At 41.0% G+C, this 68985-nt stretch overlaps 3 protein-coding genes, 1 long non-coding RNA gene and 2 pseudogenes across 8 annotated transcripts in view; 4 read left to right on the top strand and 2 right to left on the bottom strand.

Annotated features, from left to right (window-relative positions):
- Positions 1-3035, top strand: part of ZNF227 (zinc finger protein 227) — a 13729-nt gene extending 10694 nt beyond the window's left edge. For all 5 annotated transcript variants that reach the window (XM_038528648.1, XM_038528650.1, XM_038528647.1 and 2 more), the window contains one exon: positions 471-3035. In XM_038528648.1, coding sequence (XP_038384576.1) covers positions 471-2599 — 2129 coding nt within the window. In that variant the 3' untranslated portion in view covers positions 2600-3035. The remainder of the gene's footprint in view (positions 1-470) is intronic.
- Positions 3036-9831: 6796 nt separating this feature from the next.
- Positions 9832-13860, top strand: LOC119875925 (annotated as a pseudogene).
- A 62-nt stretch (positions 13861-13922) lies between these two features.
- LOC119875924 (zinc finger protein 239-like) lies at positions 13923-14743 on the top strand. Its single transcript, XM_038525552.1, is given in 3 exon segments — positions 13923-13951; positions 14120-14457; positions 14460-14743. Coding segments are annotated over 3 exon segments (651 nt in total).
- A 5357-nt stretch (positions 14744-20100) lies between these two features.
- On the bottom strand, positions 20101-30138 carry LOC119876003. The gene is made up of 3 exons (XR_005354572.1): positions 29891-30138; positions 26564-26663; positions 20101-20348 (listed from the first exon to the last, which is right to left on the bottom strand). It is a non-coding gene; the product is annotated as an uncharacterized LOC119876003 (long non-coding RNA).
- Positions 29214-38849, top strand: LOC100685703 (annotated as a pseudogene).
- Positions 38850-62923: 24074 nt separating this feature from the next.
- ZNF235 (zinc finger protein 235) overlaps positions 62924-68985 on the bottom strand; it is a 22330-nt gene continuing 16268 nt past the window's right edge. The window contains 2 exon segments of the mRNA XM_038528659.1: positions 62924-63854; positions 63856-65791. Of these exon segments, the coding sequence (XP_038384587.1) occupies positions 63827-63854; positions 63856-65791 (1964 nt within the window). The 3' untranslated portion in view covers positions 62924-63826.

The following is a 68985-nucleotide window of genomic DNA, read 5'->3' as shown; positions in this document are numbered from 1 at the left end:
AGGCTACCTGGGTAGAATCCCTCTTGTCATAAGCCTACTAAGGAACAGGTTAGTAGGCTTTTAATGGATGTTATTGTAAGATGGAGTGTGGATTGTCTCTGTGGCCTATAGTCATTTGATTTTAAACTTATAACTCTCAAACCATCAAATTTATGGTTCTAAATGGGTCACACTTATACTTAGTAGATAAGAGTCTGTTGACCCCATTCTTTGCTTCTACTTCCATAGAAAAACATAAGAGGATAAATGATACTATACAGACATGACCCCCTATCCCCCAAACCCCACTCTGTTCTTTGCTTCCACTAGCATGGAAAAACATAAAAGGATAAATAATATTGTACTGACATAACCCTCCCCCCTGACCCTCAGACATGAGGCTTTATGCTATGGCTTAGATGTGAAATCCTGATATTTCTGTACCTAAGCATTTACTTGCCTTCATCTCTGAATATTGCTTTTTCTTATAGGCAGCAAGAATCAAAATGAGATGGAGACACTTCGAAAAGTTGCATTAAAATTCCTTTCAAATGAAGAACTATCCTGCTGGCAAATCTGGAAACAAGTGGCAAGTAATTTAACCAGGTGTCTTCAGAGAAAGCGCTCCCAGTTACAACAAGGCAATTCTATTCAGGTTTCTGAAAATGAAAATAGTGTAATGAATCATAAAGGAAATGGCTCCGCTTACACTGCAAATCAAGAGTTGTCCATTTCAAGAACCCAGGACTCTTCTGGGAATACATACTTTCACGAGTCACAGAATCAGAGTAAAGGTCAGCAAGTTAATACGAAAAATAACCAGCATATATCTGAAGCCTTCATGAAGAAATCACCACTTAATGATCATATTAACATTGACACAGAACAGAAACCTTACATTTTCAACAAATGTGGCAAAAGCATTAGTGATAGCTTTAATCAGCGTATACCTCCGAGACAAGAATTTCATCCATGTCGTGAGTGTGGAAAGGGTGTCAATTATAGCTCGGTGCTTCTACTTCATCAGAATGTTCACACAAGAGAGAAATGCTCTAGTCAGAGCTCACATTTGCAGACGCATCAGAGAATTCGCCCAAGAGAGAAACTCAATAAGTACCATGAATCTGGTGATTGCTTCAAGAAGAGCACTTTTCATCCTCATCAATCTCACCATACAGGAGAGAAGTCCTATAGATGTGACAGTTGTGGCAAGGGATTCAGTAGCAGCACAGGACTTATCATTCATTACAGGACTCACACTGGAGAGAAACCTTATAAATGTGAGGAGTGTGGTAAATGCTTTAGTCAAAGTTCAAATTTTCAGTGCCATCAGAGAGTCCACACTGAAGAAAAACCGTATAAATGTGAAGAGTGTGGTAAGGGCTTCGGTTGGAGTGTTAATCTCCGTGTTCATCAGAGGGTTCACAGGGGTGAGAAACCCTATAAATGTGAGGAGTGTGGTAAGGGCTTCACCCAGGCTGCACATTATCACATACATCAGAGGGTCCACACTGGGGAGAAACCTTACAAATGTGATGTCTGTGGTAAGGGCTTTAGTCACAATTCGCCATTAATATGCCATCGGAGAGTCCACACTGGAGAGAAACCGTACAAATGTGAGGCATGTGGGAAAGGGTTTACCCGTAATACAGATCTTCATATCCACTTCCGAGTTCACACAGGAGAGAAACCCTACAAGTGTAAGGAGTGTGGGAAGGGCTTCAGTCAGGCTTCTAATCTTCAGGTCCATCAGAATGTCCACACTGGGGAGAAGCGATTCAAATGTGAAACGTGTGGGAAGGGCTTCAGTCAGTCATCAAAGCTTCAAACCCATCAGAGAGTCCACACTGGAGAGAAGCCATACAAATGTGATGTGTGTGGTAAGGACTTCAGTTATAGTTCAAATCTTAAGCTGCACCAAGTAATTCACACTGGAGAAAAACCATATAAATGTGAGGAGTGCGGGAAGGGTTTCAGCTGGCGATCAAATCTTCATGCTCATCAGAGAGTCCACTCTGGAGAGAAACCCTATAAATGTGAGGAATGTGATAAGAGCTTCAGTCAGGCTATAGATTTTCGGGTACATCAGAGAGTCCACACTGGAGAGAAACCATACAAATGTGATGTATGTGGTAAGGGCTTTAGTCAGTCCTCTGGTCTTCAGTCCCATCAGAGAGTCCACACTGGGGAGAAACCCTACAAATGTGATGTCTGTGGAAAGGGTTTCAGATATAGTTCACAATTTATATACCATCAGAGAGGCCACACTGGAGAAAAACCTTACAAATGTGAGGAGTGTGGGAAAGGCTTTGGAAGGAGCTTGAACCTTCGCCATCATCAGAGGGTCCACACAGGAGAGAAACCCCATAGATGTGAGGAATGTGGTAAGGCCTTCAGTCTCCCCTCAAATCTTAGGGTCCATTTGAGTGTTCACATTAGGGAAAAACTATTTAAGTGTGAAGAGTGTGGTAAGGGCTTCAGTCACAGTTTACGTCTTCAAGCCCATCAGAGAGTCCACACTGGAGAAAAACCATACAAATGTGATATATGTGGTAAGGACTTCAATCACCATTCACGTCTTAAATACCATCAGAAAGTCCACACTGGCAGGAATCGTTAAAAGTGAAGAATGTTAATGCTTCGGTCAGGATGCACATCATCATGTGTTTGGAGAGTCCATGCTGGTAATAAACCATCAAGTATTGAGAGTGGAAAGGGATTCCTCAGCTCTTTCTAACAAATCCGTTAAAATGATAACATGGGACCATAATAACAGGAATAGAACTAAAATTCGGGAGGAATGGCTTGCAACTCTTGCCGAGATCCAAGTGATATAAATGGTCTTTAAAACTGAACATATGCCTAAAGATAATGTGTGAAAAGGATATTTGCCAAATACTAGCTAGTTTTGGGGGGGGGGGCGGTCAGGGAGGCTTTTGGATAATTTTCCCTTTAATTTACATTTTATACTTATTTATAGTAGCTGTTATTTTTACTAGAGCTATCAAGCTGTGAAAAATGAATAAAATTACTGACTAAAGTTTCCTGACCAAGAACTCATGATTGCTTTATTTCATATGGTATATTAGATTACAATTAAGGAATAGAACCCCAGTGATGAATCTTTGATCTTCAGAAGTAAATTTATATCTGCTGCAGATGTATATAAAAGAATGGTCATTGCCTCATTGTTTACAATAGCAAATAATTGGATTGCCAAAGTATTTTATGATTTAATTCAGTGGAACGCTAGCTAGACATCAAATAGGAGAAGGTAAATTTGTAGTTAAGGATGTTGGAAGATGTCCAGAATATATTAACCTGAAAAAACCAAGCGTGGGATTTTTGTGTAATCACATGAATAGGTACTTGTAGTTCTCGCTAAATAAGATTTTGCTTTCTATATTTTGCATTTCTTTAAACTTACTGTTTTGAAACAATCTAAAGCTACAAAAATGTAAAAATTATATAAAATCTCCTATATACACTTTACTCCAGCAGTTAATATGTTTGAATCATTTGCTCTATGTATGTGAATGTCTATATATACACACATTGATTTCTATGGGTACACAGAATTTTTAACCATGAATATGTTAGAGACCATTTGCCCCTTGCACCCAAATACGTTAAATGTATGTACTAAGAACTAGGATATTTAATTTACTTACATAGCTACAATACAAAGTATAGCATTCAGGAAAATTTATTTTTTTAAAGATTTATTTATTTATGATATACATAGAGAGGCAGAGACACAGGAGGAGGTAGAAGCAGGCTCCATGCCGGCAGCCCAACGCGGGACTGGAGCCCAAGGCGGGACTCGATTCCGGGACTCCAGGATCGCGCCCTGGGCCAAAGGCTGGCGCTAAACCGCTGAGCCACCCAGGGATCCCCGCATTCAGGAAAATTTAACGTTGATACATAGCACTAACTTAAATAGCATCAAACTTTATCAGTTGTCCTCATATTTACCACATTGCTTCTGGTCCAGAATCCAGTCAAGGATCATACATTGCATTTCAGCTTTTTTTTTTTTTTTTTTTAATATTTAAATCTGGTTCCTTTTTTTTTTTTTTTTTTTTTTTTTTTTAAGATTTACTTATTAATGATAGAGAGAGGCAGAGACCCAGGCATTGGGAGAAGCAGGCTCCATGCTGGGAGCCGACGCGGGACTTGATCCCCGGACTCTAGGATTGCGCCCTGGGCCAAAGGCAGGCGCCAAACCGCTGAGCCACCCAGGGATTCCCACGTTTCAGTTTCTTTAATCAGGATCACTATCTCCTTGTTTTTAATGACCTTGATATTTTTGAGTGTCTCTTAACTTGGATTTGTCTGAGGCTTTCTCATTATTGGATTTAAATTATGCATTTTTTGACATATGATTCCCTATATGATATGTCCTTGGTGTGTCACATAGGAAACATGATATGTTTGTCTGATTATAGGTGAGGTTAACTTGGTTAACTCAAGGTAGTTGTGAGTTGGGTTTTTCCCCTGTGAAGTTACCATTTTTACCTTTCTAACTAGTGATTTGTGAGGAGGTTCTGTACATAGCTTGTTTCTCAATCAATTTTCCTCCACTAGTTTTACCAGCCATTGGAAAATGTGGCGTAAGTCAGCTGTTACTGATGGTTGCAAAAGTGGTTTTCTATAATCATTCCCTCAACATTTGTTAGCAAACATCTGTCCTGTTCACTCATTTACTTTTCACAGATTTGAGCACATCCTTACTGTGGCACAATATGATGTCTCACACTTATTTTGTACTCCCCTATTTCTCCAGAAGCCTTGGTTCTTTACAGTGGGGAATGGTTTTTAGAAATCAAGACCTGGGAAATAGATATGCTGTTTTTTCACTATGGAGAGGACTGAGATGATAAGTAGGTAGGTAGATAGGGTGGTGGGTAGGGAGTGCATAGGTAGAATGAGTCATGAGTTTATTCTACCACCAACTTTTTTATTTAGAGATTTAGAGAGTGTGTGTGAGTGGGGGGAGGGGCAGAGGGAAAGAGAATCTCAGGCCGACTCTAGAAGGTGAAGCCCAATGTGGGGCTTGATCTCACAACCCTGAGGTTGAGATCTGAGCTGAAATCAAGTCAGACAGTTAACCAACTGAGCAACCCACATACCCCTCTACCATCAATTCTTTTTTTTTTTTTTTAAGATTTTATTTATTGATGAGAGACAGAGAGAGGGAGGCAGAAGGAGAGGCAGGTTCCCTGTGGATCAGGGAGCTTGATGCAGGACTAGATCCAGGACCCCGGGATCACAACCTGAGCCGAAGGTAGACACCCAACTGAGCCACCCAGATGTCCCTCTACCATCAATCCTTAATCCAACATCATAGTGTTCTTTCTAGCCTTCCCCCATTATAAATTGCATCTTTGTTCTCCAAGAATAAGAAATTTGACTCCCAGTATCATCCACATATTTACCGGAGAGTGAATATGCACTCAGCTACACCTTGGGAGTTCCGTTGTTCATGGAAAAAGAATAGGGTATTGGAAAACTAGTGCCAGAAGTGATTTGAATAGTATAGTCTTTCCACTATAACTTTTCACATTCTCAGGGCATTGACTCTTTAAACCAAATAAAATCTTATAGGACCATGAAGAAAAGAGCCTAATAGAAAAATAAATCCAAAGATGGGCATATCCAAATGAGAACCCACCAGTTAGTGATTCCTTTCTGATACTTGTACAGCTAATGTGAGGGGATGGTTCCTGGTGAAGTGCAGGTTGGAGATCAGTTCTGGCCATTAACCAGTCATCCATTATCATCTACTATTCACCTCCCATTTTCCTCTATACTTCTGAGTGAGTTTGACAATTCTCAGGCCATCAAGGACCACATCCTTCCATTGCTCCTTGAGAAAACTAAAGTATTTTAGGAGAAACTGAATAGACCAAAAAAGAATATTGGTTACAAAGTAGTATATTGTAATTTTAAAAAGACTCTGGAACTAGACTTTGGTTCAGCGATTTGCCAGTTGAGTAACTGCAAACAAGATGCTCAACCTCTCTGTTCCCCAGATTGCTTGTGTGTTCAGTATGGATGATAAAGTCTCTTCTGTTGTGAAGGTTGGAACTTTATGCGTGGCATGTAGTAAGAGATATTCAGTATTAGCTATTATCTTCAACAGATGAAATTATTACTATATATTACAAAATTCTAAGCCAGGGAACAGTATAGCTGTTGGCCAAATCCAGCCTGTATCTTATTTTTGTATGGCCCAAGAGCTGAAATTTTACATTTGTAAAGAATTTAAGGAGAAAAAGAAAGTTAAAAAATTGTAAGGAGAAAGCAAAGAATATGCTAAAGTTAATGTATATGGACTACAAAGCCTAAATAATTTATTGTCTGGCCCTTAAAAAAAAAAGATTATTTTAGAGAGAGAGAGTGCACAGAGTGGGAGGAGGAGGGGCAGAAGGAGAAACAGTCCCAAGCAGATTCTGCATTGAGTGGGGAACCTGATATTGGGCTTGATCTCAAGACCCTGAGATCACGACCTGAGCCAAAACCAAGAATTGGATGCTTAACTGACTGCACTACCCAGGGACCCCTGTCTGGCTCTTTATAAAAAATTTTCCCCTTGGTGTGAGCAAATTTCAGGTTCTCAAAATCCCTTCTGAGATATACACAGAATATGTGATAAAACAGAAGGATGTTATCTCAACTTAGCACTCTTCAAACCACAGGACTTAAAACTTTGAGCACTTTAAATCTTCAGGAGGTTTAAAAAAATGCCCAAAGCAACATCAAAAACTACATTTTTAATACAAAGTTATGATCATAAGTGAAACAGTATGCTGCTATTACCTAGTTAACCTGCAGTTCCAAGAATAGATGCTATTTATTTCTCCATTTTTGCATGTAAGAAAATTTAGGCTTAAAGACATTAAGTATTTTCCCGAAGACAGTGGGTAATAAGTAGCACAACCAGAGTTCGAACGCAGGTCTGTCTGACAGACTTCAAAGCTACTTTTAACTGCCATCTGCATGAATTAAATTGCAAGGCCACAACCCCTAAAAATTGCAGATGCAATTTTTAGGGGTTGCATACAGCATTCACCCTATCCCATGTGAATGAATCATGAATGTAAGACTGGAAAATCCATAGACAAATACCAGATTAATCTACAAAGCCTTTTGTTATATTTCTAGTCGGGTTTTTTTGGTAATAATAACCCAAGGGATACATTTTATATTTAGTGTTTACTTGACTATATTTCTGACCTTATTAATGCAATTAATTTTCAAAAAATTTTCTTTGATGTTCTCAAGTATAAGTTTTAAATATCTATGAAGTCAATTTTGCAATTGTTCTTTTATAGATGAAAGAAATCTTTGCTTAATACAAGGTCACAAAAAAAATCCAAGGTCACAAAGATTTTCTCCTATGTTTTCTTATACTAGTTTTCTAAGTAGGTTTTACATTTAGGTCTATGATCTATTTTGATCATTCATTTTGATACTTGTACATGATACAAGATGTGCTTAGGTTCACTTTAAAATGTGGATACCCAGTTATTCCAATACTATTTTTGTTCAAGAGATTATCCTTTCTCCATGGAATTGGGTTTTGCACCTTTGTTAAAGAGCAATTGACCATATATAAATGGGCTTATTTCTGGACACTATTCTGTCCTATTAATCTTTGTGTTTATTCTTTTATCAATACCTCTTATTCCTGATTACTGTAGCTTTTTAAAAATTTTTATTTATTTATGATAGTCACACAGAGAGATAGAGAGAGGCAGAGACACAGGCAGAGGGAGAAGCAGGCTCCATGCACCGGGAGCCCGACGTGGGATTTGATCCCGGGTCTCCAGGATCACGCCCTGGGCCAAAGGCAGGCGCTAAACCACTGTGCCACCCAGGGATCCCCTGATTACTGTAGCTTTATAACAAGCCTGTAAATCAAGTAAAGAAACTTTGCTTTTTCAAAATTTTTTTAGCTATTCCAGCTCTTTTGCTTTAAGCTGTAGAAGGATCTTATTGATTTCTTTAAAAAAAAATATTTGCTAGGACTTTGAAGGGAAGTGTGTTGGATGACCTCACATCTTAAGTCTTCCAGGCCATGGATATGGCATAGCTCTATTGAGATTTTTTATTTCATCAGTGATTTTTGTTTTTCAGTACCAGATTTTGCCTGTGTGTTGTTAGACCTATACTTAAGTATTTCCTGAAATTGTTTTGTTCTTTGTAACTTCTATGTATATGTGGCCCGCAAAATGTCTATTGTCTGCAAAGTTATTTCTTCTAATCCAATCTGTTTTTTTTTTTTTTTTGTCTGTTTTTCTTTTTTATTGTACTGTCTGGGCCTTTCAAAGAGCTGTTGAATGGGAGTGTTGAGAGCAGTCATCTTTGCCTTTCTCTTTCTTTCTTTAATTTTATTTAAATCCAAGTTAGTTCACATATAGTGTATTATTAGTTTTAGGGATAGAATTTATTGATTCATCAGTTGCATCTAATGCCCAATACTCATTACATCGAATCAGTCTGCCTTTCTCTTAAGAGAAAGCATTTGGTCTTTTAAGTGTTATATTAACTGTAGGTTTTGCAGATGCCTTTTCCAAACTTAAGAAAGTCCTTCTATCCTTAATTTGCTGAATTTTTGTATCATGAATAGATATTAAATTTTCTCAAGTGATTTTTCTGTATCTATTATGATCACATAGTTTTTCTTCTATAGTCTATTACTATGGTAAATTACATTAGTTTTCAAATGTTGGAACAGTATTGCATTCCTGAGATAAACCCACTTGATCATGGGGTATTTTACTTTTAAAATATTGTATTCTACTTGTTAATAGTAATTGTTGAGGAATTCTGCATGTGTGTTTACGAGGGATTCTGGCCTGTAGTCTTTCTTAAAGTAATGTCATTTTCTCTTTTTGGTAATAAGGTAGTGCTGGCCTCATAAAATGTGTTGAGAAGTGTTCTCTTCATTTCTATTTTCTCAAAGTGTTTGTGTAGATTTTATCTTATTTTTTTTTATTTTTATTTATTTATGATAGTCACAGAGAGAGAGAGAGAGAGAGAGAGAGAGAGAGAGGCAGAGACACAGGCAGAGGGAGAAGCAGGCTCCATGCACCGGGAGCCCGACGTGGGATTCGATTCCGGGTCTCCAGGATCGCGCCCTGGGCCAAAGGCAGGCGCCAAACCGCTGCACCACCCAGGGATCCCTGTTTGTGTAGATTTTAAAAAAATATTTTATTTATTTATGAGAGACACACAGAGAGAGAGGCAGAAACATAGGCAGAGGGAGAAGCAGGGTCCCTGTGGGGGAGACCGATGTGTGACTCAATCCCAGGACCCCGGGATCACGAACTGAGTCAAAGGCAGGTGCTTAACCACTGAGCCACCCAGGTACCTCTGGGTTTTTTTCCCCCTTAAATGTTAGTAGTATATAAGCAGTCTAGGCCCGGTTTTGTTGTTTTAGAAGTTTGTAAAATGTGAATTCAATGTCATTAATGGATTCAGGAATACTCTGGTTGTCTATTCTTTTTTAAAAGATTTTATTTATTTGAGAGAGAGAAAGTGTGCACATGAACAATGGAGAGAGGGTGAGGGAGAAGCAGACTCCCTCTGGGGAGCTGGGCTTGGGGCTCCATGTGGGGCTCAATGTAGGGCTCAATCCCAGGATCCTGAGATCACCACCTGAACTGAAGGCAGATGCTTATTTGACTGAGCCATCCAGGCACCCCATTGGTTGTCAATTCTTGAATGAGTTTTGATAGGAATTTTGACAAGGAATTTGTTCATTTGATCTAAGTTGCCACATGTGGCAAAATACTATCATAACATTCTCTTACTATCCTTTTGATGTCTTTAGGATCTGTAATCATGTCTTTTAGTCCTGCCATTGGTAATTTCTTTTAGCCTCTTTTCAAAGTTTATTGCTTTTTTTTCTCTGGTGTGTTTCCTCTGTCAGTTTCATTGATTTCTGCTTCTTTTATTATTTTCTTCCTTCTGCTTGCTATAAGCTTCATTTTCTTTTCTTTTTTTTTTTTAACTTCCTATGGTAGAAGCTTAAATAATCGATTTAAGAGCCTTTTCCTTTTCAAAACAAGCATTTAATGCTCTAAATTTCCCTCTAAGCATGTCTTAGCTGCATCCCACAAGTTTTTTTTTTTAAGATTTTATTTAATTATTTGACATAGTGAGAGAGCACAAGCAGGGGGAACAGCAGACAGAGAGAGAGAGAGGGAGAAACAGGCTCCCCAGTGAGCAGGGAGCCCAACATGGGGCTTGACCCCAGGACCCAAGCCAAAAGCAGATGCTTAACTGACTGAGCCCACAAGTTCCCTTGTGACTTCCTTTCTGGTTATTTAATTTCCAGATTTGGGGGGTTTTCCTGTTCTTTTTAGAAGATTTTATTTATTTATTCATGACAGACACACAGAGAGAGACAGAGAGAGGCAGAGACACAGGCAGAGGGAGAAGCAGGCTCCACGCAAGGAGCCCAATGCGAGACTCAATCCCGGGACCTGGGGATCACGCCCTGAGCTGAAGGCAGATGCTCAACTGCTGAGCCACCCAAGCATCCCTTGGGATGACTTTTTATTGAAATATATCTTAGATACAGAAAAGTGTACAAATTATAAATATACAGCCCCATGAATTTTCAGGGTGTAAAATAACTTGTCTTATGGTTCTTTTTACTGAGGCACAATTTAAATTTATACATCTTAAGTATGGAGTTTGGTGAGTTTTGACAAATGGATACTCCTCTATAACCTGTATTCCTTAGAATGCTGAATACATCTTACAGCACATTCTACCTCTATCTCCCTTATTAAATGCTCTTTTGGGGGATCCCTGGGTGGCTCAGAAATTTAGCGCCTGCCTTCTGCCCAGGGCATGATCCTGGAGTCCGGGGATCGAGTCCCACATTGGGTTCCCTGCATGGAGCCTGCTTCTCCCTCTGCCTGTGTCTCTGCCTCTCTCTCTCTCTCTCTCTCTCTGTGTGTGTGTGTGTGTGTGTGTCTCACGAATAATAAATAAAATCTTTAAAAAATAAAAATAAAAAAATAAAAGTTCTTTTGGCAAACATCAGAATACCCCAGGATTTTGCATTTTGTCTATCCATCTAGGTGCCATGCTCCATCTATGAGGAATATTCTTGAGGTCTATTTTCACTGCACAGAAGCACAAATTAAAGGGTTTCTTAATCTTTACAAACAAACTCACAGAGAATAGTGCCAAGTGGATCCTACTGCCTTCACGCCTCCTGGAGACAGCTCACATAAGCAGAATAAACTAGCATGATTAAAGGATTACTTTAGAACATTGTGTGTGTGTGTGGGGGGGTGGATTTTAGAACATTGTTAATGTCTGATCTAGAGTTTCTGTGGCACTTGTATTTATTTATTGCTGTATAACAAATTATGCTTAAACTTACTGGCTTAAAATCACAAACATTTATTTACAGTTTCTATGCGCAAGGAATCTTGGAGCATGTTTCTGGGTGGCTCCGGCTCGGGATCTCATGAAATCCCTGTCAAGGAGCCGCCATAGCTGTAGTTTTCTGAGGTCTTGGTGGGGCTGAAAGGTCTGCTTCCAAGATAGGCTTATTCACATTGTTGTTGGCAAAATACCTCAGTTCCTCGCTAGCTATTTGGGGGTCTCAGTTCCTTGCCAAGTGGGCCTCTCTGCAGCCCTGTCTGAGTGACCTCAAAACGTGGCACCTGGTTTCCCCAAGAGCTAGTGGTCTAAGAGAATGGAAAGCAGAAGCCAGCATATGTTTTATGACCTAACCTTGGAAATGATGTAGCATCATTTCTGCCATATTTTGTTGGTTTCAGAGACCGATCCTGATACATTGTGGGAGGGGACCTTTATAGGGGTAAGGATGCCAGGGGGCAGGGATCACTGGGCACCATCTTGTATGTTGACTACCACAGTAGCTTTTGTACAGATATGAACCCACAAAACCTAAAAGATGACATTAACCATTCAGGTTTATCAGAAAATCCAGCCATATTAAGTGACCACAATGGTCATAGGGTTTTTACTCCCATGGGATGTGTCCACTGTGAGAATACATTTTCTAGGTTTTTCTTCTAGTTATAATGTTCATCAGTTGAATATTATACATTAGGACTTCACTGAAATAAAGGAGAATCCTCTCAAATTTAGCTTGTTTAATGTGTGTTTACTAGCTAAGGATATAAAGGTACCATCTCATGGATTCATTATTAGGACAGAGGAAGTATTTCCTTTTGCAAATGCATTCTTTTCATTTTTAAAAAAATATGTTATTTATTTATCCATGACAGACACACAGAGAGAGGCAGAGACACAGGTAGAGGGAAAAGCAAGCCCCACGCAAGGAGCCCAATGTGGGACTCAATCCCGGGACCTGGGGATCATGCCCTGAGCTGAAGGCAGATGCTCAACTGCTGAGCCACACAGGTGTCCCTTTCTTTTCACTTTTCTGAGGATGTCCTCTCTTTTTTTTCTGTGGAAACTCTTGGCATCACAGGATAATTCATCTGTAAACAACAAAGGACAGATTCAGCCTTTTCTAGCCATTTTTAGTTTATCTTATACAAATATGCAGGTGATATAATGTTTTAACTATGACTTTGTAGCTCTTATACACCTGCTGCAGAAAGAGGCAATCATTATTTAGGTGATTATTTTTATGAACAAGAAAGTAAAGTTTTCCTCTGCAAAATCTTTCTGGGACATCTTTTTATTGCTCTGTAGCCTTGTATTTCTATTTTGACCTCATACATTAGTTTTGGTATAACTGTAAATGAGTCTCCTTGGCCCTGAATGGGAAGGAGCCTAATCATTGCCTCTTTGTTTCTATAGACATGAAAAAACCAGTGATAAAGTCAAGCTGAACTCTTCACTGGTTCGAATAGGGTCTCTTGGAGTGATTGACCTGTGAAATATTTCTGTCTCTGAACAAACATTCACTTGTGTGCATTTTCACCTCTGAATCTTCTTTATCCTTCCAGGACTCAGGAATCAAAACAGAATACAGACTTTTCAAAAACTGGGATTAAGATACCTTTTACATGAAGATGTTAGATGCTGACAGATATGGGAACAATTCACAAGTAAATTAACCAGAAATCAAGACTCAGTAACAAATCTGCAAAGAAAGAAGTCCAAGTTGCCAAAACAAGGTGATTCCTCCTGTCAGATGCAGGCAGGAGAATCTGCTCAGGTTTCTGAAGACGAAACTATGTAATAAAGCTTCACGGGGAGAGTTCCAATATCAAAAGCCAAGAGTTTCCAAATAAGACCACCTGGGATTTCTGCAAGAAAATCTATCTGAGAGAGCCACACAACTATCAGAGTAGGTGTCATCAAGTTGATGTAAAAAATAAACCATATAAGTGTGACCATTACGTTATGACAAAGATCTCTCATCGTCATGATGATCAGGAAGTTCACAAAAGCAAGAAGTCTTATAGCCACAATAATTGTGGAAAAGACTTCATGAGGAAATCATGCCAACATACTATAACCCACTCAGAAGAGATGCACTATGTATGTAGTGAGTGTGGGGAGGACATCGGTGACAGCTCAGTGTTTTGCATTTGCCAGAACATTCATGAAGGGGACAAAGGTGGTGAGAATGATAAGTGTGATGGGGGCTTCAGTCAGAGCTCACACCTGCAAAATCATCAGGGGTCAGCACAGGAGAAAAGCCCTACAAATGTCAAGTATGTGCTAAGAGCTTCATCCAGGACTCCTGTATTCCCACTCGCGAGCCCCTCCGCCCAAGAGGGAATCTGTACAGGTGTGACGTGTGGGAAGGGCTCCAGTCATAGCCTAGATCTTAACATTCACTGTGTAGACAACACTGGAGAGAAATCCTCTAAACATGAGATGTATGATAAAGCCTTCAATTAGACACCACCACTTCAAGCCCATCAGAGATCCCACCCTGGAGATAAAACAAACAGATGGGAGGCATGCAACAGGCTAGTTCATCAGAATCCTGGTCCTCATCAGAGAGTTCACTCTGGAGAGAAAACACATAAATGTGAAATAGGTGGGAAGGACTTCAGCAAGGCTCAAATCTTCAAGCCCATCAGAAAATCCACACTGGAGAGAAGCCATATAAATGTGATGTGTGTGATAAGAACTTTAGCCGAATTCCCATCTTTAGGCCCATCAGAGTCCACACAGGAGAAAAGCCATTCAAATGTGACATATGTGGTAAGGGCTTCACTCAGATTTCACATCTTCAGGCCCATCAGAGAGTCCACACAGGAGAAAAGCCATACAAATGTGAGACATGTGGTAAGGGCTTTTGTCAGAGTTCAAATCTTCAGGAACATCAGAGAGTCCATACTGGAGAGAAACCCTACAAATGTGATGTGTGTGGGAAGGGCTTCAGTTGGAGCTCACATCTTCAAGCCCATCAGAGAGTCCATACAGGGGAGAAGCTCAACAAATGTGAAGAATGTGGGAAAGGCTTCATCAGGAACTCCTATCTTCATGTTCATCAAGGATCCACACGGGAGAGAAACCACATAAATGTGGCATGTGTGGTAAGAGCTTCAATCAGACCTCACATCTTCAAGCCCATTGGAGAGTCCACATGGGAGATAAACCCTACAAATGTTTTGACTGTACTAAGGGCTTTAGTAAAAGTTCATGTCTTCGAGTTCATCAGAGAGTCCATAATAGTGATAAATCCAGTTCATGTGATGAGTGTGATAAAAGTGTTCTTCAATTTGTAGACTTCACATTTTCTTCCAAAAATCCACACAGCAGAGAATATTTATAAAATATCATGTCTTAATAGTTCAAGAGTGAGCTGAACTTTTTTACAGTCATCTCAGTTCCATTGGAGGAAACCTATTTGTTGTGTGAATGTAGCCAGTGTTTCAAGCAGGAGTCAAAATTTCACAGTCCTCAAGACATAGAAACCCCATGAGAATGGTACAGTAAGTTTCAGTCAGAACCTTCACATCCAATCAAATTTACACAAGAGAGAGGCCTTAAAAGTGATAACTAATGTCAAGATGTTAGCAAAAGTATACTTGCGGACATGACAAACCCCATGTCCGCTAGAAGAGAAGCTCCATGGGGGCAGGAAGTTTGTTTACTGCTGAATGACCATGACCTCAAACCAGTTCTTAACAAACAGTAGATGCTCGGGAAATGCCTAATTTGGTGGCTAGGAAAACCTACAATAAATAAGACAAATACTTAAAAATTTTAAGGAGCTCAACCCTAGTCATAATCAGTTGTACCAGGAAATGGATTCATTATTAATTATTTTATTTGAGAGAGGATGAGTGGGGGGTAGGTGGGAGCAGGGGCAGAAGGAGAAGCAGACCGCCTACAGAGCAGCGAGCCTGACAAGGGGCTCGATCCCAGGGCCCTGAGATCATGACCTGAGCTGAAGACAGATGCTTAACAGACTGAGCTACCAGATGCCTGAGGGAAAAAATCTTGTAAGAAGCTTTAAAACAATTCAAGGAAGTGACCACTTAATAAAAATACATAAAATCTGGCAGCCCCGGTGGCACAGCGGTTTAGCGCCGCCTGCAGCCTGGGGCGTGATCTGGAGACCCTGGATCCAGTCCCACGTCAGGCTCTCTGCATGGAGCCTGCTTCTCCCTCTGCCTGTGTCTCTGCTTCTCTCTCTCTCTGCATCTCTATGAATAATAATAAAAAAAAATACATAAAATCATGCAATCTGCAATTTGAGTGTAAGATTTTTTTTGCAGTTGGCTCCTATCCTCTGCACGTCTTCACTTTTCCAGCAGTAATAAGCTGAGTTTTTATATTACCATTTAAGACTTTGTACATCATCAGTTATGTATAGTGTAAATCTCATTATATCTTTTGTGTCTTTTGTACCAGGAACAGACTGAATGAAAAAATATGTTTGTTTTTAACTCCATAAGATCATGAGAAAGGGGTGTGGAAAGAGTGGGAACATTATAGCATGCATTTTGGACAATGAAGAAAGCTATTAAGGCACAGAGCATTTTGGATACCACCCCACACTTCCCAGCTGCTTCAGTAGTTTCAAGTGTGCTTGGCTGAACAGTTTACTTCGGTGTATATTTACTGGAGAGAGGGAGAGAGAGAACAGTTTCTCACAATTTTTTTTTTTTTTTTTTTTGGCCCTTACCTTCCAGGACACTGAATAGTTAAGTTCCATGTTACTATCAAAAGTTCAAAGTGAGTAATGCTGTGCTTTGTCATTTCAAGATCCCAGGGTGGGATACTGGATCTCATGGCTGTTTATCAGGATGTTTTCAGTTGTAAGACATAGAAAGCCCAGTTCAAACGGAGACAAAAGGAGAATTTATTGGTGTGCATAATTAAAAAAAATATGGGTAGGATCAGATATAGGCCCAGTTGAAATTGGCTCTGGATCAAGTCTTCTGTCATTTTCTAACCTCTGCCCTTCTGGTTGAATTAGTTCTCACATTCATTTTTTTTTTCCCAACCTACTTTTAGGAAATTTATTTAAAGAATTGACACTCTATTAACTCTTCTAGCATACTCCCCTGTCTGTATACTTCTAAAGTAGTTGTTTTCTGAATCTCTTGTTGTTCGTTAGTTACCAGAGGTTTGGCATTTTCCTAAATATTCCATATCTAAATGATAATATCTGTAAGGTTACTGTGAATTATGATTTGCTATTTTTATCATGCATCTGTGTTCTGGAGTATCTTTTTCTTTTCTCCTGTGTAAATTAGGGTTTTTTTTTTTCTAAAAAATAATGCCTGAAATTTTTTTAAAGCAAAATAATTCAGAAAAGGCACTAATGCAATACTGCGGACATACATAAACAATACTGAACATTTTTAGGATATCTGTGTGTATGAATACAGATCTATTCAGGTTTACAAAACTAGAATAATATGCATTCTATGTTGTAACTAGATTTTCTTCACTCATTAATACATTGGGAACATTTTCCATCAATATTGATTTATAACATTTTAATTGTGTAATATTCCAGTAATGCAGACATATCATATTTTAACCAATTTCCTACTGATGAATGTTCAGTTTGTATCTTCTAAATGGTTCAGCAAATAATTAGAACAGTGATATCTATCTTCAAGTTCTTGTACTGTTATTTCCTTGGAAGAAGTTTCTAGAACTAGTGCTGTATCCGAAAATAGTAACTTTTAGATTTGGTGTATACTGGGCTGCTATATTCCCAAAATACACAAGACTGTTCATTTCTCTCAACCCTTACGAGTAAAGGACACACAATCTTGATGGGATAAATATGACCTCCTGGTATTCATCTTGCTTACCAGAAGAAAAGAAATCCTCTGTGGAAAAAGACACTAGACAGAGCCTCCACATATTTTTATGAGCAATGTCTGGCATTAAAATATAAATTCTTATGAGGAAAAATAATGATTAAATACCCAAAGAAAAAGATGGTTGTAACTGACCCATAGTGATCTAGAAATTGGATTTACCAAATATGGATTTTTAAATATCTTTTATTATGTTCATGAAGATGTGGACAATTTCACCAGAGAACTGAAATCTATTTTTAAAATACCATCAAACAGTTCTGGATTTGATAAATACAGTAACTCATTAAGAATTTAGTAGATGGGGGCAGCCCCGATGGCTCAGCGGTTTGGCGCCGCCTTCAGCCCAGGGCGTGATCCTGGAGACCCGGGATCGAGTCCCACCTCAGGCTCTCTGTGGGGTGCCTGCTTCTCCCTCTGTCTGTGTCTCTGCCTCACTCTCTCTCTCTCTGTCTCTATGAATAAATAAAATAAAATCTTTTTTTTAATAAAATAAAATCTTAAAAAAAAGAACTTAGAAGATGGACTTAAATTAGATATGGCTAATGCTGTTTATTCTCAAGTATTTTGCTCAGTAGACTGAGCAACTCCAGGGCAGACACCATGTTTTATTGTGTAATATCTATGCAGTGAATGTTTGTAGAAGTGATGAGGCTTCAGAGGATAGGATCCTTGCTGGAGAGAATGAGTTTTGGGAGCCCTTTGGGCAACACGTCCCATGAACAAGTCTTGCTTTTGAAAGTTAAATCAGACAACTGTTTTTTTTTTTTTAAGGTTTTATTTATTTATTCATGAGAGACACACACACACAGAGAGAGAGAGAGAGAGAGAGAGAGAGAAAGGCAGAGAGAGGTACAGGCAGAAGGAGAAGCAGGCTCCATGCAGGGAGTCCGAAATGGGACTCGATCCCGGGGCTCCAGGATCATGCCCCAGGGCTGAAGGCAGCACTAAACCGCTGAACCACCCAGGTTGCCCAAATCAGACAACTTTGTCAATAAAAATCTTTCCTGAGATTTCTTTCCAAATCAGTAATTCTGGAACTTCCCATCCTTGGTAATTAAGGCCTAGGTAGTGTGGCTGCATTTGGGAGACTTAGGAAAAAAAAAAGAACATGGAGGATTTGATTTAGAAGCACAAGAAGAGAAGTGAGAATGACAAGGGTTGGTGGGGGCAGGGGGGCAATCTTTGCAGGTAAGAAGCCAAGTGAAGATATCTTCAAGGAAAAGGGTAGATGAGGAAATGTTTCAGGCTAGGAGGAGCCAGTTGTCATAGCTGGTAAATGTTAAACTTCCTACCAGGTAATGCCCAGGCTAAGTAGTTAGGAGGGCCAAGCAGACCTGGTTTTATGGATTCTTTTCTGTCATTTGCCTTCTCCTGTTCCAATGGAAGACAGTTCAGCAAATTCCAGGGAAGTGAGATGTCTTTACATATCTTGTCTAATCTCAGAGATGGATATGTATGTCCAATGAAGGAAGCTTAACATCCGTGGGGGTGAGGAGTACTGCAGGGTCACCATTCTTATGTATTGGAGCCTCAGTAAAGTGAGTGATAGTAATCCTCATTGCAACATAAGAAAATAGGCTTGGGAAAATTAAAAACATTGCCTTAGTCACACAAGTAGCAGGATTTCCACAGGTTGTCAATTTTCAAGATTTTAATTCTTTAAAAAAAAGATTTTATTTATTTATTCATGAGAGACACACAGAGAGAGGCAAAGACATAGGCAGAGGGAGAAGGAGGCTCCCTGTAGGGAACCTGAAGTGGGACTCGATCCCAGGACCCCAAGATCGTGACCTGAGCCAAAGGCAGACGCTCAACCACTGAGCTACACAGGCATTACAAGATTTTAATTCTTAATTATGAAAAATTTCATAAAGAGAAAATATAATGGTTCCCCACATACTGATCTCTCACATTCAAATTACCAGGATTTTACTACATTTGCTTAATCTATTCCCTTTTACTTTTTATTTTAAATGCTGAAATAATTTAAAGCAACTCTGATATTTTATACCTATTTCAATAGGCATTTCTTAAATATTGGCTTTTTTGGTTTTTTACAAAACCACAAAGCCATTATGAAACCCAATAAAATAATCAAATTTCTGTGATTGCTTCAAATGCTTATTTTACAGTTTAATCTACATGTTTTTTCATTTCTTATTTTTTATTTTATCTTCCTTCCTTCATACTGTTTTTGTCTAATTTTAGTATTGAGATTTTATTGCCCTCTCCTATTTTCTGGGAGAGATTGTGTAGAATTAGTTCTGATTATTCTTTACATGTTTGGTAGAATTCTCCAATGAAACCATCTGGCCTTGGGTGTTGTGCCCAAGGGTACAAATGACTGCTAAGTTTAGGTACTGGTGTGACTACTTAAAAATTGTGTGACCTTATACACATAGATGAATCTCTCTGCCTCTATTTTTTCATTGTTAAGTGAGGCTAATATTTGGAATGTTATGAATGAAAGACTTAATACATGTCAAGCAGTGGAAACTGTACCCTGCTCACAGTAACAACTCATGGATCTTTGTCTCACTAGTCTAATAGATGGTACACACACTCACAAAACCGTGAGAAACATAATTCTTAATAGTTACACACCAAAATCAATCCCCTGAGATCAAGAATAACACAGGAATGTCTACAATCAGGACGCTTGGGTGGCTCAGTGGTCGCCTTCGGCTTAGGGTGTGGTCCCAGGGTCCTGGCATCGAGTCCCACATCTGGCTCCCCATGAGGAGTCTGCTTCTCCCTTTGCCTATGTCTCTGCCTCTCATGAGTAAATAAATAGAATCTTTTTTAAAAAAAGAATGTCTACTATCACATATTATCTATAATTATGGATTTTAGCCAGTGCAAGGAAACAATAATTAAACAAGGAGTAGAAAGGAAACTAATTATTTGCAGATATTATAATAAAATATAATATAAATAAAATATTAGAGGGGCACATGGGCAACTCAGATGGAGTCTTGATTTTAGCTCAGTCATGATCACGACCCAACTGGGGCTCCACACTGAACATGGCATCTGCTTAAGTTTCTCCCTCTACTTCTCTGTTTGCTCCTCCACCATTCCATGCTCTGTCTAAAAAATAAAAATAAATTTAAAAGATTTTAAATATTAGAATTATTAGGTAAATTTAAGTCACAACATACCATAAAATTAAAAATTCAATGATATTCTTATATACTAGCAACAATCACAATGTTAGAAGTAAAAGAATTTGTGAAAAGTTGGAAGTATCAAATAGGCAGAACTAAATCTAATGAAAGAAATGGGAAAAAAAAAAAAAAAAAGAAAAAAAAAAAAGAAATGGGAGACCAAGGCAGCCTGGGTGGCTCAGCGGTCTAGCGCCGCCTTCAGCCCAGGACGTGATCCTGGAGTCCCGGAATCAAGTCCCAGGTCTGGCTCCCTGCATGGAGCCTGCTTCTCCCTCTGCCTGTGTCTGTGTCTCTGCCTCTCGTGCGCGCTCTCTCTCTCATTAATAAATAAATAAAATCTTAAAAAAAAAAGTGAGACCAACACAGAAAACAAAACATTACTGAAAGAAATTGCAGACCCAAATAAATGACAGACAGATAATCAAATCTCTCCAAGTTGATCTATAGATTCAGTACAATCTCAATACCAAGCAGGATGTGTGTGTTTAAAATGACAAATTGATTCTAAAATGTGCATAGATATTTAAAGGGCCAAGAACTGTGAAGACAATCTAGAACAACTAGAGGGGTTATGGTTACAAATACCAAACCTTTGATAAAAATACAGTTACTAATGGGATGCCTGCGTGGCTCAGTTGCTTAAGTGGTGGACTCCTGATTTCAGCTCAGGTCATGATCTCGGGGTTGTGAGATCAAGCTTTGTGTTCTGGCTTTGCTTTTCACTGGGAGTCGACCTGAGATTCTCTTTTCCTCTCCCTCTGCCCCTGATCTTAACTCCATAGTATGTAAAAAAAAAAAAAAAAGCAGAAATTGACACTGTATAATCCACCAATTTTACCAGTTTTTTTCTAAAGATTTTATTTATTTATTCATGATAGATGCAGAGAAAGAGAGAGGCAGAGACACAGGCAGAGGGAGAAGCAGGCTCCTTGCCGGGCCAACGTGGGACTTGATCCTGGGTCTCCAGGATCACGCCCTGGGTCAAAGGCAGGCGCTGAACCACTGAGCCACCCAGGGATCCCCAATTTTACCAGTTTTACAAGTACTTTTTTTGTGTGTATATATTTATATAATTTTATGTAGTTTTATGTAACTATTACTGCAATCAAGATACAGAGCTGTCCCATCACCACAGGCTCCCTGGTGCCTTTATAGACACACCCACTCTCACCATCCCTCACCCCTGGCAATCAATAATCTGTTCTCCGTCACTACAATTTTATTTCAAAAATGTTACATAAATAGAATCATACAGTGTGGAAGCTTTTGAGATTGGCTTTTATCATTCAGTATAGTGACCTGGAAATCCAACCCAATTGTTGCTTGTATCAATATTTTTTTCTGTTGACCTTAAAAGTAAAACTGTTATTTTACCAGCAAAAATGGGTTTATTCAGGAATAGCAGAGAATTGCAATTTGGGGCAGGCAAGTTGCAGCAAAAACCATAGGCTAGTCCAACAAATAAAGGAGAGGAATGTTATTTTATGGAGAAGGAGGAAGTTGGAAGAGATTATTTCAAAGGAAAGTCCATTGGACAAATGGAAGAGTCCGAGGTGAGGACAATCTTTCCTTAACTGGTCCGTGTCTTGTAGGAGATGCAGTGGATGCTACAAGATGCAAAGCAATCTTTCCCTGTTGGGATCCGTACAATTACGGATGAGGAGATACAAATCCGTACATTTCTTGATGAGGAGTGGGATGGTATGAGAGCGCCCCCTTCTGGCCTTCTGGCTCTATTTTAGTGAAGTTTCTTTTTATTAATTAATTAATACATTAATTTATTAATGCAGATTCGTATTCCATGGGATAGATGTACTACAGTTTGTTTAACCATGCACCTGTTAGGGCAGCCTGGGTGGCTCAGCGGCTTAGCGCGCCTTCATCCCAGGGCGTGATCCTGGAGACCCGGGATCGAGTCCCACATCAGGCTCCCTGCATGGAGCCTGCTTCTCCCTCTGCCTGTGTCTCTGCCTCTCTCTCTCTCTCTCTTTCATGCGTAAATAAATAAAATATTTTTTAAAACCATGCACCTGTTAGAAGACACTTGGGTTGTTTCCAGTTTTTATTTAAATTCAATTTGCCAACGTATAACACCCAGTGCTCATCCCATCAAGTGCCCTCCTTAAGTGCCCATCTCTCAGTTACCCATCCCCCTTCCACTGTTTCCAGTTTTTGATGTTACGAATAGAGCTGCTGTAAAGAGTCACATACAGGTTTTTGCATCAACATAAGTTTTCATTTCACTTCATTTATTCATAAGGGCTCAAGTGTGCAATATAAGTGCATATCTTGTTTTAAATGAAATTACCAAATACTCCTCTAGAGTATCCATGATGCCTTGTATTCCCACCAGCAACGTATGAGTAATTCAGTTTCTTTACATCCTCACTAGCATAGTGTTTTCACATTTTACATTTTGATCCACATTGTCTGAGAGCCTTCCAGAAAGTCTCTATGAACATACTCTCACAAAAGGTTCATGAGAAATGTACTTCCCTATCCTATTACCAAAGAGTTGACATTGTCAATTTCTCTGTGTCAAATATAAAGAAACAAAGAGAGGACAGATGTTGTAAAAGATACTCATGACCACTGACATTCTGGGAACTTGGATTTCTGTAAGGTTTTCTCCATTCCCTCAGTGGTAAAGGCTATTCACTATGCCAGGACTGTACAAATAATGCGGTTTATGCCAGACACTTGCTTTCCCTCTGGGTCAGGAATTTGAGCTCATTGCTAGGCAGAGCGTGCTGATGTGACCAGCCTGTAATAGAAATCTTGGGTATTGAGTGTGTCTAATGCGCTTCCCTCATAGACACACTTCACATGTGTTGTCACAATTTCCCTTGCTGGGGAATTAAGTGTGTTCTGTATGACTCCATATAGAGAGGACTCTTGAAAGCTTGGATTGTTTTTTTCCTAGACTTCACCCCATGAAATAAAGTTTCAGATAAACTAGACCAAAAAAAAAGAGGGTGAAGGAGGGAAACACTGAGCTTCCTTGATAGAGAACACTTGGCAGCATTGTCACAACCTCCCTCCCCAGCTGTTGTTGATCTTGTAAATGTTAGACCTGCTGATCAGGGCTTGAGTAAGCTTACAACGAGAGGGTAAACAGGGGGCTTTTAAAAATATTTATTTATTTGAGAGAGAGAGAGAAAGAAAGAGTAGGAGGAGGGAAGAGCAGAGAGAGGGAGAGAGAAACTCAAGCAGACTCTGTGCTGAGTGTGGAACCTGATGTGGGGCTTGATCTCATGACGCAGAGATCATGACCTGAGCCAGAGCCAAGAGTCAGAAGCTTAACCAACTGCACCACCCAGGGACCACCAAAGAGGGACTTTGAAAGACATAGCTGTGTATTTTGTGGCTATTGTACCTGGATGTATGATAAAAATTGATGCAAGTTTATATGCTTATAACCTAAACACTAGAGGGATCATTCCAATTGGGAAAGCTGCAGAGAATGTGTCATGGACCACACTCACTTGTTTCCTGCTGCCTGTGAGCAGGTTGAAATTTAAACTGAATGTTGGTAACAGAATGAGTCTCTGTAACTGATGATTTCTGCTATGTGTCTTGCCTATTGGAGCCTCTGGGGAAAGGGAAGCAACATGAAAAGAATGTCCATCTCCATGTGGAGATACAGTTTTGGAGCTTTCAAAAGGAGATTTTAGTTGCTAATGAGCTCTCAGAAAATCAGATGTCTGACCCTGAGAGGCAGATATTTCTCCAATCTGATGTGCATAGTTTTAAGAGGTCAGTTTGGACTCTAAGAATGACAAGGCAGAAAGGGCTTAGGACAGCTTTACTTGGGCTTGGGCACAGCTGTCTGACCCTTTAGTCTTAGCCTTGCTGCTGCCAGAGAAAAGCAGCTGGCTTTTCTGGAATGCTGAAAATCACAGATCCTCACTGCCTGGACCTGTCTCTCGGCTGAAACCTGATACTGTCTGCCTGAGTTGTTTCAGCCCCAGGATGTACTGTGCTGAATTGAAGTGGGATGGAATTGCTCCACTCAGGAAACTGGCTCAGACCATGTGACGCTTGCACTCCTCTGGGGAACCCTAAGCTGTGACAAAACCTTATGGATGCTCCTGCTTCTGGGTGTATAGCCAAAGGAAATGAAAGCTGTCTACCGAAGAGATGCTGCACCCTCATGTTTATCGCAGCATTATTCACAATAGTCAAGCTATGGAAACAACCTATGTGTCCACCAGCCGATGAATGGATAAAAAAGACATGGTGTATATAATGCAATGAAATTCAGCCATGAGAAAAAAAAGGAAGTTCTGTCATTTGGAACAGCATGGATAAACCTGGGGACATTATACTAAGTGAGATAAGTCAGAGAAAGACAAATATCATATGTATGTATGTGTATGTATATATACATATAAAATATATGTATATTTTTGTATACACATGTATATATGTATATAAAATATATATTTAAATATTTATTTGAAATATAGAGAGAGCATGAGTCCTCATCCTCAAGCTGACTCCCTGCTGAGCACAGAGCCTGATACAGGGCTGGATCCCAGGGCTCTGAGGTCATGACCTGAGCTGAAGCCAGGAGTCAGCCACTTAACTGACTGAGCCACCCAGGTGCCCCACCATATATTTTTTTGTATGCAGAATCTAAAAAAACAGACAAGTCATAAAAGCAGAGTAAAATATCAGTTCCCAGGGGCTAGCTGTAGGGGAATGGGAGTTGGTGAAGGCTACATCTGGAGTCCTATTACACAGTGCAGGAATTATAAACAACATAACTGTATTATAAACATTGAGCTTGCTAAAAGACTAGGTGTTAAATGTTCTCAACACTAGAAGAAATGATAATTATGTGACAACATGTTAACTAATGCTGCAGTGGCAATATCAAATCAATATGTTGTACATCTTGAATTTACACAATGTTATATGTCAAGTATGTCTCAATCAAAAAAATGTGGACGCTGCTGGACCCTCTGGATTGCATGGAAACACCTCCAGCAAAGGGCTTATTGCCTGATGGGGTCATCTGACACTGAGCTGCTGATCCACACTAGATGATGATACAGAGACTGATTGCATTCCTAGCTCGTGAGACCCATGTGTCAAATAGAAACACATCTGGACTTCTGTAAGGAGAGACTTCATTCAGTAGGGAGAAGCCTCCAATTTCAGAAATCTGAAAGTGTCTCAAATTGAGACAGAAAAACAGTATTTATTTTCCAAGGCAGGGTAAGCAGGCACTTCGTAGGGGAGGAGCAGGTGGCCAAAGCAGGGCTTCACAGAAACATTTTATGTCTTCAAAGACATCTCAAGATCTCCTTGAGATGCTAGAGAATGGTGGGCAAGGTAAGAAATCCAGAAGTAGCACCCAGAAAATGACTCCACTGCTCTCCAAATCCCCTGACCAGGGAACCTCAACAATCACCTAGCCCACACCACCAGCCCTGCCCAGTTTTGGGCTCACACATCCCCCCATTCATTTTACAGTCCACCCTTCATGTGTTTGAGGGACTGTTGATAGGAAGCTGAGGAAGAGCTGGTCACCTCTCAGGCATTGCAGGAGGTTAATTAATAAAATATCCCTGGAGGGTGATGGAAGACTTCATAAAGTCAACACCTGGGTAGGGTTTTGAGGGGCATGTGAAAATTCTCATACCTGCCCTTCAGAAATGAAGGGAGACAGCGCCTCTCAGGTGTAGACACTGGTCTGAGCAAAGTAGTGAGAGAACCTGACTCAAGAAAGACCTTTTCTAGAAAGTTGGGTATAGAAAAGGAAACCCTGCTGGATGTCATGGGCAAAACTGAGTCTAGGGGCACCAGACCTTTATTCCATCCAGTGGGTTTTTCTGGGTGACTCCCAGTTGCTGAGCAGAAGGCATCTATCTGATGGTCCTGGAGCCAGAGAGGGGAAGTTAGTTGGGAGGTAATGCCTCTCCAAGTAGGAAGGGAACTGAACCATGCAGGTGATACATCTCAGGTGCTTCTGATGTGCCCTGCATTATGCTTCACAACAACCCTATGTGGACATTACGATTATCTTCCTTTTACATGGACAAGGCACCAAAGCAGAGAGAGAGAGCAGGCCAGTGGCAGAACCTCAAAGATGTGGCTCTAGAAACCACCCCCTTCCCTATGTTTTATTACCTGGCAAACAGGGCATTTGTCAGCAGAAGCTTCCTCTTTTCTGCCTTTGTCCTCGACTTCTTGTGGTGAGCTGCACTGTGGACCCAAAGATGTCCATGTCCTTTTTTAAAAAAAGATTTTATTTATTAGAGAGAGAGAGGCAGAGACACAGGGAGAGGGAGAAGCAGGCTCCATGCAGGGAGCCCGACGTGGGACTCGATCTCGGGTCTCCAGGATCAGGCCCTGGGCTGAAGCCAGTGCTAAACCACCGAGCCACCCGGGCTGCCCAGATGTCTGTACCCTAATCCCCAGAGTGTGTATGTTCCTTTAAATGGCAAAAAGGACTTTGCAGGTGTGATTAACTTGAAGGTCTTGAGGAGAGTAGCATGGGTATCCAGGTGGCCCCAGTGAAATCAAAAGGGTCTTATAAGAGGAAGGCAGGTGGAGGGAAGGAGAAGTGTTATGCAACTGGCCTTGAAGATGGAGGAAGGGGGCGATGACAGTAGCTTCTAAAAGCTGGGGGAAGGTAAGAAACGCTTCTCCCCATGGAACTTCAGAAAGGAATCTGATCTGCTCAACACTTGATTTTAACTGTGTAAGAATCCTTTTGGGATTTGGATTTCTAGAACTGTAAGAAAATACATTTCCGTTGGTTTCAGTTAGCACAAAGTTAATTTCAACTGCCATCAGAAATGAATTGCCTCCTGGCCTGTCCTTTCACGGATTTGGTGAGCATCCCCTTTTCTCTGTATTTGTCTTTAGAGCAGCCCAGTGACAAATAGCAGAGGTTCTAGACTCAGAGCCAGATTCAAGTCCAGCCATGCCACTTCCAAGCTTTATGACCTGGATAACTTTGTCTCACTGACTCTCAGTCTTCTCGTTTGTTATATGGGAATGACAGTCATCAGAATCCTCATTCTTTAGGGAGAACTGATCTACTGTGCCAGATTTTACATAAATAAGCTCACAAAAACCCCCAAACCACTCTCTGGGTTGGGTTTTGCTATCACTACCCAAATATTGTTTTTTTAAAAAAGATTTTATTCATAAGAGACAGAGAGAGAGAGAGGCAGAGACACAGGCAGAGGGGGAAGCAGGCTCCATGCAGGGAGCCCGACATGGGACTTGATCCCAGGTTTCCAGGATCACGCCCTGGGCTGAAGGCGGTGCCGAACCGCTGAGCCACCTGGGCTGCTTCCCCCAAATATTGTTAAACAGGGAATCGAGTTTTTGTTTGACATGACAAATGAAAGTCAAAGTTTTCATTAGTCCATGAACAAGGAGGAATGTACCTTGGAGCCTCTTCTGGCTTCCAGAAGAAAATCCACCAGCAATTATTCCTTTTTATAAAACAAACATTAAAAAAAAAAAAAAACCTACCATGCAACAATTAAAGCCACCAATCAGGATTTCATAGCTTTCAAAGGCAAAGTTCCCTGGTGTTCAGGTGTCTTACAAGCCCATTGGCAAAGATAACTTCATGAGGGGAAGAGCCTCTGCTTTTCTGCACCTGCCAGGAGATGGGGTGAGGGGACTCCCCAGCTCCCCTGCACCCTCTTGCAAGCAGAATTATAACCGCTTTCCTTCTCCCCACACATTTATTTTTAAAGATTTTATTTTTAAAAAATATTTATTCACGAGAGACAGGCAGAGACACAGGCAGAGGGAGAAGCAGGCTCCATGCAGGGAGCCTGACATGGGACTTGATCCTGGATCTCCAGGATAACACCCTGAGTTGAAGGCAGCGCTAAACCACTGAGCCACCTGAGCTGCCCTAAAGATTTTATTTATTCATGACAGACACACAGAGAGAAGCAGAGACTTGGCAGAGGGAGAAGCAGGCTCTCCGCAGGGAACTCGGTAGGAGGCTAGACCCCAGGACCCCAGGATCACAACCTGAGCTAAAGACATACGCTCAACCACTGAGTCACCCAGGTGCCCCCTCTCCCCACATGTTTAATCTTTGCAACTATCCTACAAGGTAGGCACATGTTTATCCTCCCCTTGCTGATGACCGAGTTAACGCAAAGTTATTTGACCAGGTAGCAGCAATGGTTATGATTTGAACTGGCGCATTTTGGTACCAGGGCCAAAGTACATGTTAGTGGCTCCCCTGCCCACACTGCCCAGGACCAGCATGGCCAGTCTGGGAGCTCTGAGAACAGTCGTTGGCACCATCAGACTCTGCTGTTCTCCTCCCAGGTGAAATTAGCGGTAGCTGGAATCCACACCCCCCTCACCAATCCATGTGGAGCTGTGTCTGTTTCATATAAGGGGCGCTTTTAAAAAATTTTCACAAAGATGCCACGTTGGCTAGAGAATTTCTGGCCTTTGTCTCATGACTTTTCCTTTCTGTAGTTCTGTCTTCTCATGACTCTGGCCTTCCCCTAGAAAAGGAGGAGACAATGACCACATTTCAGGTGAGTTCTTTTATCACCTTTTGTAATGAGTGGCCACCTCTTTTCTCAATATCCTGAAGAGTGAAGGATAACGCCAGATATTTAGTATCTTTAATATATCAGATATTTACTTTTTGATTTCATTCATGGTTCTCATTCTCACTTTTGATTCACAAATAGTGTAAAATTAATAATTCCTACGTTATTTGGTTTACAAATTAATTGTTTTCAATGCTCTTTTAAAAACCTTCATAACTGAGTTTCTAAGGATCATGTCTGCGAGGCGGGATTCCCAATCCAAAGACAATGGCCCCAATGGGATGGAGCCCGAAGGTGTCATTGAGAGTAACTGGAATGAGATTGTTGACAGCTTTGATGACATGAACCTCTTTGAGTCTCTTCTCCATGGCATCTACGCCTATGGTTTCAGAAGCCTTCTGCCATCCAGGTGTGGAGGCCGAGAGAATTAGAGCCATTTAAGTTTAACAGTGGCACAGGTACAGCCATTGTAGCTTCGGCAGCCATCTCAGGCCACCGTGACCAGGCCACTGTGACCAGGTACTGACCTCTACCTTACCCCGGCTACAGAAAAAACACAAAGCACGCTCTTATCAGAATAAGGAAGCAAGAGCTTGTGTGACCTCTTTACTGGAGATTCTCACATCCCCACCCTTACTGAAAAACCCCACCTTACCCCTAGACCAGCCCATAAAATCTAGCTGGAACCCCCCTCGGGGCCCAAGTCCCTGCTCCTCTGTGTCGGGTACACTAGGACCCAGGCTCGAGCTTGCTAATAAACCTTCGTGTGCTTGCATCGGTGTCGGCTCCTTGGTGATTTCTGGGATTCGCAATCTTAGGTGCAACATTTGGGGGCTCATCTGGATCTGAGAAACCCCCAAGACCCCATCCGGAGGGTCCCACGCGTGGTGAGCGCACTCAACCTTTCTACCTTTTGGCGCATATTCTCTGCGAGCTCTAGACTGTATTTCTACGGGTCGGAGTTCCAATGTGTATTAGGTTGACATCAGCTTAGGCGGACGCGCTGGCAGGCCGTAGCCCGGGGGTCTTGGGAGACGTCCCTTGCCCCCGCCGGGAGGACGAAGTCCCCATCTGTGAGGAGGGCCGGCTGCCAGCCCTTCGGTTTACTTTCTGTCTCCGCGGCCGCCCTGGAACGTTCGTTACTGTGTCCTTGTTAACTGTGTGTGCGCTTGTCTGTCTTACCGTGTCTTTGTTAACTGTCATAACTGTCTGCGCCTTGGTGTGGACTGAGGACATAATGGGGCAGACACAAACCACCCCCCTGTCCCTTATGCTCTCCCACTTCTCGCACGTTAGGGAAAGAGCTCACAATCTGAGCACAGACATACGGAGAGAAAACTTTCAAGCTTACTGCATGTCAGAATGGCCAACCTTTGAGGTGGGGTGGCCCCTACAAGGAACTTTCCACCTACCTGTTATCTTACAGGTTAAGTCCCTGATCTTCAGGGATAAATCTGATGGCCACCCTGACCAGGTGCCCTACATCCTGGCCTGGCAGGACATGATCAAGAATCCCCCTCCTTGGCTAAAACCATTTTCACCCCCCAAGGCAGGACCTACCAAGATTCTAGCCCTGTGAAAGGCCGAGAAGGACACTGACTCTAGGACCAAAAAGCCCCTTCATCTGGTCTTGCAGGATTCCTCCCCGGGGGACCTGGTTCTCCCACCGCCCTACCCTCCCCGATGCCCCCTTGCCCTCACATCAGAGGCACCGGGGGCTGCAGAAGGGGCGCCACCCCTCCCTGACGAGGGAGTTCCTGTGCACAGGCCGGCAGCGGGGACACACGGCCGGACCCACCGGGAGGCCCCCCCTCCTAATACAGGGCTGGCTGACTCCACCACCCTTCCCCTCTGCGCCATGGGACCCCCCCCTCCCCACGAGACTGGCGGACAGCCAATGTTATCCTGGCCGTTCTCCACCACTGATTTATATAATTGGAGAACCCAGAATGCAAAATTCTCTGATAATCCAAAAGATCTAATCAGGCTTTTAGATCCTGTTCTCTTTACCCACCTGCCTACTTGGGATGACTGCCGACAGCTCTTGCAGGTTCTCTTCACCAAAGAGAACAAATTCAGGTGGAAGCCCAGAAGTCTGTCCTGGGAGAGGACAGACAGCCGACTCAAAACCCAGACCTCATAAACGCTGCCTTCCCCTTATCCCACCCCACCTGGGACCACAACTTGGCTGAAGGTAAGGAGAGACTCCGGGTCCACCGCCAGACTCTCCTGGCAGGTCTCCAGGCTGCCGCGCACAAGCCTGCCAATCTGGCCAAGGTGTATGATGTGAGGCAGGGTAAGGATGAGAGTCCAGCCGCCTTCTTAGAGAAAGTCATAGAGGCTTTTAGGCAGTACACCCCTATGAACCCAGAAGCCCCAGAAACAAAGGCCGCAATTATCATGGCTTTTGTTAATCAGGCCACTCCAGACATCAAAAGAAAATTGCAAAGAATAGACGAGAAGAGAAGAGCTTGCAGGACTTAATTGTAGCAGAAAGAGTTTATAATAATAAAGTCTGGAAGAGCAACAAATTAAACTAAGTGACTGGCAGGCTCGAAACCTGGTCAAGATTCTGCTGGCCACAACCATGGAAGACCCACAGGAAAGACAGAGGCACCTCAAAAATCTGGCTTTAGGGACAGGTAAGGAGGATGGCCCTGGTCCCCGTCGGGAATGCCCTAAACTGAACAAAAACCAATGTGCTTATTGTAAGGAAGAGGGCCACAGGGTTGAAAGACTGCCCTAATAAGAGACCTAAGGCCCCCGCCAAGATCTTGGAGATGGAGGACCTGGATGACTAGGGGAGTCGGAGTTTGGCACCCCTCCCCGAGCCTAGGGTAACCCTCAGAGTGGAGGGGCAACCATGGAATTCCTAGTGCACACTGGGGCACAACACTCAGTTTTATTACAACCCCAAGGGAAATTGGCAAGCAAGACTTCATGGGTGCAAGGGGCCATGGGCACCAGACAGTACTCATGAACTACCCAAAGAACTGTGGGTCTCGGCATGGGCCGGGTATCCCACTCCTTCATAGTCATTTCTGAGCGTCCCTACCCGTTGCCAGGTTGGGACTTGCTCACCAAGATGGGGGCACAAATCCCCTTCTACCTCAAAGGGGCAAAAATCCTAAACGAGGAGGGGCACCCAATTCAGGTGCTTGTCCTGAGTTTAGAGGACAAATACCGTCTCCATCAAATGCCCTCAGCCCCAATGACTGACATTGATCATTGGCTACAGGAATTCCCCAAGCATGGGCAGAAACTGGGGGAACTGGGTTGGCCTGGCACCGACCGGCCATATACATAGAACTAAAGCCGGGGGCCAACCCTGTCAGGGTCCGCCAATACCCCATGCCTCTCGTAGCCATGTGGGAATCACACCCCATATACGGCGACTACTGGCCTCGGGCATATTGAGGCCTTGCCAGTCGGCATGGAACACTCCCTGCTGCCGGTGCAGAAACCACACTCTAACGATTACAGGCCAGTCCAGGACTTAAGGGAAGTCAACCGGCGAGTAAAGGATATGCACCCCACGGTCCCAAACCCCTATACCCTCCTCTCCACCCTGCCTCCAGACAAAACTTGGTATACAGCATTAGGTTTAAAAGATCCCTTTTTCAGCCTGCCTTTAGCACCCAAGAGCCAAGACCTTTTCGCCTTTTAATGGACGCACCCCGAGAAAGGCATCAATGGCCAGCTCACCTGGACTCGACTACCACAAGGGTTCAAAAATTCACCGACCATCTTCGATGAGGCCTTACACGAAGACTTGGGTGAGTTGTGTTCCGAACACCCTCATTTGACCTTATTGCAACATGTAGATGATATCCTGTTGGCGGCAGAGGACTGGGACACGTGTCTGCGAGGCACCAAGGACTTGCTCCAGACCGTAGCGGCCCTAGGATACCGGGCCTCTGCTAAAAAAGCCCAGATCTGCAGAACAGAGGTGAGCTACCTTAGGTACAAATTAAAGGATGGACAAAGATGGTTGACAGGATGCACAGAAGGAAACCATCCTGAGGATCCCACAGCCGAAACAGTCCGCCAGGTACGTGAATTCCTGGGGTCAGCAGGATTCTGTCGATTGTGGATTCCAGGTTTTGCCAAGATGGCCAGACCCCTCTATGAGGCCACCAGGCACCAGCAAAATTTTGAATGGACAGAGGCCATGAACAAAGCCCTTAATGACCTTAAACAGGCCTTGCTGTCTGCCCCGGCTCTCGGGTTGCCCGACTAACCAAGCCCTTCTACCTGTACGTGGGCGAGAAAGACAAGGTGGCAGAAGGGGTCCTTGTCCAGTACATAGGTCCCTGGAAGAGACCCATAGCTTATCTCTCCAAAAAGCTGGACACGGTAGCTGCTGGATGGCCCCCATGCTTAAAAATTATTGCCGTGGTGGCCACTATGGTCAAAGACACAGACAAGCTGGCCATGGGGCAAGAACTGCATGTTCCCACCCCACATGCTATTGAAGGGGTACTCAAACAGCCCCCAGACACTGGATCAGCAATGCCCGTCTGACCCATTATCAGAGCCTGCTGCTAAACCCCACCAGGATTTTATTCAAGCCACCGACAACCCTGAATCCAGCAATGCCACTCCCTAACCCAGACTGGAGACCCCTCCCCCCCGCATGATTGTCAAGAAATTTTGGCACAGGTGCACGGAGTCACCTGGCCGATCTCCAGGACCAGCCACTGCCGAACACGGATGCCACGTGGTATACAGACGGCAGCAGTTTTGTCCGAGAAGGAATCAGATATGCGGGGGCAGCCGTAACCACGGAAACAGAGACCATCTGGGCAGAGCCACTGGCAGCCGGAACGTCAGCTCAACGGGCAGAACTGGCCGCACTGGCCAAGGCGCTGACCATGGGAGAAGGTAAACGAATAAACATCTACACCGACAGCAGGTACGTCCTTTGCCCACCGCTCACGTCCACGGAGCCCTTCATATATAGAGAGGGCTTCTGACAGCAGAAGGAAAGACTGTTAAAAACAAAACAGATCCTTGAACTCCTGGGGGCCCTCTGGCTGCCCAAGGCCCTAGCCATCATCCATTGTCTGGGACACCAAAAGGCAGACACACCAGTATCCAGGAGAAGCCGGCTAGCTGACCCAAAAGCAAAGGAGGCGGCCCTTTCAGTGACCCAGGTCTTAACAACCACACTACCCGATCCGGGGGCAGCGACCCTGCCCGACACCCCCAACTATACTGATGCTGACTTACACTGGATCAAACGCTTGCTTATGACCCAGTGTTTGCGTGGCTGGTGGAGGGCCGCGGACTCCAGCATCATCCTGCCAGAGGAACTAGGATGATGAGTCCTATCCAAAATGCATCGGAGCACTCACATGGGAACAAGGAAGATGGAAGACCTCATACGACGTGCAAAGATCACTATTAAGGACTCTTGAGCAAAGATCGAGCAGATTGTGGCAAGCTGCCACACATGCCAATTAATCAATGCCACTGCCCATGGATCTAACCCAGGCATCTGGCTCTGGGGGGACCACCCAGGAGCCTACTAGGAAGTGGACTTCACTGAGGTAAAACCTGGAAGATACGGATACAGGTATTTACTAGTGTTTGTAGATACTTTTTCAGGGTGGCCAGAGGCATTTCCCACCAAACATGAAATAGCACAGACCGTGACCAAGAAACTGCTGGAAGGCATCTTACCGAGGTATGGTTTTCCTGTTAAGATTGGATCAGACAACGGACCAGGATTCGTCTCTAAGGTAACACAGGGAGTGGCACTAGTACTTGGGGCAGATTGGGAATTACATTGTGCATATAGGCCGCAAAGCTCAGGACAGGTAGAGAGGATGAACAGAACATTAAAAGAGACCTTAACTAAATTAGCCCTGGAGACTGGTGGGGACTGGGTGACTCTCCTCCCCTTCGCCCTATATAAGGTACGAAAACTCCCCATATAAGATGGGACTTACCCCCTATGAGATCATGTTCTGTTTTCCTCCACCTATTATCCCCAATTTAAAACCTGAGGTGCTTGTTGAATTTGATGATCAACAACTTTTTCTTGCTCCAAATGTTACAAAGAGCCCATGAACAGGTATGGCCTAAGCTGAAGGCCCTCTATGAAACTGGGCCAACCCCTGACCCCATCGATATCGACCAGGCGATTAGGTGTACATGCAGGGACATCAGCACAGAAACTCCAACCTCACTGGAAAGGACCCTACATTGTGATCCTGACTACACCCACGGCTCTCAAGGTCGACGGGATAACTCCCTGGGTCCACTACACTCACGTCTGGCCAGCTGATCCACATGCCATCCTCAAAGACTTTGTTCCAGAATGGCAGAGTCAACCCGACAAGGACAATCCCCTAAAGCTAAGACTGCATCGTTCTCATGTACCCTGCTAATGTTACTTGCACTGTATCCCCTCACGGCTAAAACCAACTCTCATCAACCACTAAATCTAACCTGGTAAATCCTCACCCCGAGTTCTATGGAAATAATAACCCAGCTGTCAGGAATACACCATAGGGGAACCTGGTGGCCCAATCTAACCTTTGACTTATGCAACCCAGACGTTTCAGGTGCCCACCACGGCCCCTCGGCTCTACTTGGCCAAGTACCCGGATGTGTCAGCGTGTGGAGCTTAATTTCCCTCTCTGCCACCTGCTTTTACGCATGCCCGGCCCCCTCTCTGTCTGACCATAATAAGGTCTCCAAATGTGGAGGCCCCGAGGATTACTTCTGTAAAACATGGGGTTGCGAACAAACTGGGACATGTTATTGGCTGTCACAGGATCCAGATGGCCTTATAAAAATCCAATGAAATCCACGGGCCCCTCATGCTCGGGCAGCACGGGAGCAAACTCCCATCTCCTCTGTAACTCGGTCACCATTTCCTTTATGGAGGTTGGGAAACAATACAAACTGGGGAATAGGACTCCTATGGGGACTCCAGGCTTTATCTACACAGGCACAATTATGGAGCCCAATTCATGATCAGGCAACTTGAAAAGCCTCTAAGTCAAACTCAAGGGGTAGGCCCCAACCCTGTGCTAGTGCCAACCCAATCTCAGGCAAAAACAAGGCCACCAGTGGTCAAAACTGCAGTACCCTCTTTAAAATCCTCCTGTAACCCCTCCGGTCGGGATACCCCAGTTCTGACTTGCCTTCCCTTCGACCCCTCTCAGCACCCTCTTTTGACCCTAATGTCCCAGGCTTACAAATTCCTCAATGCAACTAAGCCCACTCTTACCCAATCCTGCTGGCTGTGCTATGACATCTGCCCCCTCTTCTATGAAGGAATTGCAATAACAGGTCAATATAAAACAACCTTCAGTCCCAATGACTGTAGATGGCAGCAAAAGACTCAAGGACTCACTTTACAATCAATATCAGGTCAGGGGCTCTGTATAGGACCCCCTCACCCCAATACCAGTCCCTATGTAATGATATCAAATCTATATCCAGCCAGGACTACCACCTACCTCCTCAAAATGGTTAGGTGGGAATGTTCTACAGGCCTAACCCCCTGTTTTCATGGCTAGACAATCAGACAAAGGGCTTCTGTGTATTAGTTCAACTACTTCCTAAAATTATTTATCACTCAGATGAGCAGGTGCTTCAATGGTTCAATGCAGGTACCCACAAACGAGATAGAAGAGAGCCCATCTCAGCTGTCACCATTGCTGCACTGTTAGGACTTGGGTTAGCAGGTGCAGGGACAGGTATCACCTCACTAGCCGCACAGAACTCCCACTACGACAGTCTTAAAGCAGCAATTGATCTAGACATAGAACGGATAGAAACCTCTATCTCCCGCCTCCAAGATTCCCTAACATCCTTGTTCGAGGTTGTCCTTCAAAACAGAAGAAGATTAGACTTAGTCTTCTTACAACAGGGAGGGTTATGTGCTGCCCTAAATGAAGAGAGCTGTTTCTACACTGACCACCCAGGGATAGTCTGTGAATCTATCGCAAATGTCAGGGAAAGTTTGGCTAAGCGAGAATGAGAACAGCAACAAGGCTGGTTCAAAATCCTGGTTCAATCGTTCCTCCTGGCTCACTACCTTGTTGTCCACCATAGCCGGGCCCCTCATAATCCTCCTCCTCAACTTTGGGCCCTGCATTATCAATAGATTAGTTACTTTTGTCAAAGACAATGAGTACAGTCCAGCTTATGGTACTTAGATAACAATACCAACCACTAGACCTTGTTACTGAGACCAACCTGGACCCATGATTGGATCCTTCTTTAGGTTCCCCTGAGAGGGGGAAATGTGGAGGCTGAGAGCACTGGGGCCATTCAAGTTTAACATTGGCACAAGTACAGCCATTGTAGCTTCGGCAGCCATCTCAGGCCACTGTGACCAGGTACTGACCTCTACCTTACCCCGGCTACAGAAAAAAAAAAAAAAAAAAAAAAAACACAAAGCACGCCCTTATTGGAATAAGGAAGCAAAAACTTGTAAGACCTCTTTACTGGATATTCTCCCACCCTCACCCTTACTGAAAAACCCCACCTTACCTCTAGACCAGCTCATAAAAACCCAGCTGTAATCCACCTCAGGGTCCAAGTCCCTGCTCCACTGTGTCGGGTATACTTGGACGCAAGCTCGAGCTTGCTAATAAACTCTTGTGTGCTTACATCGGTGTTGGCTCCTTGGTTTCTCGGATTCGCAATCTTGGACACATCACAGGAGCAAGCTATGCTTCCTTGTATTAAGGGTTATGATGTGATCGCTCAAGCCCAATCTGGGACTGGGAAAACAGCCACTCTTGCCATATTGATTCTGCAGCAAATTGAATTGGATCTAAAGGCTACACAGGCCTTGGTCCTGGCACCCACTAGAAAGTTGGCTCAGCGGATAAAGAAGGCAGTTATGGCATTGGGAGATTACATGGGTGCCTCCTGCCATGCCTGCATCGGGGGGACCAATGTATGTGCTGAGGTGCAGAAGCTTCAGATGGAGGCTCCCCATGTCATGGGCACCCCAGGTCATGTGTTTGACATGCTGAACCACAGATACCTGTCTCCCAAATACATCAAGAGTTTTTGTACTGGACAAAGCTGATGAAATGTTAAGCCATGGATTCAAGGACCAGATCTATGACATATTCCAGATGCTCAACAGCAACATCCAGGTGGTTTGGTGTCTGCCATGATGCTTCCGACGTGCTTGAGGTGACCAAGATGTTCATGAGGGACCCCATTCAGATTTTGGTCAAGAAGGAGGAGTTGACCCTGGAGGGTATCCACTTCAACGTGGAGTGAGAGGAGTGGAAACTGAACACTGCGACTTCTATGAGACCCTGACCATCATGCAGGTGGTCATACTCATCAACACCCGAAGCAAGGTGGATTGGCTCACCTAGAAGATGAACACCTGAGACTTCACTGTGTCCGCCATGCACCGAGACATGGACCAGAAGGAACAAGATGTTATCATGAGGGAGTTCCACTCAGGCTCTAGCAGAGTATTGATTACCAATCACCTGCTGGCCAGAAGCATTGACCGTGACCTTTCCACCAACAGGGAAAACTATATTCACAGAATCTGTCATGGTGGATGATTGGGCCGTAAGGGTGTGGCTATTAACATGATGACAAAAGAAGACAAGAGGACTCTTTGAGACCTTGAGACCTTCTACAACACCTCCATTGAGGAGATGCCCTTCAATGTTGCTGACCTCATTTGAGGCACGGTCTTGCCACCTAGCCTGACACGGGCCTTGGTCTGGGGGGCAGAAGAGGAGCAGGAGTGGGGAGGGAAGGGAGCCAAGGGATGGACATTTTGTCATTTTTCCTTTTCTTTGAATAAATGTCACTTTTTGAGGCAAAAAAAAAACTTTATAACTGCAGTTGCAGTTATAGACAATGTATGATTTTGACTGGTGCTTTCTTTGCCTATTTATTATATCCACTTTGTTATTTTTTAAAAAAGATTTTATTGGGATCCCTGGGTGGCGCAGCGGTTTGGCGCCTGCCTTTGGCTCAGGGCACGATCCTGGAGGCCTGGGATCGAATCCCACGTAGGGCTCCCTGCATGGAGCCTGCTTCTCCCTCTGCCTGTGTATCTGCCTCTCTGTCTCTCTCTGTGTAACTATCATGAATAAATAAATAAAATCTTTAAAAAAAAAGAAAATTAAAAAAAAAAGATTTTATTTATTTATTCATGAGAGAGACAGAGAGAGAGGCAGAGACACAGGCAGAGGGAGAAGCAGGCTCCTAGCAGGGAGCCCGATGTGGGACTCAATCCTGGGTCCCCAGGATCACACCCTGGGCTGAAGGCGGTGCTAAACTGCTGGGCCACTGGTGCTGCCCTCTTATATCCACTTTGAAACGTAATTCCATGTAATTCATACCATGTAATTCACCCATTTAAAGTGTAAAATTCAGTGGTTCTTGGTATATTCAGGTATGTGCAACTATCCCCACGATTTTAGAACCTTGTCATCACCTCTAAAAGCAACCCTGTACCATTCAGCTATCTCCTCACCCCCTCATAAAAATAGAATCCTCTAGTATGTAGCCCTTTATGACTGGCTTCTTTGATTTGGTATAATGGTATGTATCACTGCTTCCTTTTCATGACCGAGCAATATTCCATGGTATGGATGTAGCACATTTTGTCCATCATTTGGATGGTTTCAACCTTCTGGCTATATTATTTATAATACTGTTGTAAGCATCTGTGCACATGCTCTTTTACATGGACATCTGTTTTCATTTCTCCGGGGTATTTCTCTTGGGTAGAGATGGAATTGCTGGTCATAGGGTAACTCTGTGTTGAACCATTTGAGGAACTGCTGGACTGTTTTCCAAAGTGGCCATACTATCTCACACTGCCACCAGGAGTGTATGCTATTTACAGTTTCTCCACATCCTTTTAGTTTATTTCCAGCCTTTGTCACTTAGGAATAAAGCTGCCATAAATGCTTGCATGTAGTTTTTGGATGTGTGTCTGTTTTGGGTAACTACCTAGGAATGAGATTGCTAGATCTTAAGGTAAGCTTTAGTTAGTTTTATTACAAACCATCAAATTATTTTCCAAGTGCTATTATATTTTGTGCAACAGTTGCAGTTCTCAATAGAACTTATTTTCAAATTTGGTTTTTAATTTGATCCATTCTAATAGATCTGTAGTAGTATCTCATTGTAGTTTTAATTTGCATTTTTCTAGGACTAAAGATATTGAGCATGTCCATGGGATTACCATTTCTGCATCTTTTGAAAGTGTTTGAACATATTTTTTTCCATTTAAAAAATAAATCCTTTGTCTTCTAAGACCTCTTGGTAAATTCTGGATGTAAGTTCTTTATCAGCTCATCATACATCTTCTCTCACTAGGTAGCTTAACATTTAAATTCTATAACAGTGTTGTGAGAAGTTTTTAATTTAATGAAATTGAATTAATCAAGTTTTTCTTCTGTTTCATCCTTTGTGTGTCCAGTATAAACCTTTGGATAATCCTTGTTTATAAAGTTTCTATGTTTCCTTGTAAAAGTTTCATACCTCCAGTTTTACATGTAAGTCTATGATGCTTCTTAGTAATTTCATAAATATGGTGTGAAGGATGAAGGTTCATATATTTTAACATAGGGTTTGATTATTTAAGTACAATTTGCTCAAAGACTGCCCTTTCTCCATTGAATTACTTTGGTACCTTTATCAAAACTTAATTGACAGTTATGTGTGGTACTAGTTATGGGCTCTCTGTTGCAATGAGCTATATATCTATTTCCATGCTAATAGCAACCTGTCTTGATGGTCGTAGCATTAGAATAAGTCCTGGAATTAGGTCGTATGAATTTTCTAACCTCATTCTTTCTCAAAAGAGCAACTGTTTGGAGCTCAGTAGAATGTGGCTGCTTTCTATCCCTTAGCCAGAATATCCCTGATAAACAAAATTGGCCGAACCTGAGGTGGTCATCTTAGCACTGATGCCCTGGCCAGCAAGTGGCCCATCTTTATGTTTATCACCAACTATTGGACCATTGCTTAAAAATTATCCTTTCTAGGATGAAGGACTTTGGAAATCTCCTACCACAGATAAGTGAAATGTGAAATTTCAGATTTGTGAAATGTGTAACTGTCAGCAATTTGGCAACTATCTATTACTATTACACCAACATTAAAAATATTTTCATCAGCTTTTCCTATATTTAATGTTAGGTTGTCTATTTTTTTAAAAAAGATTTTATGTATTTATGAAAGATAGAGATGCAGAGACATAAGCAGAGGGAGAAGCAGGCACCCTGTGGGGAGCCTGAACTGTGACTCAATCCCAGGACCCTGGCATCATGACCTGAGCCAAAGACAGATGTTCAACCACTGAGCCACCCAGGTACCCCTAATGTTAGGTCTTCTATGTATATAAAACGTTTTTATGTGTGAGGTCCTTTAGTAAGGCCTGTTCCTGTCTTTATAAATTTTTTATCTTGCCCTCATACCATAAGGACTAAAAACCAGATGGAAAGTCCTCTCCTGGGACCCATTTGAGCCTAAACTTTTACCATCCCCAAAATCTTTCCTGAATATTCAGGGATGGATAATCTCTGTTCTCCCTCTGATCCTCTTTGGGAAATTAGTGTTCCAGGACCATCCTCACAGACCGTGTGGACTGCCAGAAAGGGAGACAAAACTTTACTTAGTAAATAATTACTCTTGGACATCATAAAACCAACACTGTATTAGTTTGCTGTGGCTAACATTAGCAAAATATCACAGACTGAGTGGTTCAAAAAACAGATTTATTTTCTCTAGAGGCTGGAAGTCCAAGAGCAAGGTGTAGGCAAGTTTGCTTCTTTTGAGGCTTCTCTCCTGGACTTGGAGATGATGCCTTCTTACTCTGTCCTCACATTGTCTTCTCTTCGTGCTGAGCATGTCTGGTGTCCCTTTGAGTATCCAAGTTTTCCCATCTTATAAGGACATCCATCCCCAAAGACTTCATTTTAGCTTCATCACCTCCTTTATTTGAAAATATAGTCAAATTCTGAAATACTGGGTGTTAGGACTTCAAAATATGAATTTGTTTGTATGGCTGTATGAGTGGATGGACACAATTCAGCCCATAGCAATGCCATATCCCATAACAATGAAACCAGACATGGCAATAAATCATAATACAGGCCAAGGAATCTCAACATCCTACAACAAAGCCTATCAGATGCAGCTGCACACCATTCTGTTTAGTGTTGGTCTGGTTACTACTGATTTGGATGTGTCCATTGGTTTGTAACCAGGAGACTCAAATCCTCCAAGTTAACCAGTTTTAACCAGACATAGTAAATGCTGGAGCTTGCATGCCATCAAGTTTGTCTAATACAAGCCCTACAATCTAAAGACCTTACCTATAACTAACCAATCCAACAGTTGAGGTAAAGAACCCTGAGTAATTGGCCAAATTAGAAGGCTTGCCTATGGGCTAATGATGGATAGTTCAATTGGCGAGGAACATACACTCAAATCAGGTTATATGATTTAGAATATATTTGCATGCAGCAGGACTCCTTCCTTGCTCCTTGTGCTCCTTCGTTGCACACAAATACCGCTAATTTTTACATATACTTTATCAAACTGTTCATACCCTCCCAGAACATAGCAGCTAGACCTGCCACCTTGACCCAAGAAAGATGTTATGGTCTGTTGTCTTTTTGATGGCAATTGTTTCCTGATCCATTGACTTTAACATACTTCAATTACTCCATCATTAGTACACTGTACTTTAAAATAGGTGTCTATGTCATCTGTAAATAGTTTTATTTCTTTCTAGTCTGTACACCTATTAATTTTTACACTAACTTGGACCTCCAGTCAATATTGAATAGAAGTAGTGAAACTGGACATCTTTGCCTTGTTTTCAATCTTAGCAAGAAAGCATTCTTTCAATATTTGGTATGACATTAGGTATAGAGCTTTTTAAAAAGATTTTATTTGAGAGAGCATGAATAAGAGAGAGAGTGCGAGCATGAGCGTGAGGGGCAGAGAGGAGCAGAGGGAGAAGGAGACTCCCCACTGAGCAGGGAGGCCAACATGGGTCTCAATCCCAGGACTCCAGGATCATGACCTGAGTGGAAGACAGCCACTTAACAGACTGAGCCAGGCTCCCCAGCTGTAGAGTTTTGTTTTGTTTTTTTAATAAATTTATTTTTTATTGGTGTTCAATTTGCCAACATACAGAATAATACCCAGTGCTCATCCTGTCAAGTGCCCCCCTCAGTGCCCGTCACCCATTCACCCCCACCCCCCATCCTCCTCCCCTTCCACCACCCCTAGTTAGTTTCCCAGAGTTAGGAGTCTTTATGTTCTGTCTCCCTTTCTGATATTTCCCACACATTTCTTCTCCCTTCCCCTCTATTCCCTTTCACTATTATTTATATTCCCCAAATGAATGAGACCATATAATGTTTGTCCTTCTCCGATTGACTTATTTCACTCAGCATAATACCCTCCAGTTCCATCCACTTCGAAGCAAATGGTGGGTATTTGTCGTTTCTAATGGCTGAGTAATATTCCATTGTATACCAGCTGTAGAGTTTTTATAGATACCTTTTATCAGAGGACATTTCTTTCTAGTCACAGTTAATTGAGAGTGTTAATCATTAATGGGTGTTGAATTCTATAGCTATTAAAATGGCCATGTGGCCATTCTTCTTAGTTTCTTATGAACATGGTGAATTGATATAATTTTATTTTATTTTTAAAAAGATTTTATTTATTTATTCATGAGAGACACACGGCGGGGGCGGTGGCAGAGGCACAAAGAGAGAAGCAGGTTCCATGAAGGGAACCTGATGTGGGACTCGATCCCCGGTCTCCAGGATCACACCCTGGGCTGAAGGCGGTACTAAACCGCTGAGCCACCTGGGCTGCCCTATATTGATATAATTTTATTTTATTTTTATTTTTAAAAATATTTTATTTATTTATTCATGATAGAGAGAAAGACTGAGAGGCAGAGACACAAGCAGGCTCCATGCAGGGAGCCCGATGCGGGACTCCATCCCTGGTCTTCAGGATTGTGCCCTGGGCCAAAGGCAGGCGCTAAACCACTGCGCCACCCAGGGATCCCTATATTGATATAATTTTAAATGTCAAACTAACATTGCATTCCCTGAATGATCCCTCCTTGGTTATGAATATATCCTTTGTAAATGTTGCTAGACGTGATTTCCTAATATTTTGATATAGTTTTCATGTATATTCATGATATATCCATCTATAGTTTGCTTTTCTCTCTCCTACCCCATGCAGTACCTGTTCTTCCCTGTGACTTGTTTATTCCATCTGGAACCCTGTCCTCCTCAATCCCCTTTCCCCTTTTTGCCCATCTCCCACTCACTCTAGCAGCTATCAGTTTGTTCTCTGTATTTGAGTCTGTTTCTGTTTTTCTTTTTTTTAAATCTCCCATATACATGGAATCCTATGGCATTTGTCTTTCTCTGGTTTATTTCACTTAGCATAATACCCCTAGGTCCATCCATGCTATTGCAAATGGCAATATCTCATTCTTTTTAAAAAAGATTTTATTTATTTGAAAGAGAGCAAGAGTGGGGAGAGGGAAGAGCAGAGGGAGAGGGAGAAGCAGACTCCCTGCTGAGTCCCAGGACCCTGAGACCATGACTTGAGCTGAAGGCAGATGCTCAACCAGCTGAGCCACCCAGATGCCCCATCTCATTATTTTTATGTGCAGCAATATTCCATTATATATATATATATATACACACACATACATACCACATCTTCCTAATCCATCTATTGATAAGCACTTGGGTTGTTTCTATCTCTTGGCTGTTGTAAAGCTGCAATAAACATAAGGGTGCATCTATCTTTTTGAATTAGTATTTTCATTTTGTTTGGGGGAATACCCAGTAGTTGCTGGATCATATGGTATTCCTATTTTTTAATTTTTTGAGGAACCTCCATACCACTTCCTACAGTGGTTGCACCAATTTACATTCCCGTGAACTGTGCACAAGATACCATTTTCCCCCCCATATCTTTGCCAATACTTATTTCTTTTTATAATAGCTATTCTGACAGGTATAAGGTAATATCTCATTTTTTTGGAATGTGTGATTTTATTAGATAATTTTTTTGAGGTGACCATTTTAGCATATACTGGGTTGGTATTAAAAACAGAAAAGTTAAGGGATCCCTGGGTGGCGCAGCGGTTTGGCGCCTGCCTTTGGCCCAGGGCGCGATCCTGGAGACCCGGGATCGAATCCCACATCGGGCTCCCGGTGCATGGAGCCTGCTTCTCCCTCTGCCTGTGTCTCTGCCTCTCTCTCTCTCTCTGTGACTATCATGAATAAATAAATAAAATCTTTAAAAAAAAAAAAAAAAAAAAAACAGAAAAGTTAAGCTTGCATTTCTAGTACAGGCCAAACTCATGGAGATGATATTCTTAAAATGATTACTTGTCTTTATTTAAAAGTTTTACTTCAAAGACAATAACTCCTAGCTTGAAATAAGCTTTAAAGAAATCATCAGCGTGGCACCTGGGTGGCTCAAGTTGTGATCCCGGGGTCCTGTGATGGAGACCTGCATAGGGCTCCCTCCGGGGTGCCTGCTTCTCCCTCTGCCTGTGTCTCTGCCTCTTTCTCTGTGTCTCTCATGAATAAATACATAAAATCTTAAAAAAGAAACAATCAGTACAACATTTATACTATACAAATGAAGTAGGATTTAACCCTATTTTATGGAACACATTGCAACAAATGTGGGTGGGGTTACCACATCCTAATGTAGGAAACAGGATGACTCAGAGGATGATTGTAGTTCTGTGGGAAGTGATCTTAAAGTCCCAAATAACACAGGAGAATTATGGTTGTGTAACCTCTACTGACTGTAGAATTTGGTGTATTTTTATGTCATAACCCTAACTAATGTGACTTCTTGAAATGCTTCACCTTGTTTCCATAATTATGTTTACTTCTGACAACAAAGTTTCTACTATAGAATGCTTATATGCCGGTCTTTTGAGGCATTGGTTCTTTTAGCAATCCTGTAAAGTAGGTATTTCCATATCCTTTTTTTTTTTTTTTTTTTTTTACAAATGAAGATACTGAGGCCCAGGGTGTTAAACTAGACCACTCGGGTAGCAAGTACACAAACCAAAGCATTTTAGTCCAGGTATATATAACATCAAAGCCCAAACTCTTAACCAGTAAGCTTACATTGTCTTGTTTAAGGATTGTGCCTGATTCTGTTTGGGGAAAAATTTCTGGTCACAGAACATAAGAGATTGAAGGAAATTTATAGTCGTTTTAATTCTTACATATTACACATAGGATAAAATTAAGATGTTTATACTTACCAATAAAACACAGTGAGGATATATTTTTTATTTAAATGCATTTCTTTGTCTAACATGCCAAACCCATTCATAGATAACTTAGAACTTCCAAAAGGTAAATTACCTTTATGCAAATAGAATAGGGTAGCATGATGAGCTGAGGAAGAAGTAAAGTATGTTGAGTTGGTGTACTGTGATAGGTATTGGCCAGTTTTCACATAATTTATTTAGTTTCAGAAATTTGATATAGGTCTATCCCAGAAGAATGCTAAATGAACAGCAATAAATGATTGACTCTGCCTTGCGGGCCTCTGTTCCCTACCAGTGGTGGGAAAACAATGCACAATTCTTCTAAGTGGAAACTGTCCATGTTGTTCCAATAGAATATGTGACATTTGAAGTCTCCGGCTCTTCTCACTTCTCCTATTTCAGGAATCTGTGAGAGCCTTGAATGTGTCATACAAATACCTTTTTTGTTTAGAGACTTTCTCATAGTTTTCTTTGGTCACTTTCAGAGAACTCTGAATCAGCAGGAATAACACAGGGTGGATGAGAAGGGAGATTCATCATTTATAGAATAATCAAATTTTAGCATTAAAATGGCCCAGTTGGTCTTACAGACCACTCTCCTGCCACTTGTATTTCAAAGATGTGGAAACTGAGGCCCATTAAGTTCTGGTGATCTACATTCCCAGTTACAATCAGGTATTGATCCACCTGGAATGAGGTGGCACCCAGTCCAGGACTTTTCCCTAAATGACTATACTTTCACATACATTTAGCTATCTAATGTGCAGAATCCCAAGTAGATATTAGAGGCTTTAGGATTGCATCTTGGTTTACTTATAGTGCTTTTGAGTCTGTTTTTTTTTTTTAATGGTTGCTCTGGCTATCACAATATACATATGTGACTTAATAGGCTATGAATATAAACATTTTACCACTTTGAGGTATTGAAGCCTACTTCAATCTAGGTTCATTTACCAACCCTACTTTTTTAAAAGGCTTTTATTTATTTATTCATGACAGAGAGAGAAAGAGAGAGAGGCAGAGACACAGGGAGAGGGAGAGAAGCAGGCTCCACGCAGGGAGCCTGATGTGGGACTCGATCCCAGGTGTCCAGGATTACTCCCCGGCCGAAGGCGGCGCCAAATCGCTGGGCCACCGGGGCTGCCCATCATCCCTACTTTTAAATATCACTGTCTTGAGTATCAGGTGGCGATATGGTATCTGTTTCAATCATCTAATATGTTTTATAAAACTCACAAGGAATACTGGCTATTGTATGTAGCCATATTTCTGTTCCTCTTGTTCATTCTTATATTCCAAGATTCCTTCTTTTATCCATTTCCATTCTGTTTAAAATTTTTTCAGCCATCATTTAAAATATATTTTTTTAAAGATTTATTTATTTATGATAGAGATAGAGAGATAGAGATAGATAGAGAGAGAGAGAGAGAGAGAGAGGCAGGCAGAGACACAGGAGGAGGGAGAAGCAGGCTCCATGCTGGGACCCCGACGTGGGACTCCATCCCGGGACTCCAGGATCGCGCCCTGGACCAAAGGCAGACGCCAAACCACTGAGCCACCCAGGGATCTCCTAAAATATTTTTTATAATTATTTATTCATGAGAGACACAGAGAGAGGCAGAGACATAGGCAGAGGGAGAAGCAGGCACCCTGTGGGGAGCCTGAAATGGGACTCGATCCCAGGATCCTGGAATCATGACCTGAGCCAAAGGCAGATACCCCACCACTGAGCCACCCAGGTGTCCCTCAGCCATAAAGGTAGGTCACTAGCAACACATTCTTTGTTTTCCTTCATCTGAGGATGTCTCTATTTTCCCTTCACCCTGAAGGATAGGTTTTCTGGATGTATAATTTGAAGATGAGGTTGGCTGGTTTGTTTTTCTAGCACTTGGAAAATGTGTGACTTTTCTGGCTTTCATATCTGATTGTTGTTTTGATTTGCATTTCCCTGATGATGAGTGATGTGAAACATCTTTTCATGTGTCCATTTGCCATGGCAAAAATACCTATTCAGGTCTGCCCATTTTAATCAGATTATTTGTGTTTTTGGTGTTGAGTTGTAGGAGGTTCTTTATATATTTTGAATATTAACGCTTTATCAGATATATCAATATGCAAACATCTCCAATTCAGTAGGTTGCCTTTTTGTTTTGTTGATGGTTTCCTTTGCTGTGCAAAAAAATATAGTTTGCTGTTCTTGTAATATCTTTGTCTGATTTGGGTATCAAAGAAATACTGGCTTCATTAAATAAATGGGAAAGAATTTCTTCCAATCCTCCAGAAGATTTTGTATAGAATTACTATTAATTTAACTCTTTGGTAGAATTCATCCGTGTAGTAATCTGAGACTTGAATTTTTAATTAGTTTTTATTTTAAGGAATACATTTAACTATAGATTGCATTTTTAAAATATAGAGCCATTCTATTCCTATATTTCTTGTTGTACTTGTAGTGGATATTTTATATCTCAAAGGAATTTTTCATCTAGGTTTTGAGGGTACAAAGGTGTTCACATTATTTTATCTAATAATGCCTATAATACCTATAGTGCTGTTTACTCTTATTCTTGATATTGACAATTTTTGTCTTGTCTCTTTCTTCCTAAATAGACTGGCTGGATATTTGATTTTTATTGTTTTGTCAAAGAATCAAACTTTCATTTCACTGATTGCTTACATTGTGTTTCAGTTTTAATTTTACTGAGTTCTACTTTACTATTTTCTTTTTTTTTTAATTTTTTAAATTTATTTATGATAGTCACACAGAGAGAGAGAGAGAGAGAGGCAGAGACACAGGCAGAGGGAGAAGCAGGCTCCATGCACCGGGAGCCCGATGTGGGATTCGATCCCGGTCTCCAGGATCGCGCCCTGGGCCAAAGGCAGGCGCCAAACCGCTGCGCCACCCAGGGATCCCTACTATTTTCTTTTGAATTAAACTTTGGGTTTAATTGATTTTTCTTTTTTTAGTGTCTGGATGTGAAAGCTTAGGTCCTTGATTTATTTCAATATAAACCCTTAATGTTATAAATTCCTGCACCCCTTTAGTTGCATAAACTCCTTTTGTGTTTTACTTTACCCTTGTGATTTCTTTTTTTGTCCCATCTCTTATTTGTGATTTTAACTCTTTTTTAAGTTGCAGTGTACCTGAAAGGAATTTGTTTTCTGCCATTGGATGGAGTGATCTAAAAATGCCAGTTATGTCAAGTTGATTGATACAGGTGTTCAGATTCTCTATGTCCTTACAGATTATCTACTTACTTGTTCTGTTGCTTACATAGAAGAGAACGTGTGAGTCTCTAACTCCATTGCAGCTATGTGAATATCTAATTTTTATTCTTTTGCTTCATATATTTTTAATTACCTTAAGTAGATGTATACACATTTACAATGGTTATGTCTCTTGATAAATTTACCCCTTTATCATTGCAGGATGTCTTTATACCTGTTAATAGTTTTTGTTCTAAAGTCTGCTCTTATGATAATATAAACACTCTAGCTATTTTTTCACTATTTGCATCTGTTTCCATCATGTTATCTTTCCTGTCTGCATCTTTATATTTAAAATAGGCTTTTGTATACAAAATATAATTGAGTATTGCTTTTTAAAAATACAATATTAGAATCTCCGCCTTTTAATTAGGATGTTTAGACCATTTACACTAAACATGACTGTTGACTAGTCTGGATTTAAATCTAGTATCTCCTGATATTTATATTTCATATATTCTTTATTCCTATTTTCCTGCCTCCTGTTGGATTATTATTTTATGATTCCATTTTATCTCTATTGACTTGCTAACGATAACCATTTGCTTTGTCTTTGTACTAGCTTTTACAATATGTAATGTCAAAATCTACTTTAAAATAATTCTATACTGCTTTAAAGTATTAGTGCCAGATTATTATAACAGTATATATAATCTATAGCTAGCTAGCTATAGATCTGTTGATCTCACATCTTCTTTATCCACTCATCACTTGATACTTGGGCTGCTTCCATATCTTGGCTAAAAACTGCTGCTATAAACATAGGGGTGCATTATCCCTTTGAATTAGCATTTGTGTTTTCTTTAAGTAAATATCCAGTAGTGCAGTTGCTGGATTGTAAACTAGTTCTATTTTTAACTTTTGAGGAACCTCCATACTGTTTTCCATATGGCTGCATCATTCTTCATTCCCACCAATGGTGCATGATGTTCCTTTTTTTCCACATCCTCTCCAACACTTGCTGTTTCTTGTGTTTTTTATTTTAGCCATTCTGACAGGTGTGAGGTAATCTCATTGTAGTTTTGATTTGCATTTCTCTGATCAGCGATGTTGAGCATATTTTCCTGTGTCTGTTGGCCATCTGTACATTTTCTTTGGAGAAATGCCTGTTCATATCTTCTGCCCATTTTTAAATTATATGGCTTTTGGGTGTTGATTTGTATAAGTTCTTTATACATTTTGGACACTAACCCTTTATCTGATAAGTCATTCACAGAAATCTTCTCCCATTTGATAGGCTTTTTCTTGTGTCCTTCACTATGCAGAAGCTTTTTATTTTGATGAAGTCCCAATAGTCTATTTTTGCTTTTGTTTCCCTTACTTCAAGGGACCTATCTAGAAAGAAGTTGCTATGGTCAAATCAGACATTACTGTCTGTGCACACTTATAGGATTTTCATAGTTTCATGTCTTACTTTTAGGTCATTAATCCACTTTGAATTTATTTTTGTGTGTAGTGTAAGTGGTCCAGTTTCATTCTCTTGCATGTAGCTGTCTAGTTTTCCCAGCACTATATGTTGAAGAGACTGTCTTTTTCCTGTTGGACATTCTTTTCTGCTTTGTAGAAAATTAATTGCACTAAATATGTAAATTGTTTTGGGTAATATAGAAATTTTAAGAGTCTCTATTCTTCCAATGCATGAGCATGGAATGTTTTTCCATTTCTTTGTGTCATCTTCAATTTCTTTCATCAGTATTTTATAGTTTTCAGGGAACAGGTCTTTCATTTCTTTGGTTAGGTTTATTCATTAGATACCTTCTTATTTTTGGTGCAATTATAAATAGGATTGTTTTCTCAATGTCTCTGTTTTAATATTAGTGTATAGAAATGCAACAGATTTCTGTACATTGATACTGTATCTTATGACTTTACTGAACTCATTTATCAATTTAGATAGATTTTTGGTGAAGTCTTTAGGGTTTTCTATATATAGTATCATGTCATCTGCAACTGGTGAAATTTTTACTTCTTATCAATTTGGATGCCTTTTATTTCTTTTTGTTGTCTAATTGCTGTGGCTAGGACTTCTAGTACTATGTTGAATAAAAGTGGTGAAAGTGAACATCTTAGTCTTATTCCGCAGCTTAGGGGAAAGCTTTGTTTTTTCCCCCCACTGAGAGTGATGTTAACTGTGGGTTTTTCCATAGATGGCCTTTATTACGTTGTAGTATTTTCCCTCTAAACGTACTTTGTTGAAGGCTTCTATCATGCATGAATGGATGCTGTACTTTGTCAAATGCTTTTTATGCATCTATTGAAATGATCAGTTTTTATCCTTTCTTTTTTTAATTTAAATTCAATTAGCCAACATATAGTACATCATTAATTTCAGATGTAGTTTTCAATAATTCATCAGTTGCGTATAACACTCACTTCTCATCATGTGCCTCCATAGTGCCCATCACCCAGTTATCCCTCCCCTCCCCTTCAACCCTCAGTTCCTTTCTCTTTTTGATATGTATCATGTTACTTGATTTGTGACTATCAAATCACACTTGCAAACCAGTAATAAATCCCATTTGATCGTGGTGAATAATTTTTTTAAATTTCAAGTTTTTATTTAAATTCTAGTTAACATGTGGTAAAAATTTGTTTCATCATTTAACCTATACAACACCCCATGCTCATGACAACAAGTACCCTTCTAATACCCATCACCCACCCACCTCCCTCCATCAAACCACAGTTCTCTATAGATGAGTCTTTTTAAAAAAGATTTTATTTATTTATTCATGAGATAGAGAGAGAGAGAGGCAGAGACACATGCAGAGGAAGAAAACAGGCTCCATGCAGGAAGCCTGACATGGGACTCGATCCCAGGTCTCCAGGATCACACCCTGGGCTGAAGACAGCGCTAAACCACTGAGCAACCCAGGCTGCTCTTAAGAGTTTCTTATGGTTTGCTTCTCTCTTTTTTCTCCTTCCTCTATGTTTATCTATTTTGTTTCTTAAGTTCCACATATTAATGAAATTATGGTTCTTTCTCTGACTTATTTTGCTTGGTACAATACACTCTAGCTCCATCCACATCGTTGCAAATGGCAAGACTTCATTCTCTTGACAGCTGAATAATAATCCATTGTGTGTGTGTGTATACATCTTCTGTCTCCATTTATCAGCTGATGGACATTTGGGCTCTTTCCATTGTTTGGCTATTGTTGATAATACTGCTATAAACATCGGGTTGGATGTGCCCCTTCAAATCAGTATTTTTTTGAGACTGGGTGCCTCAGTGCTTGAGCATCTGCCTTTGGCTCTATCATGATCCCAGAGTCATGGGTTTGAGTCCTGCATCAGGCTCCCTGCAGGGAGCCTGCTTCTCCCTCTGCTTGTGTCTCTGCCTCTCTCTGTGTGTCTCTCATGAATAAATAAATAAATAATATTTTTTAAAAGACTCAGTATTTTTGTGTCCTTTAAGTAAATACCTAGTAGTGCAATTGCCAGGTAATAGAGTAGTTCTATTTTTAACTTTTTTGAGGAACCTCCATACTGTCTTCCAGAGTGGCTAATTTGCATTCCCACCAACAGTGTTAGTGTATTTCCCTTTCTCTGCATCCTTGACAACAGCTTTTGTTTCCTATGTTGTTAATTTTAGTCATTCTGACGTGTGTGAAGTGCTATCTCATTGAGGGTTTGATTTGTATTTCCCTGATAATGAGTTAAAAATGCATTGTTGGATTTGGTTTGCTAGTATTTTGTTGAGGATTTTTGTATCTATGTCCATCAGATATTGGCCTATAGTTCTTTTTTGTGGGGTCTTTATCTGATTTGTGTTATCAGGGTCATGTTGTCCTCCTAGAATGAATTTGGAAGTTTTCCTTTCTCTTTTATTTTTGGAATACTTTGAGAAGAATAGCTATTAACTCTTCTTTAATTCATCTGTGAAGCTGTCTTGTCTTAGACTTCTGTTTGTTGAGAGCTTTTTGATTACTGATTCAATCCCATGGCTGGTAATTGGTGTATTCAGATTTTCTATTTCTTCCTGTTTCAGTTTTGGTTGGTTACAGGCTTCTAGGAATTTAGCCATTTCATCTGCGTTGTCCATTTTGTTGGCATATAGTTTTTCATAATAGTCTCTCACAATTTCTCATATTTCCCTGGTGTTGTTTTTCTTTCATTTGTAATTTTGAGTCCTTTCTCTTTGTTTTTAAATGAGTCTGGCTAGAAGCTTATGAATTTTGTTTATCTTTTCCAAATCAGCTCCTGGTTCCATTTATCTGTTCTACTGTTTGCTTGTTTTAACTTCTGTATCCTTTATTTCTGCTTTAATCTTTATTATTTTCCTTCCTTCTGCTGGTTTGGAATTTTGCTTGTTCTTTATCCTTTAGGTGTAACATTAGTTTTTTGAGCTTTTTCTGGCTTCTTGAGGTCACCTGCATTGCTATAAACTTTCCTCTTAAAACAATTTTTGCTATACCCCACAGGTTTTGGATGATTGCATTTTTATTTTCCATCTTTTTTTTTTTTTTAGGATTTTATTTATTTATTCATGAGAGATACAGAAGAGGCAGACACATAGCCAGAGGGAGCAGGCTCCCTGTGGGGAGCCCAGTGTGGGACCCAATCCCAGGACTGTGGGATCATGCCTTGAGTCAAAGGTAGATGCTCAACCACCGAACCACCCATGTGTCTTATTTCCATCTGTTTCTATGTATTTTTGGATTTCTTTGATTTCCTGGTTAACCTGTTCATTGTTAGGTAGCATGTTATTTAATTTCCATGTATTTCCAGATTTTTTTCCTTATGGTTGACTTCTAGTTTCATAGCATTGTGGTCAGAAGAGATGCATGGGATGACTTCAATCTTTTTAAATTAATTTGTTGAGACTTGTTTTGTGGCCTAATATGTGATCTATTCTGGAGAATGTTCCATATGCACTTGAAAGTAATGTGTATTCTGCTGTTTTAGGAATAGGATGTTCTAAATATATGTTAAATCCACTTGGTCCATTATGTCATTGAAAGCCATTGTTTCCTTGATTTTCAGATTGGATGATCCCCCCATTGATGTAAATGGGGTGTTAATGTCCCCTACTATTATTGTATTACTATTGATTAGTTACTTTCTTTGTTATTGTTTTATGTATTTGAGTGCTCTTATGTTGGGTACATAAATATTTACAATTATATCCTTTTTTAAAGATTTTATTTATTTATTCATGAGAGACATAGAGAGGCAGAGACACAAGCAGAGGAAGAAGCAGGCTCCATGCAGGGAGCCTGACGTGGGACTCTATCCCGGGTCTCCAGGATCACGCCCTGGGCTGAAGGTGGTGCTAAACCGCTGGGCTACCAGGGCTGCCTCAATTATATCCTTTTGATGGATTGTCCCCTTTGTTATTATATGGTGTCCTTCTTTGTCTCTTATTACAGTTTTTGTTTTAAAGTCTAGTTTATCTGACATAAGTTGGCTACTCCAGCTTTCTTTTGACGTCCATTTGCATGATAAATGTTTTTCTATCTCCTTACTTTCAATCTGCAGATGTCTTTAGTTCTAAAATGAGTCTCCATAGACAGCATAGAGATAGGTCTTTTTTTTTTTTTTAAACAATTCTGTCACCGTGTCTTTTGATTGGAGCATTTAGTCCATTTACATTCAAAGTAACTATGGATAGCTATGTACTTATTGCCATTTTGTTACTTGTTTTGTGGTTATTTTTCTCTTTGCTCTTCTCTGTTCATTCTCTTGCTGTTTTCTCTGTTGTTTTTGTTTATTGATATACTTGGCTTCTTTCTCATTTTTTTGTATATCTGTTACTGTTTTTGATTCATGGTTACCATTCCGTTTGTATATAACTTCTTCTGCATATTAACAGTCCATATTAGGTTGATGGTCTTTTAAGTTTGAACTCATTCTTTACTCCCTCTGCTCCCCCATTTTAGGTCTTTGTGAGTCCCTTGACTGAATTTTATAGATATAATTTTACTCCTTTTGTGCTTCCGACTCTGTTTACTCCTGTTTGTGGTCTTTCCACTCAAGTAGTCCCCTTTAACATGTCTTGTTGGGCCTGTTTATTGGCCATGAACTCCTTTAGCTTTTGTTTATTTGGGGAAACTCTATCTCTCCTTCTATTCTGCATGACATCCTTGCTGAATAGAGTACTCGTGTTTGCAGGGTTTTTTTTTCTTTCAGTACTTTGAATATATCATGCCACTCTCTTGTAGCCTGCGAAGTTTATGCTGAAAAATCAGCTAATCACCTTCTGGGATTTCCCTTGTATGTAACTATTTTCTTTTCTCTTGCTTTTTAAAGTTTCTGTATTACTTTTTGTCATTTTAATTACAGTGTGTCTTGGTGTGGATTTCCTTGGGTTGATTTTGTTGGGGCTCTCTGTGCCTCCTGGATTTGGATTTGTTTCCTTCCCCAGATTTGGATTTTCTGCTATTATCTCTTCAGATAAATTTTCTGCCCCCTTTCTCTTCTTCTTCTGGGATCCCTATATGAATGTTATTATGCCTGATATCACCAAGTTCCTTTCATCCTATTTTCATTATTTTTTCTCTCTCCTGTTCATCTTTTTGTTTTGTTTTGTTTTGTATATTTATCGGAGTTTGATTTGCCAACATATAGTATAACACTCAGTGCTCACCTGTCAAGTGGCCCCTCAGTGCCTGTCACCCGGTCACCCCATCCCCCTGCCCACCTCCCCTTCCACTACCCCTTGTTCATTTCCCAGAGTTAGGAGTCTCTCATGTTTTGTCACCCTCTCTGATTTTTCCCACTCATTTTCTCTCCTTTCCCTTATAATCCTACAGTTATTACTGTGGTTATAGTTATACAGTTATTACTTGTAGTTACAGTTATTACTCTTAAAAGTAGAGGCCTTATGAAGAGGTAGTGGAGTGCCCTGCAGTGCAATGTCCCTTGTTCGCCAGAACCTGGAACTTCCAGAGTCTCCTATGTGTGTAGGAGACACACTGCTGTGTGTGTAACGCACTCTGCTGTTACAGGCTGAGCTGCTTTGCCTTAGTCCAGTCATCTGCAATGGTTCTTTTCGCCTGTTGAGGGTGGGTTTGTTAGTGGGCCAGTCTGACTACGCATTTTCTACAGCTGCAGCAGCACTGAATTGCAGTGCCTGGTGCCTGCCAAGTCCTTTGTTCTGTGAAAAAGTCTTCCGATGATCCTTGCCCCTCCAGCACATGCTCTGAAATTAGTAAACAAACCTCCTTCCATATATCCCCAGCATTTTTCACACTGCTTCTTCTATGCTGTATCTCTGTAGGGCTATTTGTTGTGCTGTTTCTTTAAGGGTGAAGACTCCATTTCCTATTGCCCTCCAAGCTCTTGCAGAGCCACCTAATAACTTTTAAAATTCCAGGTGTTCAGCCCCACTGAGTGTAAAAACTCATGAAATTCAGCTCCTCTGGCTTTCAAAGGCAAATGTTATGGGGATTTGTCTTCTCTGTGTGTCCTCCATGTCTGGGTGCCTGAAATGGGGTTTGGTCCTCTCCCCTCTCTACATCCATGGTATTCCTCCCCATCCCAGATTGTTTGACAGGTTCATTTAGCTTCTGTGTCTGTCTTTCCTATGCTCTTTGATAAGGCCTCTTTTCTCATGTAGTTCTGGAGAGTCTGCTCTGCCAGTCTTTAGGTCATTTTCTGGGGTATTTACACTGATGTGTTATCTAGGTGTATCTGTGGGATGACATGAGCTTAGAGCCCTCCTACTCCACTGTTGTCCTCCTAGAACTTTTATTTGGTTATTTTCTTTATAGTTTCTACTTTTTAGCTAAGGTTTCTTTTTCCTTTATGGTGAGGATATTTTCCTTCACATTTTAAGCATAGTTATAATAGCTTTTAAAAATCATTGTCTGATTCCCATATCTAAATCATCTTGGTGTTGATTTCTATTGATCTATTTTCTCTTGAGAACACTTTTCCAGTTTTTTCTCAGATACCTAGTAATCTTGAATTATATCCTGGGTATTGTGATTAATATATTGAAGAAACTCTGTATTCCATTACGTTCCTCCAGAGAATTTTAAAAAATATATTAGGGCTTAATTTAGCTGGATTCAACCCAAACTTTTCTCTTTGCTGTTAGGTGGAAGCTCAGATTTTAATTCACTTCTTAGTATTGGCTTGGCTCCTTTAAGTATCCTTTGTCCTATATAGTTGATGAGTCAGCTAGACATTTGGGAATTGCTTATACACAGAACTTGGGGCTTCCCCTCCCTGACCCTCTTCCAGGATATCCTACACACCTTATTTTCCCAACAGCAGTTGTATAGGCTTTGGATACTTTTGTTGAAAAACTTAGTTTTCCAAGTATGTTTTAGCTGCCCTAAAATAGTGAAGACTGGACTTGCATTTTGGGTAAAAGCCATAAAAACTAGGAAACTGACCTTATATTATTTCCTTCTTCCAAATGTTGACCCATCTCCAGGATCTTCCTGTTTTTCACTCTCCAGTGACTTTGGATAATTTTTCTTTTAATATTTGGTCTAGAATTCTATTGGTTATCTGCTGGAGTTTGGGTGCAGTAGGAACTACTTGGTCAGTACATTTAAAATGCTTCTATTGTTCTTACCATAGGAATTCATATATAGTTACTTGTTTGTGTATATCTACACTAAGCAATGAACCTCTAAGGCATGTTTTCCAACTACATCATGACAACTCATGAATTGAGTTGAAATGTTGCAGATAATGTATTCTAGCAATCTCAAAAGTCTAATTGTTTTTTTAAAAAAATCCCATTGGCATTATTATTATAATAACCTTTTTCTGAGAAGACTGCAATATTTGTTAAGTGCAAGATAAAAGTTGGGGTTGGAACTAGTGTGCAAAAATACACTTAAGTCACAGCCTATTTGGACCACATATTGTAGACTGCTTCATCTAGCATATATTCCTAATCCCGACTTGCTCTTCTTTGCTTCTTCTATAGACTGGGAAATGTAAATACTCTTGAAGTATTTTTTCCTGTTACAGGTTGACATGAGACAGTTTTGGGCAATGGGATGTAAATGGAAATCTGCTCTCCTTTCCAGATATGGGAGGGAGTAAGGTATGAGTGTATTAAAGGAGAGTAGGAATAATGGATTTTAGGTCCTTGTCAGTCCCAATAGTTATTAAAATAAGAAAAAGAAGATATAAGCTTGTAAAACAAGAGTTGGTGATTAGAATGGAATGTCTGAACCTGAAAATACAGAGGAGTTTCCATTTACTTTCTTGCCAGGTAAGATGTTATCTTTGGGGTCAGGGGTTGAAGTGACATGGAAGACAAGACCATTGGTGGCATACCAGTCAAGAACTTAGAGACCAGGGTTTTGGAAGTAGATATAATAATCTGCAAGTAGTCTGACAAGAGTAGTGACAGGGTAGCAAAACTGGTTCTGGAGATAAAAATCAAGGAGCAAGAAGGAATGAGATTGGTAGATGGTTGCATGAAGGAATAGTAAGTAGTTTGTGCAAATTAATGAGGGAGGGGAGAGGGACATAATAGTTAGGGTAGATATCCTTGTTCATTTTCCCTTTCCTATGTCCAAGCCTGTAACTTATAAGGAGAATGAGAGAAAGGAGGAGTACATTTAGAAGAGTTAGAGTCCTTGGTGGACGGACAACTTTCTTAATAGTTATTATTAAACTTTCATAATAGTTATTAAAGTATGCCTCATTTACAGGTAGAATTTTTTCCCAGTAAATTGCAGTTGATACAGTTGCTCTGAGGCTTGGACAGAGTTTGGTAAACTTTCTCTGACCTTAAAAGTCTATATTCAAGAACTCTTTATCTCTTTTCATTTATACATATAAAATATATATAAATTCCAATCCTGGCACTTTTCAAATGTAAGGAAAAAAAACAAGAAATAACCATTTACAAGCCATCCAACTTTTGTGAATCCACCCAATTCCACCATGCATTATAATGTCATTTCCATGACCTATGTACCCAAAAAAATATAAGTCATTAAAGATTAATTTCATGAAAAATGAGAAGTACTTATTGTATACTTCTAAGGAAGTAAATTAGAAAACCTTAATAAACCTGTCTAACCATATGTCTAAATAAAAGGAAGTCAATACAAATAAAAAATATATTAGTGTACTTATGGAACTGGAGTTCCATCTGAATTTAATTCACTTCCCAATTTTTATAAATTACAAGATGGGAAGAGGGGGACCTGAAAGGGAATATAAAGAATCTAACTTTATCTCACATGAACAATATAACTGGATTGAATGGAGATAAAAAAGGAAATAGGCAAAGTAAGTTTTAAAACAAAGTACTTTGTACATACTTGGTCTAAAGAAAAAAAGACCCGTAAACAAATCCTGAACACAATCAGGCTTGGTTTTTATGATGCTTTTCTGGAGCAACTCCAAACTATCTGCTATGTATTAGAGGACTGAACAAATCAGTAAACAGACTGATGATAGTGGGAGCCAACTTTCCAGAAAAGAAGTTAACATGGGACAGGGGAAAAACTAGAACTACTTATTTGAAGTTGAAGGTATCTGCATTTTACACATACATCTACATGAAGGACTGATATCCCAATAATGATAACACCTACTACCCAGATCTTGGTGTCTAAATACCATTCCACTCAAAGGAATCTGGCCTCTGTAGAATCTGTGGCTGCAGTGGGCAACATACAAGATAAACCCAAGATATATCAGGAAAACAAGCATTCATACTGATCATTCATAGAGAAAAGAGACTTAGAGAAGGGAAAGCTCCTCTAAGGATAGAACACTAAGTACTAAATATAAGAGGAATGATGGACCAAGAAAGCCATCACTTTGCAATCATCATAGTAATAATTGATTCAGACAAAAATATCCATAAACACCAAAACTAGTAGGTGAAAGATAATGTAGTTATTACATAAAAAATCCCCCCCCCCCACAAGTTGGTTATTAATCTCAAGGGCAAAATAGCAACTTTACTGTGGAGAAACCTTGAAGTCTTCAGGTTACCCAAGGTATCAAAAATTTCACTGATATAAAACAAATAGGTCTTCTATTGTAATGCACTGAACTATGTGTCATTCGTGGAATACTCTTGCCATGCTAATTTGAATCTAATCATAAGGAATCAAGCCCAAATTTAGGGATAGTCTACAAAATACCCCATACCTTTCTTTTTTTTTATTTTTTTATTTTTTTATTTATTGATGATAGTCACAGAGAGAGAGAGAGAGAGAGAGGCACAGAGACACAGGCAGAGGAAGAAGCAGGCTCCATGCACTGGGAGCTCGATGTGGGATTCGATCCCGGGTCTCCAGGATCGCGCCCCGGGCCAAAGGCAGGCGCTAAACCGCTGCGCCACCCAGGGATCCCCCCCATACCTTTCAAAGATACCAATTTCATGAAAGACAGAGAAAGGCTATGGAACTGGTCCAGATTTAAAGACTACAGAAACATGACAACTTAATGCAGGGAATGATCTGTCTTATTATATCAGGGCAGCCTGGGTGGCTCAGCGGTTTAGCGCCACCTTCAGCCCAGGGTGTGATCCTGGACACCTGGGATCCAGTCCCGCATTGGGCTCCCTGCATGGAGTCTGCTTCTCCCACTGCCTGTGTCTCTGCTTCTGTCTCTCATGAATAAATAAATAAAATCTTAAAAAAAGAAAAAGATTATATAAATTTTTGGGACACCTAGGTGGCTCAGCGGTTAAGCGTCTGCCTTCAGCTCAGGGTGTGATCCTGGAGTCCCGGGATAGAGTCCCACTTCAGGCTCCCTGCATGGAGTCTGCAGCTCCCACTGCCTGTGTCTCTGCCTCTCTGTCTCTCATGAATAAATAAATTTTAAAAAATTTAAAAAAGATTGTATCAATTTTTCTTTTTATTCCAGGATCCAAACATATTATGGGACAAATGGAATTTGAATAAGCTATAGATTAGAAGATATAGCAAAGTATGGTAGTCTTCAAATATGTTTGCAAATTCCTTGACACTCCCTCTCCTTGATCCTGGTTAGGTTTCTGTGACTGTTTCCTCAAATTATAACATTGTAACCTCTAAGGGTAGATTAGACATGGCCACAGTACTTCTGCTGATTTTTCTTGGGATACTCTGAAGCTCCACATAGCATCCAGTCAGAATGAAGCCATCAAGCTGAAGGGGCCACAGAGATGGAAAGACATACCTGAGTAACAAAAGCTGGGTTCTCTCAGCTCAGGTGTTAGACATCTGAATGATCTGGTCAGACTGTAATCACAGTACACACCCTAAGGATATATAGGAATTCTTAATTGTATTTTTTCTGAAAGTTTAGAATAAGCTGAAAATAAAGGCTTTAAGACACTCTTGAAACATTACAAGTTTAAAAGGGTATGATAGTAAATTTTTAAAGTAATCAGGTCATATTCATACATATAAGATTATCCTATATACAAATCATAAAAGACCTATAGGTACGAATACGATCTGGTTACCTTTAAAGGGGGCATTACAGATTTATTATATATCTCCTATAAAGTGCTATGTCTCTGGCCACTTTTCTATGCATACCAAGGTTAGTAACCGTAAATTAATTTTTTTCATTGGATTCTGCATAGTATTCCACTGAATGGATAAACAATTGTTTTGTTGATTCAACTGATGAATGCAAAGTGTGCTATTATGAAAACGATGAACATCCTTTCATGCGTATCTATCAGATCTCCAAGCCCTATGATGAGATAAAGCCATATGTTAGCTTTAAGGAATATTCATTTATTCATGTAATTTTGTCTCATAGTTTCACTGTTTTGGTAAACAGTAATAATGGTCACTGAATAATTTTTCAAAAAGCTAAAACCATCTTAAGCCTCTCTGCCAGAGTAAACGGGGTAGCATGTCAGTGAAAGTCTCTCTACATATTACCTCTGTGAATATAAGTACATCTGTAGGTATACATATTATTATTTGGGCCACACATACCGGGAAGGCTCTAACCTAGTTTCCTCTGTCTGTCCTTACAGATCCAGGTCTGTGTGCAGCTATGTATTAGAACATAGCTCTTCCAATATTTTGCTAATATATATATTTTTTAAATCAGCATAAACATCCTTGTGTACACACTCATTTAAGCTATAATCAATCTCCTGAGCAAAGCATCTAGTGCTAAGATTGCCAGGTCAATGGGTATCTTGGTATACATTGACCAACTCATGTTGTCCATTCCTGACAAGAGGTGTTGAACACAGAATGCTGTATAAATGGTAATCCATCTAAACTGTTATATTTAATGAAATTTCAGTAAGAATTCAACAGGTTTCTTGCTCCACCCTCCACTTGGGGTGTGACAAAACTAACGTCCTTGAAATCTGCCAAAACCCCTGCCTATAGAGGTCTGTACTGCAGGATTGTACACAGAGAAGGCAATCTGACCTAAGCCTGAAGAGAAATAATGACAAGAAACCAATTACTAACAATTCAAGTTTACTAAAAAACTTGTCATTAATAACTACTTTTAAACTTTCAAAGAGTTACAGTGAAATCCTACCTTAATGTATTAGGATCCAAAATTTCCAAGCATATAAATTGTTGTATCATATTATTAGATTAAAAACAGTATTTTTTTAGTCTATAAAATACAAACTAATGATACTAAATATTACACTGTACACATGTCCTGACTACAACAAACCAGGGCCAGATGGAGGATGGGGGCCATTCACAAATTCGTCCAAATTTGCATTACTGTGGATGGCAGCATGGCATGATTTTCTGTACTTGAATGTTTCCAGAAATTAATCTCATTAAGGCTACTAGCAGGGTTCCCTTTGAGTATGTTGTTATGAAATCAGGGTAGGGGAGTAGAATTTCCAAATATTTATCCTAGATTTTCTCACTTTGTTCAGTAATTGCTGGGCATCTATTATGAGCCAAGCACACTTCTACATGGTAGAGATAAAGTAGTGAAAAACCTCCCTCCCTACATGGAGGTTACATTGCTGTTGCCATTAATTTTATTTGTCCATCATTATACTTTCATTAAAGTCCTGCCCCCCTTGTCTTCATTTATAAGGCTTCTTTCCTGGGTAAATTCAGATGAACTTTGAAATTCTTTTGTGTTGCATCTTGAAAACTGGGACGTTCAGAACTCTCGTATAAACACTGATTGTATTTATAGGTTTTCTCTCATCTATTAAATGTGATGTTTGCAAAGAATTTATCTCCCAACTGAGTCCTTAAAACAGCATTTTACAGAGCTGATTTGCATGTGAAGATTCCTTGAGGCTTCTGAGTTTGGAAGGAACATTCCACAATTACCAGCATTGATCTTCCAGTAGAGATGAGGACGTGAACTTTAACAAAGACGACATCACACCTCACATCTATAGATTTCCTCCAGTGTGGACTCTCTGATGATAGACAAGATGTGATCTCTGGCTGAAGCCTTTACAACAGACATCACATATGTATGGCCTTTCTCCAGTGTGGACCCTCTGATGTGTGTGGAAATGTGAGGCCTGACTGAAGCCTTTACCACACTGCTGACATGTATATGGTTTCTCTCCTGTGTGAACTCTCTGATGAGCACTGAGCCCAGCACTCCAACTAAATTCTTTCCCACACTCCTCACATTTAAACGGTTTCTCTCCAGTGTGAATTATCTGATGGACTTGAAGATTTGACCTCTGGCTAAAGGCCTTACCACATGTATCACATTTATATGGTTTCTCTCCGGTGTGGACTCTCTGATGGGCTTGAAGATGTGAGGCCTGGCTGAATCGCTTCTGACATGCATCACATTTGAATGGCTTCTCCCCAGTATGGACACTCTGATGAGCTTGAAGATTTGAGGCTTGACTAAAGCCCTTCCCACACTCTTCACATTTATAAGGTTTCTCTCCTGTGTGGACCCTCTGATGATTGTGAAGATTCAAGCTCCAATTGAAGCGCTTCCCACACACCTCACATTTGTACGGTTTTTCTCCAGTGTGGACCCTCTGATGGGCTTGAAAATACGAGCTTTGACTGAAGCCTTTACCACACACGTTGCATCGAAATGGTTTCTCTCCTGTGTGAACTCTCTGATGGCTCTGGAAACTTGAGGCTGAACTAAAACCCTTCCCACACTCTTCACACTTGTATGGTTTCTCTCCTGTATGGACTCGTTGATGACTATGAAGATTAAAGCTCAAACTGAAACACTTCCCACACTCATCACACTTGTAGGGTTTCTCTTCAGTGTGGACTCTCTGATGGGTATGAAGATTTGAGCTACAACTAAAGCGTTTACCACAATCTCCACATTTATATGGTTTCTCTCCAGTATGGATTCTCTCGTGGGCCTGGAGATGTGACCTTTGAGTGAAGCCCTTCCCACACACCTCACACTTGTAAGGTTTCTCTCCAGTGTGAACTCTGCAATGAATATTCAGATCTGTGCTACGACTGAAGCCCTTCCCACAACTTTCACATCTGTAGGGTTTCTCTCCTGTGTGAATAGGCAAATGGGCATAAAGATGTGAGGTCTGGTTAAAGCTCTTACCACACTCAAGGCACGAATAGGGCTTCTCCCCTGTGTGGACTCTCTGATGAGTTTGCAGGTTTGAGCTCTGACTGAAACCCTTCCCACACTCATGACACCAATAGCGTTTTTTTCCTGTGTAAACACTTTGTTGAACAGGAATAGCTGAGCTATAACCAGGGTCCTTCTCGTGTGTGCTATAAGGGGGGGACTTCTTTCCAGAGTGTACCTGCTGATGGAGTTCAAGGCTGGGGCCATCACTGAAGGCTTTCTCACATTCGCTACAGTGGTAGGTCTGCTGGGTGAGAGGGGACACCTTTAAGATGTCTTTATCACAATTGTTGTTGTGAGCTTTGTCTCTTTTGTGCACTGTATCATCATCATGGTGGTGTGAAACACAACTGAAAATGTTAACATACGGAGCAAATATACATAACTGGTTTTTCATTGGAGTCTGCTTACAACTTCTCTGATAATTCTGCATTTCGCTGAGATATATTTTACTCCAAGAATTCGGAGTTCTCTGGGCCAGAAATTCTTGATTTTCAATAATATTAGAATGATCCTCTATAAGATTCATTATACAGCTGTCCTCCACAGAAGCCTGAATACATATTCCTGCTCCAACTTGACAGGGGGAATCACACTGGTCGGGGAGCTGAGAACTCTTTCCTTGAATATTTATCACAGAGTCTTGATTTTTGGTTAATTTGCTCACATGTCTCTTGATTTGCCAACATGAAAGCTCCCCTAATGAAAGGCACCTTATTCCTGCTTCATGAAAAGTCTCCATCTCCTTTTGATTCCTGCCTCCTGGAAGGATAAAGAACAAAGAATTAGGTACAGAGAGTGTGACATCAACAAGGTGGTGAATGAAAGAGCTCCAAACCCTTGTTCCCCAGGGGAAACGTTAAAAACTAGAGGCTAGCTGAAAAACAAAGATCTACAGCAAACAAGGGATGGTCCAATAGAAAAAAAAATACACGTTTAAAATGGGAGGAAATTTGGGAGTAGCCCCGAGTGAGGGTTTAAGGTCTTGGGTCTCTTCTGAGCATGTGTCTTGACCTGTGGCTGTGTAGGCTTTCCCCCCTTCTCATATGCAGCTACTTTTAAACATAGTGGTATTTTTACTTATGGTAAGGTCCCATTTGAAGGATGCAGAAACCTACCTCCCAATTCCCTACTTCAAAGCAGGCAAAGCAGAGCTGAGCTAACTTTATTTGTGCTACTCTACCCTGCTTGGGGGCTGCCAGAGGGACAGGTGTCTGCTCTGACTTGGGGACACGATGAGGAAACCCAATAGGAAGCTGCAGCAGGCCTCGTGGGAGCTTCAGGGGAACTACAGACCCACAGAAGGCTGGGGAGAAGATTGTGTGTGAAGGAACACAAGTGAACACCTATGTCCCCATAAAGCTAGGGTGATAGTCTTTGGGGGATTCAGACACTTAAGAGCATCTTTGTGTATGAAGGAATTAAAAACAAAAAAAAAAAAAAAAACAAAAAAACACACATACGTAGGCCCAGGCAAGACACATGCTCAGAATATTCTGAGATGACCTTAAGCCCTCACCATTGGGAAACCCAGGAGGTCAGAACACACCTTGCACATTAGTAAAGGTCTTTCCTGGAAAATAGCTGGTCTCAAAAGATGCTTTCTCAAATGCCCAACTTTCAACAACATAAAAGCATACAAAAACCAAAACAAAACTCCAGCCAACCCAGGAAAAATATGGCCTACTTGAAGGAATAAAAAATAAGATAAAGTGGCAGCAATGAATTACCTAAGATGAGTATCAGCAGTGTCAGACAAGGTCTTTAGGACTGTCTGAAATAGACTCAAAGAGCTAAAAGAGTGACAGAGGTAAGCAGGAGGGCAGAGTGGGATGGTCCAGTCCTAGGTCCCACACAGGAGCAACAAATAACCAACATCATACAAACATTTTGTGAAAAAATTTAAAACTAGCTGAGCTGCAACAACCAAGATAATGTTTAACCAAGTAAAAGATGTACTCAAAGCTGTGCAAAATTTGTGTTTTTGCTTGCCTCATCCGTCCTGGTGAGTGTGTGATGAGGCTGGGAGGAAGCTGCCTAGTTCCTGGTGGCAAACAACAAAACCTAACTCCTACAAAGGAAAATAAGATCTCCAAAAAACCCAAACCTACCAGAAAAGAACCCAAACAGCCAAAGGAATGCTGAAAAAGAAAATCAAAGCTGGAGGAGTCACAATTCTGGACTTCAAGCTGTATTATAAAGCTGTAATCATGGGACGCCTGGGTGGCTCAGTGGTCTGGGATCAAGTCCTGCATCGGGCTTCTTGCAGGGAGCCTGCTTCTCCCTCTGCCTCTCTCTCATGAATAAATAAAATCTTTTTTTTTAAAACTGTAATCACCAAGACAGTATGTTACTGGCACAAAAACAGACACAGAGCTCAGTGGAACAGAATAGAGAACCCAGAAATGGACCCTCAACTCTGTGGTCAACTAATCTTTGACAAAGCAGGAAAGAATATTCAATGGAAAAAAGTCTCTTCAACAAGTGGTGTTGGGGAAATTGGAGCCACACACAGAGGAATGAAACTGGATCATTTCTTTACAGCATACACAAGGGTAGACTCAAAATGGATGAAAGACCTAAATGTGAGACAGGAATCCATCAAAATCCTAGAGGATAACACAGGCAGCAACCTCTTTGGCTGCAGCAACTTCTTGTAAGACCCGTCTCTAAAGGCAAGGGAAGCAAAGGCAAAAATGAACTATTGGGACTTCACCAAGATAAAAAGCTTTTGCCCAGCAAAGGAAACAGCAAAACCAAAAGACAACCAACAGAATGGGAGAAGATATTTGCAAATATCTTATCAGATAAAGGGCTAGTATCCAAAAATCTGTAAAGAACTTATCAAACTCAACATCCAAAGGAAAAAAAAAGCCAATCAAGAAATGGGCAGAACACAGGAACAGACATTTCTCCAAAGAAGACATACAAATGGCCAACAGACATATGAAAAAATACTCAACATCACTTGGCATCAGGGAAATACCACTTCGAGATACCACCTCACACCAGTCAGAATGGCTAAAATTAACAAGTCAGGAAACGACAGATGCTGATGAGGATTCGGAGAAACAGAAACCCTTGTATGCTGTTGGTGGGGATGCAGGCTGGTACAGCCACTTTGGAAAACAGTGTGGAGGTTCCTCATAGTTGAAAATGGAGCTACCCTACGACCCAGCAATTGCACTACTGGGTATTTATCCCCAAAATACAAATGTAGTGATGTGAAAGGCACCTGCACCCCAATGTTTATAGCAGCAATGTCCACAATAACCAAACTATGGAAAGAACCCATAGATCCATCAACAGAAGAATTGATAAAGGAGATGTGGATATATACAATGGAATATTGTATGATACTCAACCATCAAAAAAAAAATGAAATCTTGCCATTTGCAATGACATGGATGGAACTAGAGAGTATTATGCTAAGTGAAATTAGTCAATCACAGAAAAACAATTACCATATGATCTAACTCATGTGGAATTTAAGAAACAAAACAGAGGATCACAGAGGAAGAGAGGATAAAATAAAACAAGACGAAATCAGAGAAGGAGACAAACTGTAAGAGACTCCTAATCACAGGAAACGGTTGCTGGAGAAGAGGTAACTGGGGGATGGGGTAACTAGGCAGTGGACATTAAGGAGGGTACATGAAGTAATGAGCACTGGGTGTTAAATCTTTTTTTTTTTTTATTTTATTTATTCATGAGAGACACACAGAGAGAGAGAGAGAGAGAGGCAGAGACACAGGCAGAGGGAGAAGCAAGCTCCATGCAGGGAGCCCAACACGATACTCAATTACGGGACCCAGGATCACGCCCCAGGGCAAAGGCATGCGCCAAACCGCTGAGCCACACAGGAGTCCCAAGCACTGGGCATCATATAAGACAGATGAATCACTGACCTCTACCTCTGCAATTAATAATACATTATATGTTAACTGAATTTGAAT

The sequence above is a fragment of the Canis lupus genome, chromosome 1 (assembly GCF_011100685.1).
Source record: "Canis lupus familiaris isolate Mischka breed German Shepherd chromosome 1, alternate assembly UU_Cfam_GSD_1.0, whole genome shotgun sequence".
NCBI classification, from domain to species: Eukaryota; Metazoa; Chordata; class Mammalia; order Carnivora; family Canidae; genus Canis; species Canis lupus.
This window is presented reverse-complemented; position numbering and strand designations above follow the sequence as displayed.